Below are 72,089 nucleotides of genomic sequence, written 5' to 3' on the forward strand. Positions count from 1 at the left end.
CCGGCGCTTCTGATTTCCTCCAATATCTTTTGGGCCCTGTGTAGCCGCCTTTCCTTGGATGCGGCCGAAATCAGGTGTCGACGTTGCATCATGTATGACTTAATGCCCAAATCGTCGTTTATGATTCTCCTGACCATTTTGGGCGAAACATCGAGGTCCCTCGCCAGTTTGGGTGAGACTAAATGCTTACTTCGAAATCTAAGCTGCGTTGCGGCATTGGCGGTTATGTGCGGCGTGTATGCCGCATGATTAGTAAGCGGCGACCACTAAATCAAAGACTCAAACGCTCCGACCGGTTTTCAATGAATAACACTGCATACCAAAAATGCCAATCGCTCTCGTCATAAGATATTTAGATTTAAATAACTAAGTTATCTACATCATCATTTTGAACCAAATTAATATTTTCAACTTAACTCACTCATTCCTTTCTTTGTTGGCTCCAAACAGTCTTTCGATTGTCTGGAAATCGTATGCTAAATCCCGTAGCTGTATGCGACTGGTGCATATAAAGGCCGATGTAAGAATTTGAATAGGCTCTCGCGTGCGATTTCCTGGCTACCAAAAAAAGTCTGTTTTAGTCATGCTATCAAAACATGGTATGTCAGCCCGGTCACCGGCTTATGGCGCTCTGCTTGTAGTGCCCCTGACCGTCACGGACTCTCTTCCCTCCTGAACCCTTGCCCGTATTGGTGTTTTTCCAGCCGCGAACGTATAAGGGGGGGGGGGGGGTTGGACCCCTCCTTGCTGTTTGGCCCCTGATCGAGCTAGAGCTTTGCGGAAAAAAACGAGCGTGTTGCCCGTCACGAGATGATATCCAATTTTAAGGTCCTAGGTCATCGAGTGACCTTCCAGGTCAGGTCAATGACCCGAAAATCGGGAAAATCGGGACCTGTTAGAAAGTCGTTAAGTGTGGCTGCCATGGGGGTTTTCGGGATGCTGATCACAAATATCGTGTTAGTTTTGATCAGAGATGGTGTCTTTAAGCATTTTGACCAGGTCGGGTCAGGTCAGGTCAGGTCAGGTCAACCGGTAGGGGTCGTGACGGGTATTCGTAATACGTGTCAACCGCTTCTGCAGCTTCGTAACATGTTACGAATGCACAAAAAATACTTCGTAGGGTAGCCTGGGGCAAGACGCCCCAGATAATTTATTTTGCTACATAAATTTTGTCCCACATCACCTGGAAGGCCAAATTTGTGCTCAATGCGTTCTTTGGACATTTTTCTTTAAATTGCACCCCTCAAATTCATTCACTTATGATCGGACTCCAAGCTAGGAAGTGATTTGTGAAGCAACTGCAAATGGGGCATTTTGCCCCAACCCCAGGGCAAAACGCCCCACGGCCTGGGGCAAGTAGCCCCATACTTAAGATTAAAGATTTAACATGGTAGTCGGCTAAATCTTATGTGAGAGGTCCGTTAGACCTCTGGAGGCACGGCACTGAAGTTAGCACATTCCATCCTGTCAGGTGTTCAGCTATGACACTATTGTATGAGCAGGTTTTTCACCTACCTCATAAGACCAAATAATAAATTATTGCAATGCAAATGTTAACAAAATACTTCCTTTGCCATCCAGTTGCTGAGAAAAATACACATAAAGGCATAGAAACTTACTGTTCGCCAGCTACCGAACATTAGAAAGTGGGTAGCCCGAACAACACATGAGGTAAAAGGCCCCAGGGGCTTTTTGCCCCGCGACCTACTGGGGCGTGTTACCCCATCACGTAGTTCGGTCAGAGAACAACGCCTTGCACTCCAGCAAGACATAATTTAACACGAACCAACCCGGCATGATAAGCGTTAGACAATAGTTGTTCAAAACACATAAAAGTCGTTAACCTGATGTGGACCATAAAAGAACGCCATGATACATAATCTGACAACAAAACATAAAAATCACTCAAAAAACACATTTTTGGCTATATCTCCCGAAAGAGTCATCACAATTTCTTCCCAGTCTGCTCATATAATGATCATATAGTGCACGTTTTATAGAAGAGATGATGTTTCCCCAGAACTCTGCCAGTTCCGAGAAACATCGGTGAGGCGTTTTACCTCGGCGGGGCGACTTGCCCCGGTCTACCCTAAATGTTCAAATGGTTGTTAGATTCGAAATCAGCTCTAAAAACTAGCCTAGAAACATGTAAAACTCGAAAAAGTGAACCGAGGTCACCAAAGGTCAATGACCTGACCTGACCTTCATTGACCTTGACATCCACCCTAATGCATGGGAGCAGCATCATATCACATGTTTGAACGTTTGAAACCACGAAAAGCTTGCAAACGCGCGGCTAATGCGAGCCGACATACGCCGAATCGCGATTCCGGCCAAACATGGTCGGAAAGTAGGTCACAGGTCAAAGGTCATTTGGGTCAGGGTCATGAAATTTTTAGGGTCCGTGTAGAACTGATCAATGCGAGGGTACTTAAAGTTTCGTCGCGATCAGCCGCTTTTTACGCGAGTTATTCGCGAAAAACCTTAGGGGGGTTGCATCACCCCCCCCCCCCCCTGTGCCGGCGAGGGTTAAGTTGAAAGTATTAATTTGGTTCAAAATGATGATGCAGATAACCTAGTTATTTAAACTTAAAGCTAAATATCTTATGACGAGAGCGGTTGGCATTTTTGGTATGCAGTGTTGTGTTATTCATTGAAAACCGGTCGGAGCGTTTGAGTCTTTAATTTAGTGGTCGCCGCTTACTAATCATGCGGCATACACACCGCACATAACCGCCAATGCCGCAAGCAGCTTAGATTTCGAAGTAAGCATTTAGTCTCACCCGCCAGTTTGCGCATGCTTCGCCTAGGATTTCGAGACACCATCTTGTGCACGATATCAAACAGCTTTTTGGTGCGGACATGCCTTGTTCTGCCTGGCATGGACTTTATCGACACTGTACCTGACTCTTTAAGGCATTGCATTATTTTGTTAGCAGTTTTTTTGGCAACACCGAGCTGTTTGGGAACACTTCGGACGCTGTGGCCAGCCTGCATCAGCGCCGCAATTTGGGCTCTTTTTGTAATCTCCGCCATAGCTCATCAACAACCTAGACGAAATTAAAAACGATCATAACAATTATACACGAGTCAGTTGGGAAGCCACATGCAAAATTTCACTAAAATCCGTCAAAAACTTTTTGAGCTTTGGACTGAAAACAAACAGGTAAATCTTTCTGCCCCACCCTATATATATATATAATAGAAGTTTCCTATCCAGGTTCTTTCATCCATGGCACTACAATACCACCCGGCGGCGATAACGCGCGACGAATGAAAAACGTGGGCAGGCCGATGGTCTATATATACTCTGGGCAGGCCTTGGGCAGGCCGTAGTCATCCCCATTGGGCCCTGCGTGCACGGTTCTCAGCGGGCGGCAGGGACAAATGACGTCACCGAGGGTGCACTTCGATCCTGGCTCGTAGTGTCATAAATTGATGTTCTCTACATTAAAAGCCATGTCAAATCAAAGAACAGCAGTCAATCTTTCATTTTTGTTCACCCACATTGGCTTTTGAATGCTTTTTTAGAAAAGAAGTGCCTTTTAGTGGTTGCAGTGAATTAGTGGGCAATGTCAAATCATTGCTGTGTTTTAGAGGACATTTTGACAGAATTGACGGCTCTGGCGCAGATGTTTCAAACAAAAAGTTTTGAAAAACCACAGGGGAGCCATGGATTAGGTATTCCATGGATTAGGTATTCCATGGATTAGGTTTTGGTATACTTCATCCATGGGGGAGCACTGCCGCTTCAACCCTATTGGCTGTAACGTCTAACGGTGGCGGCCATATTGCGCAGACCAGGAACCGGCTGCCGCCTGTGTTGAGGAATAGGGAATTCGGGACCTCGATTTACGTTTGCGGCCGCAGTATCCGTTACGTTCAAGTTACGTAGATACGGAACCCGGCATCTTACGCAGAATTGAGTGGGGAACACGATCGTATCTTCAGAATTCCTCAAATTTACTCGCCGGACCTACATTTGCCCCGGCCGAGGGGGTTGATTGAGCCCACCTCGCTAATGCGCCGCTAATTAAACTAGAATTAAGCGGTGAAGTGGTCGTATGCGGCAAAGTATAATGCAGAGTGACTGGTAGGAACCCGCTGTTAAGGTCTCAGGTCAACCGGTGACCTCTGAGGTCAGGCCAAGTGATCTAAGGCACGGGTTCGGTTTTTGGTAAATAACTTCGCCAAAAATGGCTGTAGAGCCGCGATTTTGGCATCATCGTGTTCAGCTAGCTCAGGCGCATCGAGTGATATACTTTTTGTTTGGGTCAGGTCAACTTAGGGTGTTGACCTCAGGTCAAGGTCAGGTCAGCACCCCCAGGTCACGAAGTTGGTCGAAAGAGGTCATGTCGCATATCATTCGATTCGGCAGGTCTTCCTGAGTCCATTGGTGGCTTTCCCGACTCGCTAGCTCAATTTGATCGGGAGTTACTGAAGAAAAATTGTGACCCTCGCAAGGGCAACAATGCAAATATGAAGCATAGAACCTTGCAAGGAGTGCATGAAATCATGATTCTATATAATTGAGATAGTTTCAAATCATTCTCGGCGCCAAAATAGCAATTTTCATATTTCTCCATTGACTTATAAGGGTTTAACGTATTAGTTCCTTGTAGCTGAGGATTTTTTAGGATTTCATCTTGTTCTCCACTTAATTCTGCGCAAGATGCCGGGTTCCGTGTCCACATAGCTTGAACGTAACGGATGCAGCGACCGCAAACGTAAATCGAGGTCCCGAATTCCCTATTCCCCAACACAGGGGGCGGCCGCTTCCTGGTCTGCGCAACATGGCGGCACCGTTGGACACCATCTGGCGGCCGATGCGCATTCCACATTATAGAGTTCAGTGTGAAAAACAGTGCAAGTGATAATTCCGTAATCCGTTGATATTATTCATATTTGTGAGTATAGGTGCACGCTGAGGTTAGGTTGTAGGTTTTGGTAGGTTTGTTGGGTTTAGGTTGTAGGTTGGTAGGTGTGTAGGTTGTAGGTTTGTAGGCTATAGGTTGGTAGGTTGTAGCATGTTGTAGGCAAGGCTATATAAACCTAAACCTACGGGTGCCGGTTGTAGTTAAAGGGACCCTTCCACCTTAACATTAGATTTGAGTTGAGATAGCCAAAATGGGGTCCCTGGCTCACAATTACCGGTTTCGGCACTCACTACATCGAGAAATGCCTTAAATCGGAAATATTGAATTTCAAAATTGCAGCATTTTGATTCAGAGGGGCTAATGCATAGGAATACCCCTCTGAATGTGTGACGTCAGCGCAGATATCTCAGCCCAGTGAGCCTCCTATCAGTACCATCCAAGTGCCTGGAACGTCTGATCTATCGTGAACTGCGCGATTTCCTGACAGAAAACTCAATTCTTGCAGACGAACAGTTCGGATTCAGGTCGGGACGATCAACCGAAGACCAGCTTCTTCTCACTTATGACTATATATCAAAGCAGTGGGATGACGGGCACATCGTAGACCTGATTCTCTATGATTTCTCCAAGGCCTTCGACACAGTGAGCCATGTCGTCCTCATCGAGAAGCTCAGGTGCATCGGTCTTCGAGGAACCATTCTGACATGGCTGCAAGAATTCCTCACGGATCGTACCATGCGGGTGGTGGTGAAGAGCACCCTGAGCACCCCAAGAAGTGTGCGCAGTGGCGTGCCGCAAGGCTCCATCCTGGGACCAGCGCTCTTCCTTATCTATATAAACCATCTAGCGACCCAGCTCAGGTGCCAGTACAAGATTTTTGCGGACGACTTAAAGGTATACATGTGCATCACCAAACCTGAGATCGACATGTCGAATTTTCAGTCTGATGTCGACGTTCTGCACACAACCGCATCATCATGGGGCCTGAGCATGAACCTGAAGAAATGCGCCGTCATGAGGTTCCAGAGACGATTCCATGCGCCGCTGAGACCCACCTACTTCTTGCAGGACGAACTGCTTCCCTGGACACACTCCCATGTGGATCTGGGAGTCACTGTCGATGACGACCTGAAGTTCCATGGGCAAGCAAGAGGTGCAGCAAGGAAGGCGGGTGGCGTTGCCCACAACTTTCTGAGAGCTACCCTCTGTAGAGAGCCGGACTTCATGGTTCATGTCCTCAGTACACATATTCGCCCTGTCCTTGAGTACGCGTCGGTGGTGTGGAACACTGGTTTTGTTGAAGACTCTAAGAGACTCGAGGCAGTGCAAAGACTCTGGACTCGTCACGTCAGGGACCTGAAGGACAAGACCTACGAAGAGCGGCTCAGATCACTCAACCTGTACTCTGTCAAGGGACGCCTACTGCGGGCAGATCTGATAAAATGCTGGAAAATATTCAGAGGACGTTGTCCGATAAAACCGGCAGATCTCTGGGACATTGCAACCGACCATCGCACCCGAGGCAACATGTACAAGATCAAGACTCGTCGCTGTCAGCTCGATACCAGGGCGCGTTTCTTCTCGGAGAGAGTTGTCAGCGAATGGAACTCTCTACCCAATCAAGTCGTTAACTCGGAATCCATATCCGAATTCAAGACAAGCCTGGCAGAAGCTCTAGGCAGCCGACTGTTTGAATATGACGCATGAGGGCGTCACGGTGGAAGCTTCAAGCAAGTAGTCCACCATGTGAAGCTCACCGAGTCCAGGCAGACAACGAGCAATGTCTCAATTAAATCCTGTGTCACATTCCCGAATATCTGTTAGCAGACGCACTATTCCAGCTCTCACGTGTACCTTACTCCATCTTACCGTGGGAGTATTGGCGCGTCTCTGCCATTCTTGGTTTCCTTCCCATCCCCATGCATTGGACGGGACGTGGAAACCTAACAGGTGAGTCTAACAGGTGAGTCTAACGATTTTTAAATGTTTGACTAAAACGTTTTGTAGCACGCGGTGGTATATGCTGCTTTGCGCGCAACAAGTGCCGCACTTTCAGCTGCCAAACTATTGCTTCCAAATAAAGTCGCTAGGAACAGCGAGATCCCAAAAAGTAAACAAAAGTAAATGTCTAATATCTTGAAAACCGGTGAATATTTTTCGGTGAAATTTGGTAGATATTCGTTTTTGCTCCTTCTGAACCGAGCGACATCACTTTTATGCCAATTCATAAACTTTTTTGAAGGTGGGAGGGTCCCTTTAAGTGATATAGGGCCTTGGGTAAGTAGGTAAGGTTAGGTCAGGTTTGATTATGTTATTTCCTTTTATATGTGAGACATGTATCATTTTTGGATTCAGGATGTCAAATTATGTAATATTGTGAAAAATTATTCTAGAAATCTTGGACTTTATCTTGACATTTCAGTTGGGGAAACTACGAGGAGCCAAACAAAAATTGGATTAGCCAATCAACGGCTGGAGTGGGCGGGGCGATGACCATATATGGTCATAAAATCAGACAACTTCATCTTTTCAATGCATCCTAGCATTCAAATGAAAAAATAAGGCATAAGAATGTTTTTTAACCAGACAAGGCCCACACTCACTCGGTGCACAATTAACTGGCGGCTCTAAATCGCAGAGTTACAACACAAGGTCAATCAGTGATGGGCAAATATGGCGGATGGAAACAGACGCGCCAAAAAATGTAAGCAGTACCGTGGTTTAAAAATGTCATTATTTTTATTATTTTGTTTATGGTTTTTCTAATTGTGGTTAAGTTATTATTTAACAATCAAATATCTTTGTTTATTGTAATTAAATTAACTCTATTAACAATTTTCTTTCAAAAAACCAATCCATTTATTGAATGGCCAGCTGATTGTGACGCCCAGAACCTGCAGAAAAGCCGTTTTCCTATCGCCATTTTCGAGTCAATTCGCCGAATTTAACCAAATCACGCTAATTCCTAGTGGGGAATGGAAGCCTTTTCTCTCCGATAAGTGGACGCGATACTGCAAGTACTGGCTTGTTATACCGTTTTTCACCCTTAGTAGCGGGGGCTGCATTTATGCCCATATATGGTCATCAAAAGTCCATTTATTGAACAATCAATTTTTTGACTTTCGCCTCGTAGTTTCCCCAACTGATTTAGGTACTGAAAAGTTTTGACATTTTTTTCACAGGTTCAGGTTCTACCAATGACACACAAATAGAGCGAGAGACTTCCTAGAATTATTTCATTGACTTTGACATTTATCAGGGTCATACTGATACTATTTACTGGAATATTTGCCAGCTGGCACATATGATGGCGCTGGAGAGCTTGTTTTAAATTAATGCTAGGAGCTCGGAGCTCCGAAACATCGGCGGCGAGTGCGCCGGCGGCCGCCGCACCGGCTTGCGTGCTAAAAACGCGGTAATGGAGGACGAAATTAGCAAACTTAAGCTCATAAGACATGATTTCAGAGACTTCACACATATTTTAAGTTCTTTCTTATAATTATTATGGCTCCATTTAGTCACTATCACATACGGAATCATTACCTGATGCCCATAAACTGAGCCGGTATTCTTGACTTGCCGATGCAATTTATCATCAAATATCATCGTTCCTCGGCGGTCAAACAAGTTCCTGTTGATAATTTAATACAAATATCAACTTATTTTCATGTTATCGCATAAAACTTCACTTTATTCTAACATTGGCTCTTCGGCTGTAATCACGAACCCTCACTTGTCAGCAGAATTTAAGCAGCTTCTTAAATCAAAACTGGGAAAATAATATTTTCATGACATTCCTCAATTCCTGTTCTACCAGGTTCACAAAATTTTTCATCAAAATCGGTTACAGGTAAGTAATAAACGACAAAAGTATACAAAAACACGCTCTGCCCATAGCCCGCAATGCTAAAATGGCGCCGGCGCCCTCGTCGGGAAATCCGCCGCCGCCGCCGGGTGGTCGGAAAATCGGCGGAGTGTCCGATCCAGGAATACCTAATCCATGTGTCTATCTACTACAGTGGTTACATGAATAAATGATATGGCTATCGTACATCATCAGCTGGCCAGCCAGCTGATTTTATCCAGTTGTTAGTAAGGCCCACTGTTATCGTACATGTGTGGACGGCCACTTAACACCACTTGGCAAATCAATCACCACATTCTCCTGTGCCAATATCATTCTGTGAATTTTAACCAGAACTGTGAACCTTTCAGCAGATGACCTTCACACCAGAAAGATGAATGAAAAGTTAAAAGTGATTGCTGAGGAACTGGGCAAAGATCCATTCAACAAGAAGTACAATGTTATAAGTTTTGATGCCCTGGGATCAGAGCAGCTTCTCCAGGTCTGTACCTGCACAGGGCTGTAGCTTGACATGAAACATTATTTTCCATGCTTTATTCATCATGTGTATATGTCTGCCTAAATGATTTATATAGTTGCTATGCCAGAAACTAGGAAGCACATCTTTCACTAAACTCTGAAGAGCATCTGTATTTTATAAGGCAGAGGCTATGTGCTATTGGTCGCAAAATAAGGATTCTGAAGACCAGTATTTGGGTTGTGGTGAGTGCCCCTTCCTTTGTGGTCACTCGAGTGACTATGGGTGCTCTACAGGGTGTCAGAAAATTATTTGCCTCTCGTTCATTCATCTATAATCCCACCGTGCGCTTTAAAAACTGTTGAAAATTCGCTAAGATCGTGCCTCAGGCTATCCACAGCTGTTCATTAGTCACATGACCTAACCCGGTCACCTGACCTTGACACTTGCGAGGCGCCAGGGGCCAGTGTTTGGCAGGCATAACTCACACCTGAACGTGGTGTCGACTATGACGAAAGAAACTTTGACAATGTGTCATCCCGCTGAAGTGATGGTGAAGACTGGAATGAAGTAGGAAGTCAAATCAAATCCTCTGTCCTAATCCCAATCATCCCAATCGAAAACCTATGGGGAATCATGAAGGAGGACCTCAGCAAGATTGAACCTGCTCACACAGAAAACAGACTTAAGAGGAACCTGTGAAACGTGTGGCTGAACATCAGTGCGGATACTCTGGACATATTGATCTATGGAATGCCAAAGTGGATGAGGGAATGGGTAGGACAGGACAGGGGGTAGATCGGTAACGAAACCATGACCCGAGGGCTCTTTTGTTTATTAATTATGGTGGCGAGTTGATGGAGGGGCAAATAATTTCCGGACACCCTGTATGCCCAAGTCTGACAGCTCTGTGGTGTTGGTCAACATCTAACACTTGTTGGCCAGACAGCTGAGGGCATTCAGACTGCATGGTGATGTGAGTAGGCAATGATGATGAAGAGGCCATGGTGTCCTCTTTGATGGCCCTATGTTACTGACCCCTTCCTAACTGTTCCACGCCGCAGGCTCTGAATGATGTCTTTGCGGAGATTGACAGTCAGCATGCCATCGACCTACGAGAGGAGCCGCCTGAGGAGACAGTCATGCGGATGCTGGCTTTCCTACGCATCCTCAAATATCAGCCTCAGGCAGACCCGTGAGTGTGCCCACTGTGAGTGTATTGCAGACTGTGGATGGACTGTGCCCTGTGAGTGTACCACAGAACCAGTCCTGGACTGACTGTGAGTGTATTGCAGACTGTGGATGGACTGTGCCCTGTGAGTGTACCACAGAACCAGTCCGGGACTGACTGGCTGCAAGCTGCGCCTGTGCTGACCGGAAAGGGCTCTGACTATTGGCGGAAACGGCGATGCAGTGATTTGTGCTGATTTCCATTCCGTTGGCTTCCGGCTGCGTTTGACCATAGTAAACGGCGCTCGGTGCCCCTCAGGAGCTCGTTCCGCCAGGGACTGGTGTCAGGTGAGAAGTACATCATCTACCCGATCTTGGAATGGTGTCTGCTGAAACTCCCCGACCTGAAGAAGCGAGCCTACTTGGCGCGATATTTGGTCAAAATCGAGATCCCGGGCGACATCCTCACCGACCCGGAGCTGGACGTTATGTACAGACAGGTACGTACGCACTTCGGCTGGACGTTATGTACAGACAGGTACGTACGCACGTCGGCTGGACGTTATGTACAGACAGGTACGTACGCACGTCGGCTGGACGTTATGTACAGACAGGTACGTACGCACGTCGGCTGGACGTTATGTACAGACAGGTACGTACGCACGTCGGCCGGACGTTATGTACATACAGGTACGTACGCACGTCGGCCGGACGTTATGTACAGACAGGTACGTACGCACGTCGGCCGGACGTTATGTACAGACAGGTACGTACAGTGGGTCTATTTAAGATCTCCAGAGCCACCACGTGGCGCTACGGTCGGGGTAGGGCGAGTCCAAATCCCGAGGGAAGTGAGGTCACCGGTCATTGTGGGGGAAGGAGGGAGGGGGAGTGACGCGGTATCACGGCGCATGGGGCGTGCGTAGCGCCGGGAGTGGGCCGCCGAGGGCCGCCCGCCACTGCGCCAAGGCTGAGGGGAGGGGATGATGGTTGCGGGTGCGTTCATTCTGGTATGGTGGTATCCTGTTCATGTGGAACCGGCAAGAATGCGATTGAAGTGAATCATTATCTCAAACAAACGGGCAAGCCAGAGGCAGCGTCAGTTCCAGCCAAAATGTTGAACAATGATAATTAAAATCTAGGACGTATTCATAGCATGCAACTATTCAGTCGATAGTTGCATGATGCTTTTCATGATGCATGATGAGGCTTTTCTAAACTGTTATTTGAGTTAGATATTTTTCATTTGGCATGTTCAGTTTTGGTGGGTTTTATCGGGTCGAAAAGAAGCAGAAAAGAAAAAAAGAGTTGAAATGGCTCCAGACAAATGACCAAAAATATTTTCTCAAAAAAATGAAATTTAGCTGAACATTTATTAGCGACAATTTTGTTTTTTGGAGAGGATGTTGGGGAAAGATATTGGAGAAAGATGTCATCGTGCTTATCTGTGTTGCAGTAGAGGGAAAGGTTTTGGTTCGTGTCTAGATGAAAACCAGACCCGGGAGTGGGGCTCGAACTCACGACATCGCATTCAGCTCACAGGTTACCCAACCTCAACGCTACGAGCACCTATCGGCCTGCGCAGCTTGCTCAGTGTTTCGCCTAAAGTTCGGCATAAGTGTCTGACGTCTGTCAATGTCACGAGGCGAAACCCCAAGGTAAATGTCCGTCCCGGTAGCTCGGTCGGTAGAGCGTTGGACTCCATGTGCCATGTGGTGAGAGCGCACGTCCCGGTTGCAAAAGTCCGGGTTCGAAACGCGACGTGTGCTTGACGTTTTTGAGCGGCTCCTGACGGGTGTAGTTGTGGTTGGTGGCAGGCCGCTACCAGGCGAAGTCAGTGAGGGGACCGGCCGTGCGCGGCTATGTGCGCACGTTAAAATTTGGACTCTTATTCTGCCATAGACCAGGAATTGCTTGATCGGAGGGTAGAGAGCAGGGTCAACGCAACAAGCTCAGCTTAGCGGGGACTTTGTCCTTGTGATTCCTTTTTTTTCAAAAGGTTCGGCCCAAATTTATATTAACCCGCGCCCGGCTGGGGGTCCTGGATTTCCACGCCCTGCTGGGGGGGGGGGGGGTGTTTGAACACCCCCCCTTGTAACTCGGCTCCTGGGCCACGTAGCGATACGCGGAAGGCGGCGTTCGAAAGAGCGTCAAAAATAATGACGAAATCACTTCGGTCAATTTTTTGGTCAGGTCAAAGGTCAGGTCACCAGAGGTCATTGAAGGCAAAATTTCGCCGATTTCCAGGTCGAATGTCGAAAATTTTCAAGAAGCCAACGCATAACTCAGGAACCAATAGAGCTACAGCGCCGCGGAAAAGCGCATTCGATAGCCCTATTAACGCCCTTTCTGAGTAATTCTCTCAGATTTGACCTAACGTCAACGGTTTTGCCTGCAGGGGCCAAAAACTGCAAAAATAGCCGATTTTTTTCGGAAACAGTTTTTCTGCAATAACTTTTGACCCAAGCCTTGTACGAGCTAACTTTTACCGGCATCGTGTTCCTCTCGTCAAGACGCATCGATTGAACTATAACTTGACCTTGAAAGGTCAACTTGAAAATTTGACCTCAGGTCAAGGTCATGACCTGACCGGAAAGGGTCATGTTGCATATCAGTCGATCCGTATCGTCGAGCTGAACACATCTAAGGCGTTTTCATCGCTCTAGCATGCCTCTATCAAAAGTTATTTGCGAAAAACTGTTAGATACCATTCGTGACCTTAGATGACCTCAGGGCATAAACAAGGGTCACGGACACCATTTTCATGTTCTGTGTGTCTAAACCACTTGTAATTCGGTGTTTGGGGAGTGTTTATAATGTCTTTCGTCCAAAAGAGGCGCATTTCAATTTTCTCCCATTGACTTATAATGGGGAGGTCGCAAAATTGACCTGACCTTAGGTCATCGATATCAAAATTCTGAGATATACATTTTGTACATGCTATTGCTCTTAGCAATCGCTGAAAGTTTCAAAGCGATCGGTCACTCGGTGTAGCTATGACAGACATTGAAACTTTTTATGAGGTGAGGTCACTTCAAGTGACCTGGTGACCTGACCTTGAATGACCTTGGTCTGAAATTTTCACAACATGTGTAGAATTGATGTATGATAAGGTGTACCAAAAACGGCGGCGCTCCGCGCCGCCGTTTTTGAGATATTCGCGAAAAACCACAAGGGGGGGTGTTCAAACACCCCCCCCCCCAGCAGGGCGCGGGTTAATAAAAAAGGGGGAGCCGAACCAGGTTGGGCCGGGTTGAACCCGGTTGGACCGGTGTCTTATACGCAATCATGTTCAGACAAAACAAAGACTAATTTCGGGTCAACTATTTTTATTAACTGATCTTATTGTTTTTAGCTTACACGTATAATAACTTTTAGTTTTTAACTCCAGACTTCATGCACAAAAATGTGGCATTCGTCCACTTTTCCTCATCTTCTCTTAGCGACTTGATTTGACCCTAAAGACCCATCTTACCAGCAAAAAAAAAAAAAAAAAAAAAAATCACCTGCGTGCTAATTAGGAGGGCGCTCTACGCATGAAACGCCAGCCGGTCAAAAAACTGGCGAACGATGCGATCTTTCTATTGCTTGAATTATATTCAATAAAAATTTCAGGAGACATAAATGATCTTAACCTTCGCCCCAGGGGGGGGGGGGCATATGTTACCACCCTGTCGCGTTTTTTGCGTGTGAATAAAAAACCGCGGCGCGTAGCGCCGCGCCGCTTGGGGTAGCTTTTGGTACATCAATTTTGGACAATGTGTGAAATTTTTGACCCCAGGTCATGTCAGGGCAGGTCACCAGGTCAAGTTAACTGACCAAGCCTAAAAAAAAGTTTGCAATCACGTCCAGCCTGCAGTGTTTGTCAGAAAGGTTTCAAACTTGGTGGATAGCATGCTGTTATGGGCGCCTACAATTTGTATATCTCGGATTTTTTATATCCGTGACCTAAGGTCAGGTCAGTGGCGTGACCTTTCCATTACAAGTCAATGGAGAAAAATGAAAATGCCTCTAGATCCGTGTGTACGCATAGGAACAGTCCAAATATTTCAGAATCACAATGATTTGGACCACCCGTGATGACCTGGGTGTCATTTTTGCTGATAGCCTCTAGAAAGGTCATCCGAGGTCATTTGAGGCTACAAACAGATTTTTGCCAATAACTCGCGATTGGAAAGAGATAGAACGCTGGGGATGGTCTCATTGTGTTTGTCTTGTTGAGACGCATCGACTGATATGCAACATGACCTTTTCCGGTCAGGTCATGACCTTGACCTGAGGTCAAATTTTCAAGTTGACCTTTCAAGGTCAAGTTATAGTTCATTCGACGCGTCTCGGCGAGAGGAACACGATTCTGGCAATAGAAATGTCGTGGCTTTTTGTAGTAGAAAGTTATTGTCGAAAAACACTCCTCGTAAAAACAGCTATTTTTGGAGTTTTTGCCCTCTGGAGGCTAAACCGTTGACCTTAGGTCAATTTTGATAATGACCTTATCAAAAGAAGAGTTCAAAAGCTATCGATTGCTGTTCCATGCGTTTTTCTAGCTACTATATTTCCTGAGATAATGGCATGTTTTCTGAAAAATATGATGACAATTCGCAAATTTTGACCTTTGATGACCTCTGGTGACCCCAATATTGCTCTAAGATGAAAAATGACCGAATTACTTTCAAACGTACGCATTGAGAGCTATCGACTGCTTTTTACCGCGTCTTTCTAGCCCTCTTAGTTTTTGAGTTAGAGGTGGGTGGTAACATATGCCCCCCCCCTCCCCCCACTAGGGCGAAGTTGGCTGAGACCGCCACTGGGGCGCGGGTTAATCCTTATAGCTACTGGGCGCCCGGAGCATTCGCAAGCATTCCATTGCCAGCTGCATTACCAACGTCACATTTGCATTACTTTGGGTTCACCATAGTTGACAGTAGATGAGCCGGCCATAGCAAACCCATGCTCATTATCCTTTCCTTCCAAGCAGCCAACTGCCAAGCTAACCGGCCGCCCGGCCCACCACCGCGATATGGAACAACGCTGGAGTGCGCCATTTGCCTGCGGCAGTGCCCCACCGCGCCGGGGCTGTTTGACAGGTCACCCGCACCGTGACCTCGCCACCCGCCCCCCCCCCCCCCCACCTCCCCATCGGGCCCAGCTCGGTAGTGACCTCTCCTTGAATATCACATGGACTCGACTAAGGCTCAACGCCATCTAGTTGCGTCTTGAGATCCTTACTAGATCCACTGTACGCACGTCGGCTGGACGTTATGTACACTCACCTACTAAGTGATGTTCGCCCCCCGACGGCCCAGCGTTTGACTGGAGCGGTAGACTGCGCCGCCTCACACCCAGGTTCAGCGGTACAGTATATCCCTCTGGCCTCACGCTCGGCACAGACGCATTGGGCTGGGTCAGGGACGCGCCGCGCTGCGCTGGCCGCCTTACCACTCATTACGGAGCGAGCGAAGCGAGCGAAGTCTTACGTAGAATAACGGACATTTCTGAGTATGAGCGGCCGGCCGGCCGTGGTCACGCTTTTGCGATGCTTATATCTCAGCAACCACTTGACCGATTTACATGCGGTAATTTTTGTAGGGTAGTTTCATTCCTTCTACCAAGTATTGGACTATTTCCGATGCATGTGGGTGACCCCTTATGCACGTGCCACGTGCAAAACGAAGAGGTGTCAGTTTTGTAACAATTGCAATATCTCGGTAACTACTGGGCCGATTACGCTGAAACTTGGCATGTAGGTAGGCACCCACTAGGCAATGCATTTGCATGTGCCACAGTTGGAGTGCTGCTGCACGTGCGCACATGCAGGGGTCGATTCCAGATCTCGAGAACGGCTGGACCGATTGCGCTCAATTTTGGTACGCGGTTAGGGACCGGTTAGCAGGGTGCCGTGCAAAAGTCAGTTGGGGCCCATTTTGCACGTCCGCACGTGCAGGGTGCCGCTTCCAGATCTCCAGAACGGCTGGGCCGATTGTGCTCAAATTTGGCACATCGCTAGAGACCGGTTAGTAGGGTGCTGTGCACAAGTCAGTTGGAGATACCCCTCGCGATTTCGCACGTGCAAGGCCCACCCTCTCGCTCGCTCCGTTAGTCGCCCCAAAAGGCGTTATGCTGGTTTTATTTTTTATAGGTGGAATGCGTTGGCGGTTGAACCAGCGCGGCTCGTAGGAAAGTCATTTCATCCACCAAAGAAACGAAATATACCGTTCGAAAGCTGACGGTGAGCTGATTCCAAAACAGTATTTTATATAGAAATCGTTCGATGGCCTTTTTAAGAAATTGCGTTTTTGTAAAATCGTAAAAATCTTTTATTTCATTCAACGAGCTGTCCAGGACAATTTTTAAATCATAGTCATGTTTTTTTCGATTACCAGTGAAAGCTGAATGCCAAAAGAACAATATGTAGCGAAAAAAGTATTCTGAAATATTAAGATGTGTCTCTCACAGCCGGCAACAAGGCGCAATCACACAACTCAGTGTCACGACGGATCAAAGTAAGCCACTCAAAGGCGTCAAATGACCCTTATCGACCCGCAGACCCGGCGCTCTCAGCTGTCTGACGGGCCACAGAAGAGACGTTCGGCTGTCGCCCTACTAAACAGACGTCATTTTTGTTAGTTTAACAATTCAAGTCGGTACTTAAGCAATTCAGGATACCTGAGAGGAAGTTTCATTGCTCTGTCATTTTCACATCATGTATGAATTTGCATTTGTTTTTGTCTACTTTGCTCAACTCAGCTAGGCATTATGCCCATACAAGAAGAGTTGGCCGCGCTGAGCTGTCAGAGGCTGTATCGGCTTCAACTGGTCAGAAGTGGGGGTAGCGCCCGGCTGGGCGGGGTAACCTTCGACCGGTCGCAGGGCCAAACAGTTGTCACTGGTACAACCTCTGACAGTGAAACCCCTCTAACTTTCCCCGCGCGGGCATTGAGCGCAGCGGGACGGAGCAAAACCTGTATAAGAAAATGTAAGTTAAAGCATCTTGTAGGTCAATCTAGCAGAAGAATGAACTTTCTTCACCGGTATCCTGAAAAACTTTGATAGTGATATGGATCGTTAAACAAACAAATATGACACTTGTATAGTAGGACGAGACTCGAACGTATTCCGTGGCCGGTCAGGCGGACCTAGCGCACAGTGATGCAAATGGGGTTGACGAGTGGCTATAAATACCAAAAAGTCAAGTTTACCAAACCGAGTAAATCACTATATGGCTAACCAAATAAATGTCGCATCTGAATCACATAGTTTTCATAGTTTTGTCAAAACCGGCCTCGTGTATGATTGTCAGAACTCGTGACATTTTCTATGTCGTAAAATGACTGTCAGATACTTGCAAGCTCAAACGCCGCTAGCGTGCGTTCATTTAATACAAACTGCAAAAATTATGCATTACAATGATTCCTAAAGCCTGCTGCTTCTCATGCGGGGTCACAAAAAGCCGCATCTGTTTTGGTTTGGCGGTCATCGAATCATTTGTCATCATATTGCAATCGCAGTTTTTTACTAAAAAAATATTTGCTTTCGTTTCACCTACAGCAGTCTACACAGTGTGTGCCCGTTAGTGCACCATACCATAGCATTCCCTAACCATTTCTGAGTCACACCGTGAAAGAATTAAGGCGCTAGCACAGGGCAGACCGACGCTATTGAAGTTTTTGTCCGTTGCGGTCGGGTGTCGCAGTCGGGGTGGATTGCTTTCGCCGCGGATTGCAATTTCGACAGACGTTTAACTTTGACCTGCTATAAGTAGGTAAAATATTGACCTTAACTCAAAAGTAATATGCTCACTCGCGAGATCTTGTCAAGAGCAATCCGTCGGTTTTTGTCGCGAGGCGCTAGGACACTTCGTTTAGGAACAGCAGAGGGATGCACCAACGAAACCCCGCTGTGGCCGCCCGCCCGCGGCGCGGCCGCCCGGGCCGACCACCGCGCCGCGGCACCCGACCGCAACGGACGAAAACTTTAGTAGCGCCGGTCAGCCCTGTGCTAGCGCCTTCATTCTTTCACAGTACGGCTCAGAAATGATTAGGGAATGCTATGGTATGGTGCACTAACGGGCTCACACTGTGTAAACACCTGTAGGTGAAACGAAAGCAAATATTTCTAAATAAAAAACTGCGATTGCAATATGATGACAAATAGTTAGATCAACGCCAAACCAAAAGAGATACGGCTTTTTGTGACCCTGCATTAAAAGCAGAAGACTTTGTGGATCATTGACATATATATTTTTTGCCATTTGTATGAAATGAACGCAAGCTAGCGGCGTTTGAAGTTGCGAGTATCTGACAGTCATTTTACGACATAGAAAATGTCACGACTTCTGACAATCAGACACGAGGCCGGCTTTGACAAAAACATGAAGATCATGTTTTTCAGACACTCCAAACATTTGCCTGACTGGCCATTTTACGATTTATTCGATAAGGTGAACTTGAAATTTGGGCCTTTTCGGTATTTATGGCCACTCGTGAGTCGTGAACCCCATTTGCATCATTGTGTAGCGGTGGGTCGGCGAGTCGATAAGGGTCATTTCACGCCGTCTGTGTGGATGACTTTGATCCATCGTGACGCTCAGTTGTGTGATTGCGCCCTGTTGCCGGCTGTGAGAAGCGCATATTAATATTTGAGGATATTTTATTGCTACATATTGTTTCTTTGGCATTCAGCTTTCACTGGAAAACGAAACAAACATGCATATGCTTTTAAGAATGTCCTGGACAGCTGGTTGAATAAAGATTTATTACGTTTTTACAAAAACACAATTTTTGAAAAAGGCCATCAAACGATTTCGATAAAAACACATTTGTGGCATCGGCCCACCGTCAGCTTTCGAATGGTATATGTCGTTTCTTTTGTGAATGATTTGACTTTCCGACGAACCGTGCCAGAGCGATGCCATGCCGTTCATCTCATCCGGATAGGCTACAAAACTGCCTGTGCAGCTTCAAAACACGGCATACTTCTGCCTTGCCCTCAGAATCTCTGAACATCTGAACCACTCTCATACTTATTCGAAATTTCCTTCCTAATTTTTCTTCTCCCTTTCTTATGGTATGCCTAATACGAGGCTCATTATAACTATGTTATGAAGAATATGGAATACCTTGACGGCTAGATTGGGCTGTGGTCCATGTCGGCACTTTGCAGCCCATTCATGGCAATATTTCACATTAATATTATCAGAATATTATCTCTATATTCTCAAAAACCCTCCGTGGTGGTCCGTTAGCGAACCCTACCTGTGGCCTTGACACAATGGTCGAAATATCTGGCCGTTGACATTGGTCTTGAGAGAGAGAGTGAGAGAAACGGTCACGAACAGCTCCTTGGTTCTGTCAGATGCTGGGATTCGCTGACCACCGGCGCCACGCAACCACTGCACTCAGCTGTTTTCTCCGAAACGCCAGTGAACGACCTCGCGACCTTCGTTCTCCCCTGCCCATAGCCAAGCTGTGGCTGAACAAATCCGTCAGCGCTTGAAAGAACTGCGCGGCAATGGAAAACAACCCCTATCCCGCTAAAAAAAGAGTGAGAAAAGCAACAAACCCAAAGTCTGCTCTCACTTCTGTGTTGGCCCGTCTCTTGTGTCCTGATTATTTATTTAATTGCTTATAAAACGCATCAATCATACATCATCACGAGACCCACCACCGCCAGCAGCCACTCGCCCACAAACAAGTGCAGCTTTGTAGGATAACTATATAAACTTTATAGGTAATATAGACTATAAAAACTTTATTTATATTGTCCGCGTATAAATTTCGGCCCTCGGGACCCTGCTGGTGGCTCAAGTCCCTAACTACAGGCACGTGGTTATGCCCCGGGGCTCCGTATCTCACTCACTTCTGGATTCTGTGTGGGTTCCCACACTTCGAACCGGTCACATGACTTACCTCGCCCGAGGCTTGGTCAAGTGACCCAAGCGCAGACTGGGCGCTGCGGTGCCATTGGGTCGCGACCTATCGACACTGCAGCCGGCCGGGCCAGGTCAGCCCGCGGATCCGTGGCGCTGTGGTATGGCGTCGGGCTGGTCTTTGAATTGTCGTGTGTTCGGATCGCGCGGGAGTCGTTGCTTTTCTACAGAAAGGAGATCTGTGCTATTGTAACTTGACAGCTGGTTGGTTAATAGCTTCGTGGTTATCGTTGCGTGCCTTACCTGTTTAGTGTTTATGCGTTGCATTTATTTTAATTATCAAGAATACAAAATCATACCTATTGCAGCGACTTGCATACCTACTTAGATCCCAGATATTTACAACTGCATAGACATGTCATTTCCTAAATGTTACGTAAATGGTGTCAAAGGTGCCGCCAACATCTCTGCTCGTTGCACCAATGCAATAACAAGGACCATTTTCACTTAAGCCTGCATTTGTAAACTGTAGGCCAAGGCCCTACCTGTCACACATAATCTGGCACCCCTGACCCCACGGCCGTTAGTTATATCCTTGGCTCCCGGATCTGGCTCCGCCTGTGTTTACAGTGTGGAGTCCTTCACCACCAGTCGGTCGGTCACGTGACTGACCTAGCCCGAGCCCCGGCTGTCTGACCAGAGTGCGGGCCGCGTGCCGACTGATCGTTTCGCCCACAATTGATAGGGGAAGCCGGGGGAAGCCCGGGCGCGGGGGAAGCCCGGCCACCCCGTTTCCGGCTAAATTATTCACAATAAAATGCTCAACTGTTTGTACTTTCAGCGTGGCAGCTAAGGTAACGCCAGCAAAAAGTTTAGGCTAACAAAAATTGCATATTGTTAAAGTTATAGCGCAAAAATGATATTTTAAGGGTTTTCAGCTAAAAAGTGAGATATGGTGCACTGTTAATGTTATACCATACAGTACTAATATTTATACGAATGTTATGTAAGGACCGTTTAAGTGTTTGTAGTGAGGGGTGACGAGGCAGGCTGGCTTAAGTATGACATTTTTTCGAATATCGCTGTTCTAAAATAAAAATTAGCACATTGGGGTAACCCCGGGCGAGTGGCCAAGCTTACCCCCAACCGAGAGCAGTGCCACTAAACCACTGTTTTCCATGAGATAATAGGTACTGAGCAGGATTGGTTTACACCTAGATCAAAGATAAATTTCGAAAATAAACATGTTATCATAGACAAAGCCAGTCATGTCACTTAAGGTCAACTAGGGTCAAACTACGTTTTTGCAGATAACGCGACAGACAATGAAGCTAGAGCTTCAAAAATGGTGTCGTTGTGTTCTTCTTCATCAGCCGAGTCGAATGATATGCAATATGATGCATTAAGGTAAAAAGAAAAATAAATTTTAAGGAATTTTGAAATACACATTTTTTGTCAATTTTGCATCACGATTTTCATCGACCTGTACTGTATATGTGGTAGACGCTAGCTAAAATACCAGTAGTGACATAAACTCTAAGATGTCCAGAGCTAATCAGTACCTTAATATTTCACTTTCCGTTAATGTTTGGAAGACACATAATGGTTTCATCAACTCGTTGTAAAGCGCTGGGGAGGTGGCCGGCGTTACCCCTATGCCGGGCTTACCCCAGAAAAATCAACACTTTTTTAAAACTCGATTTTCTCAACCTTATACTTATTCCACGAAACCGATTTTTTGGGAAAACACGGCCAATGAACTTAGCTAGCTAACAGGATATCAACATTTTATACAGCACGTATGGTATGTAATAAAAATGAAAAAGAGCTTACTATGCCGGGCTTCCCCCGGCTTCCCCTACACCTCCGCGGCTTCCGACAAACTTATCTACTTTCAAATTGGGAGTCTGTGCCTTGGTCTGTGCGTATTCCGTGGCGTAGCAGCAGGGTGCTGGACTATGGATTAGAGGGTTGTGTGTTCGGGCCACGCTGGGGTGATTGCTTTTGTTAGGAACTTGTTTTTCCTAGCGCGGCATTAAATTAATTCTTTTCCGCCTCGAGACGAAGTCATCATGCTCCTCACGTTTCCCTTTCCAGACGGCGGTCACCCCACCACACGACCGGTGCAGGTGACGGAAACTCCTCATTCGATTACACCATTTCCGGGGTGACCGTTTGAGCGGCAGGACGGGTTGTCCTATCGGGACGTTCCCATCCCACTATCGGTACGGTCTCTGCCGCTGCGGCACACCCTCGTAGGCCCGCGCAGCCCAGCGTTTTACGCCCGTGGAGGTGCATCGAAGTCAGCGAAACGATCAGTCAGCACGCGGCCCGCATTTCTGTCACCCGGCCAAGCCTCGGGCTAGGCCAGTCACGTGACCGACCGACCGGTGGTAAATGACTTAACACTGTAAACACAAGGCGGAGCCAGGTCCGGGGCCCACGACCTATAACTAACGGCTGTGGGATGACAGCGTAGGTATCAATTACAGTTTGCAATTGCAGGTCAAAGCCTGTGTAAATGGTGGAACGTGCGGAGGTGTTGGCGGCATGCCTTGACACCACTCAACATCCTTGATGACATCTCTCTGCAGACATAAGTAACTGGGCTTTATCTAATGAAGTCGCTGCAATATGCTTCCTTTCTATACACACTAGTAGATGATTTCAAGTAATGCTACGCGTTAATAGGTAAGGCATGCAACGACATACAGGAAACTATGAGTTCATACAGCCAGCTATGAGTTCAATGGCATGCGGATCTCCTTTCTGTAGAAAAGTTACGACGTCCGCAGGATCCGAACGCACCGCCTCTCAATTCCAAGCCCACCTTCTAACCACAGCGCCACGGACCTGCGGTGGTTTTCGAGTGTTATCGCAGTGAAACTGTTGTTCTGATAGGTGGCGACCCCATGGCACCGCGGCGCCCAGTCTGCGCTTTGGTCACTTGGCGAGCCTCGGGCGAGGTCAGTCATGTGACCAGTTCGAGGTGAGGGCTCAGCCACAGCTTGTCTGCGAGGCAGGGGAGAACGTGGGTCGCGAGGTTGTTCACTGGCGCTTCGGAGAAAACGGTCGAGTGGTTGCGTGGCGCCGGTGGTCGGTGAATCCCGAGCAATTGACAGGTGGGCCTCTCAGCCAACGTTACCATGGTGGGGGGTGAGGGAGGGGGCCACACAAGTATTTGACCACGCATGGTTATCTCGGAAGGTAAGAAAGCAAAAAAGAAAAAGACGCAGTAAAAAGCAATCTATAGCCCACTGTTGGATTTTTCATGGGTTATTATTCCATCAGATTATCGCTAAGGTCACTGCAGGTCACCAGCATTAAAATTATCACGAATTCTGGTTCCCCATTTTGACAACTTCTCACAAGCGGCGCATAAGTCAAGTCTGGAACTATTAGAGCTACAGCGCCGTAGAAGAGCGCATTGAATAGCTCTTTGAGTTTTTTTTGTGTGTATTTTCTCAGATTGGACCTAGAGTAAATGGTTTATACTCCAGAGGGCAAAAACTTTCAAAACTTGACGTTTTGCGGGTAGTTTTTGTGGCCTGACCGTGCCCGGGGGCGAAATGAGCGCGATCCCACTGACCCGGTCTGAGGGAATAAACTAGTCGGGCCCGAGCCGAGCCAGCTTGTGGAGTGCGAGCGGGAGCGAAGCGGAACACCACAGTTTTTCTGTAATAACCTATGGCGTCATGTTTTATTACGTTAATTTAACCGGAATCGCGTTTCTTTCGTGAAGACGCGTCAAATGAACCATGCATTGAAATTTAATTTACAAAAATGATCTCAGGTCAAGCTGAAAGCTCATAGAAAAGGTCATGTTGTGCCTATCAGTCGATTCCTATCATTGAGCTGAACGCATCGGTGTTTTTCAGCGTTCTATCATGTTTTATCTAAAGCCATTGTCAAAAACTGTTAACCCTCGCCGGCACAGACCATTTTGCGTCCTTCGACGGCACAAGGGGAGGGGGGTACAACCCCCTCGCGTTTCGCCCCTGACCAAGCTAGAGCTCGGTGCGAGCGACTTTAGCGAGTGTCATTTGAGCGAACGTCATTTGAGCGAACCATTTTCAGCGACTGACAACTTAGCGAATATCAAATTGAGCGATTATCAAATATAGCGATTATCAATTTAAGCGAAAGCTATGTTTCAGCGACATCTTTCTCGTCGACTACAGTTTGAGCGACTGTCATTTCAGCGAAACACTTCATCGTCCCGTAACGGTGTATTTTTTCTTTTTCTTTTGCGAGCGTTCGTACAACGAATGTTTCCGGAACTTTTCATGGTTATCCGGAACTGGATGGCGGATGTCACGTTCAAAGTTCAGACATTAAGCTCCAAATTTAATGCCACATTTCTCAAAAATTACAGCGGTTCGATTTCACCCCCCCCCCCCCTCCTGCTGTTTGCCAATAGGATGATGACCAAACGTTTGTTCGGAGATTCATATTGCTTGTGCTGTTTTTCGCGAAATTCCCCCGCTTGAATTTGGATCAGTTCCCCATGTTGTAAAATTTGTTCTTGCCCCAAGCACCGTACGAATTTCCAGATATTTGGGTGAGGTCCCTGAAACATAGACTGGATCCCCCTGTGCCACCCCTCGAGTTTATTATTGGTCCTTGGCATTCCTTCCATCGTCCTATCTCTCACGTTCCACATTTCCAGATCAAAGTTGCAGAATGAGGCCAGATATTTTTTTGTGGTTTCCAAGCTTAAAAGAAAATTTTTAATTTTGCGTGAAGCATGACACATACCAAGCGGGTATTCCAAGGGCAAAAATTCCCGAAAAGTAGCAAATGATTGACTTCCGTCGCTTTCGGTTTCGCTGTAACTGTGTTCGCTCAATTGGTCCCCCATTGACCTCCATATATTCGCTCAATCTGGTTTCGCTGATTCTGGTCCTCGCTTAAGTTGATAATCGCTGTGATTGAATTCGCCGACTTGACAATCGCTGAAAAAGTCAATCGCTTAAATTGATAATCGCTGAAAAGGCTTCGCTCAAATGTCATTCGCTGAAATGACGCTCGCTCAGGTGTCGCAGAACCGCTAGAGCTTTATGGAAAAACGAACGTGTTGCCCGTCACGAGAGGAAACCGATTATATCCCATTCTTAACCCTCGCATGTGTGCGGCGTTTGCTAGCTTCTAACGTGTAGGGGGGGGGGGGTCGGTTGGACCCCCCTTGCCGTTTGGCCACTGATCGAGCTGGAGCGTCGCGGAAAAAAAGAGCGTGTTGCCCGTGACGAGAGAAAGCCGATGATGCCCAATTTTAAGGTTCTAGGTCATTGGTTGAGTGTCGCTGACGCTGCTATGGTTTTTTGGGGGGATGCTGATCACGAATATCGTGTTACTTTTGATCACAGATGATGTCTTTAAGCATTTAGACCAGGTCAGGTCAGGTCAGATCAGGTCAACCAGTAGGGGTCGTGACGGATATTCGTAGTACCTGCCAACCGCCTCTGACAACTTCGTAACATGTTACGAAGGCACCAAAACTACTTCGTAAATGTTCAAATGCTTTCTAAATTCGAATTCATCTCCAAAAACTAGCCTGGAAACATGTAAAACTCGAAAAAGTGAGCCGAGGTCACCAAAGATCAATGACCTGACCTGACCTGACCTTCAGGTGACCTTGCCATCCACCCTTTTGCATGGGAACAACACCAAATCACATGTATGAACGTTTGAAACCACGAAAAGCTTGCAAACGCGCGGCTAATGCGAGCCGACATACGCCGAATCGCGCTTCCGGCCAAACGTGGTCTCGGAAAGTAGGTCACATGTCAACGGTCATTTTGGTCAGGGTCATGAAATTTTCAGGGTAGATGTAAAATTGATCAATGCGAGGGTACTGAAAGTTTTGTCGCAATCGGCTGCTTTTTACGCGAGTTATTCGCGAGAAGCCTTAGGTGGGAGGGGGGGGGGGGGGGGGGTGGCGGGTGCATCAACTTCCCCCGTGCCGACGAGGGTTACGGAGACGTATCATGATGTGAGATGACTTCAGGGGCATAAAATGGGTCAATAGTTGAATTTTGTGATTCGGTGTGCCATATTCACCTGTATCCGGGTGCCATCGCTAAAAAGAGGAGCATTTTGACCTGACTTTATGATGTGACCAGGTGTCAACAATTCCAGACACGATACGAAATTCATAAGCTGTGCCAAGTTTTGCGTCGCTGTGCGCCGCAGTTTCCGTTACAGACACACAAACATTGGCTAGTGTGGCCAAACACCCCCTCCCCCCACCCCACCCGGGAGAAAATAAACGATATAAATTGCTATAACTAATCTCACTGAGCTAAATGCGATCGTGACCACTTACAAGCATATATTCGAGTCGACACAGAAAGACCAGCGATTCGCAGCAGGCCCCCTATAGCCACAGATATGTGACTGTGAGCGATAAGGCAACCAGCGCGGCGCGTCCCTGACCCGGTCAAACGCGTCTGTAGCGAGTGTGAGGCCAGAGAGATATACTGTGCCGCTGAGCCTGGGTGTGAGGCGGCGCAGTCTACCGTTGAGGCCAGAGGGATGTGCTGTGCCGCTGAACCTGGGTGTGAGACGGCGCAGTCTACCGCTCCAGTCAAACGCTGGGCCGTCGGGGGGCGAACATCACTTAGTAGGTGAGTGTACAGACAGGTACGTACAGTGAGTCTATTTAAAATCTCCAGAGCCACCACGTGGCGCTACGGTCGGCGTAGGGCGAGTCCAAATCCCAAGGGAAGTGAGGTCACCGGTCATTGTGGGGGAAGGAGGGAGGGGGAGTGACGCAGTATCACGGCGCATGGGGCGTGCGTAGCGCCGGGAGTGGGCCGCCCAGGGCCGCCCGCCACTGCGCCGAGGCTGAGGGGAGGGGATGATGGTTGCGGGTGCGTTCACTCCGGTATGGTGGTATCCTGTTCATGTGGAACCAGCAAGAATGCGACTAAAGGGAATCATTATCTCAAACAAACGGGCAAGCCAGAGGCAGCGTCAGTTCCAGCCAAAATGTTGAACAATGATAGGTAATTGAAATCTAGGACGCAATCATAGCATGCAACTATTCAGTCTATAGTTGCATGATGCTTTTCATGATGCATGATGAGGCTGTTCTAAACTGTTATTTGAGTTAGATATTTTTTCATTTGGCACGTTCAGTTTTGGTGGGTTTTATCGGGCCGAACAGAATCAGAAAAGAAAAAATTGAAATGGCTCCAGAAAAATGTTCAAAAATATTTTCTTAAAAATGAAACTTTGCCAAAACATTTATAAGCGATAATTTTGACTTTTTGAGAGGATATTGGGGAAAGATATTGGGGAAAGATGTCATCGTGTTTATCTGTGTTGCAGTAGAGTAGAAGGAAAGGTTTTGGTTCGTGCCGAGATAAAACCAGACCCGGGAGTGGGGCTCGAACTCACGACATCGCATTCAGCTCACAGGCTACCCAACCTCAACCCTACGAGCACCTATCGCCCTGCGCAGCTTGCTCAGTGTTTCGGCTAGAGTTCGGCCAAAGTGTCTGACGTCTGTCAATTTCACGAGGCGAAACCGCAAAGTAAATGTCCGTGCCGGTAGCTCGGTCGGTAGAGCGTTGGACTCCATTTGCCATGTGGTGAGAGCGCACGTCCCGGTTGCAAAAGTCCGGGTTCGAAACGCGACGTGTGTTTGACGTTTTTGAGCCTCCAGACGGGTATGGTTGTGGTTGGTGGCAGACCGCTGCAGGGTTGTGCTTGACTCATGAGTCGAGTCAGAAATTTGACTCAACTCTGACTCAAATGAGTCAGATTTGAGTCGAGTCGGATAAAATGTTGAGCTGTTGAGTTGAGTCAGAGTTGAGTCGGACAAAAATATTAAGGTGTTGAGTTGAGTCAGAGTTGAGTCAGTAAAATAACTTTTGACATTGAGTTGAGTCAAAAACATTTAGGAACATGAGTCAGCTGACTAAACTTTCTAGAAACAATATATAGTATAAGTTTGTCATTCTCCCCCGCTCAACAACTTAGGCCTGGCCCTGCTGCCGGATTTTTTCACCCCCCCCCCCGCTCAACAACTTTTTTATCTGAGTCAATTTTGAGTCAACACACTTGACTCAACAAAAAATTTGAGTCAAGTTTGAGTCAACTCATATTTTCATTGAGCCGCTTGAGTCATGAGTCGAGTCAAGGGAAAAAATCAGCTCCTTGTTTGAGTCGGAGTTGAGTCAGGGCATTCTGAAGTTGAATGATGAGTCGAGTCGGCAAATTTTTTTGAGTCGAGCACAACCCTGGACCGCTGCCAGGCGAAGTCAGTGAGGGGACCGGCCGTGCGCGGCTATGTGCGCACGTTAAAATTTGGACTCTAAATTCTGCCATAGACCAGGAATTGCTTGATCGGAGGGTAGAGAGTAGGGTCAACGCAACAAGCTCAGCTTAGCGGGGACTCTGTCCGTGTGATTCCTTTCATTCAAAAGGTTCGGACCAAATTTATATAAAAAAGGGGGAGCCGAACCAGGTTGGGCCGGGTTGAACCCGGTTGGACCAGTGTCTTGCACGCAATCATGCATGATTGCGTTTGTCTGACCATGGTCAGACAAAACAGAGGCTAATTTCGGGTCAAATATTTTATTAACTGATCTTATTGTTTTTAGCTTACACTTATAATAACTTTTAGTTTTTTTTAACTCGAGACTTCATGCACAAGAATGTGGCATTCGTCCACTTTTCCTCATCTTCTCTTAGCGACTTGATTTGACCTCAAAGGCCCATCTTACCAGCAAAAAATCACCTGCGTGATAATTATTTGCCAAAGGGCGCTCTACGTAAGAAACGCCAGCCGGTCAAAAAAAAGAAAAAAAATGCGAACGATGCGATCTTTCTATTGCTTGAATTATATTCAATGAAAATTTGAGGAGACATAAATAATCTGAATCCTTATAGCTACTGGGCTCCCGGAGCTTTCGCTAGCATTCCATTGCCAGCTGCATTACCAACATCACATTTGCATTACTTTGGGTTCATCATAGTTGACAGTAGATGAACCGGCCACAGCAAACCCGTGTCTCATTATCCTTTCCTTCCAAGCAGCCAAATGCCAAGCTAACCGGCCGCCCGGCCCACCACCGCGATATGGAACAACGCTGGAGTGCGCCGTTTGCCTGCGGCAGTGCCCCAGCGCCGGGGCTGTTTGACAGGTCACCCGCACCGTGACCTCGCCACTCGTCCCCCCTGCCCACCTCCCCATCGGGCCCAGCTCGGTAGTGACCTCTCCTTGAATCTATTATGGACTCGACTGAGGCTCAACGCCATCTAGTTACATCTGGAGATCCTTACTAGATCCACTGTACGCACGTCGGCTGGACGTTATGTACAGACAGGTACGGTTCTCCAGGGTATTAGTCGTTGGTCGCTCGGCGAGCGGGAGGGCAACCAGTTCCGCCCCTGTATCGCGTGACCCCTTGCTCCGCCCAGTTACGCACGAGCGTACTCCACGCCGCGTAGTAGCGTGGGGAGGGGAGGGTTAGAATGGTGGCATGTGTAGAGGCTAGAACCGGTTTCCACCGCCATGCCACCGCCCAGCGACATGGAGCAGGGTCAGTGACCAGGGCGCAGGGAAAGGTCAGAGGTCAGCTATAACGTAGAACTTTGTGTCTCCCTCCCCTCCGCGTGTAACGACCGCACGACAGCGGCCGGCCGCCGATCAGGCTTGACATGTCAAGGTCACCCGCAGTCAACGGGCTCAGAGGGTTGGTCGAGTGCGCGTCCGTGGCCGACGACAGTCTCGACCATGTGCTATGGTGCCGATAGACTAGCGTGGGTAATAAGTTTTTGTTCAGTGCATATGACTGCTGGGGTGTGTCCTCTTGATATGATGCTTTGTAACATGTATGATACGCTTAAAACCTCGCTGGCAGTGGCCGAGAGGAGAGGGGGGGGGGGAGGGGGAGGCGGGTGCCGCCTCCACATGTTTATTTTTGTTGATAGCTGCGAGAGCTGAAATTTGGCAAGCCTGACCTTTGATTCAAGCTGAATTTTTATGACAGCAGCTGTATTTTCACCCTCGCCCATATTGGTGTTTTGTCAGCGTCTATCGTAAAGGGGGGGAGGAGGGTCCGTTGGACCCCTTTGCCGTTCAGCCCCTAATCGAGCTAGAGCTTCGCGGAAAAAGAGCGTGTTGCCCGTGACGAGAGGAGGCCGATGATACCCAATTTTAAGGTCCTAGGTCATTGGTTGACAGGTCAATATAACTCAAAAGTCGGGGAATCGGGACCTGTTAGAGCTTCGTAAAGTGAAGCTGTTATAGGGTTTTGCGGGGTGCTGATCACGAAATTCAAGTTAGTTTTGATCACAGATGATGTTTTTGTGCATTTAGGCCAGGTCGGGCCAGGTCAGGTCAGGTCACATGTTACGAGGGAACCAAAACTACTTCTTAAATGTTCAAACGGTTTCTAAATGCGAAATCAACTCCGAAATCTACCCAAGAAACATGTAAAACTCGAAAGAGTGAACAAAGGTCATCAAAGGTCAGTGACCTGACTGACCTTCAGGTGACCTTGATACCCACTAGAATCCATGGGATCAACCTTTCACATGTTTGATCGCTTAAAGCCACAAAAAGACAATAAAACGCGCTCTACTCGAAATACGCCAAAACGCGATTCCGGCCAAACATGGTCTCGGAAAACAGGTCACAAGTCAAAGGTCTTTTGAGTCAGGGTCATGCAAATTAAAGGGTAGGCGATATATTGATTAACTCGAGGGTACTGAAAGTTTCGTCGCAATCAGCCGCTTTTTGCGCGAGTTATTTGCGAAAAACTGAGGGTAGGAGGTCTGTTCGACACCCTCCTACAAGTGCGAAGGTTGGTCAGGCCGTTGACCAATGACGTCAAAAGTGAACCTCTGTAAGGTCCCAAAATGTCGCGACGTCGCAGCACCTTTCGTGCCAGGGGACTTTTCAACGGGGAATGAAGCTTATATGATCTAGTACTATCTCCCAGAGGCCTCACAACTTGTATGCAGCTATCTCGTATTTTCTTAAGAGTCACCTGAAGTCAGGTCGGTCACGCGGGTCACGCAACCTCTCGGTCACGCAACGCAAAATATGAAAACTGTTATTTTGGCGCCGGGAACCATCTAAAGCTGTCTGAAGCGCAGGAGTTCGCGATTTTATACAATATTTGCAAACCCCAGCATTCACTTTTCCATTCTTAAAGTTAGGCGACTTCATTGATGACGTCACTAAGGTCATAGGAGATTTCACCAAAAAGTCCCGATCAAATTGAGCTAGCGAGTCGGGAAGCCACCAGTGGACTTTTAAGGACTAAGGACCTACCGAATCGAAGAAGCGATATGACCTCCTTGAGCCAGCCTCGTGGCCTGAGTGGCTCTGCCCTGACATGACCTGAGGTAAACACCTTAAATTGACCTCAACAAAAACAAAGCGTATAGACGCGCTTGAGCATGCAAAACTCGATGGTGCCATTATCCTGGCTCTGTAACCACTTATGATGAAGTTGTTTACCAAAAACCGATCCCGCGACTTGGAGCACTTATACTGACCTCAGAGTTCATCGGTGGACTTGAGATATTCAACTCGGGTACCAGTTGCTGTATCTCATACGACGCACGCGCCCAGTTTTATCCGCAAGGCGCTAGCTCAATTAGGGGCAAAAAGACGGAGAGGGGTCGTAATCGCCCCCTTCCCCCCTCGGCCGGGGTATATGCAGAAAACCCAAAATTCCGTTGAGGGCTAAGCACTGAAGTGATATATTATGATGCAAGAAGGTATAGGTCAAAACAAGTATGCACACGAGCGGATGTGAATAAAACTGTGTTTGAGGTAGGTATGCGTTTTTATTATACATTCGATTTGCTTTAGTTATTGGTAAGAACAGATACAACCAAGAAGAGCGCCCCTGAAGAAAAAATGGCGCACCGGACGGGTGCGATTTTAAGGTCTAAGGTCAGTCGGGGACCTCTAAGTTCGGATCAAGCGCTGCATGTTAGGGTTAAAAAAATGGGGGCAAAAAAGCGTCCCGATTTTGGCAGCATCGTCATGCTTTGTCACGACACTCATCCACTCCCTCGGCCGAGATATTAGCTCCTTTTTGTATGAGTTCTGGCATAATCCCGCACATTATGCTGCATGTTGTTTGCCATGAACAAAGCATGTTCAGCTACGTTCTACGCAGTACGCACTAACCTAACCACCATCCCATCATCCACCACTAGCCACCATCCCGTTCTGTGATCCCTTCCACCCCACACGAATCAGCCGAGATACTAGTCAGTCGGGCTAGCGCCATCCTCCCCTCGCTTCCTGACTGCACAGCGCTAAAACCCAGAGCCGAGACTTCCCGAGCGCGACCTCTGACCCCTCGCGGTCCGAAGGGTCGGCCGATGCCTAAGGGCGCGCCGCGCGCCGGACACCCGGATAGCCTCTGCCGAGTCTCCCTTCCATACACCGTTTACTACGCGCTCGATTCATTCATGATTTTGTGTTTCCGCGTCCCTCTCGCTAGGTGGCACCATGGATGTCATAGGCGATCCCAGGAAGATTGCGGCCAGAATACCCCAAACGGCAGTAAATGAGGTTTTTGGTGAATATCTCGCAAAGTATTTGGCATACAACGATGCAATTTCACAGTCTCGTGGTAAATGTGCATACACATAATTCGGGTTGATACTTATGCATTTGAACATTATATAGGACCAGATATTTCCGAAAAAGCAAAACCAACAAGACTTGGAGAACTGTACTGGAGAACTGGAGAACCGTACGTACGCACGTCGACTGGACGTTATGTACGGACAGGTACGTACGCACGTCGGCTGGACGTTATGTACAGACAGGTACAGTGGATCTACTGTTAACGCCAGACCCCTTGAGACCCTATTTTTTCGCGATTATTTTTTAATGCGTGGAAGAATTTCAACCAAACTCAGGACATGGCCGTTTCAAGACCTGCCGAAACTTTTACAATTTAGATATTTTGTCGCCATTTCAATATTTCAGGCACTTCTCATTGACTCGTAATGTTAAATTTCGAGCAAGATTTTCACCCGGTGTGTAGAGGCTATCACCAGTCAGTCTGTGATACGTTATGACGTCACAGCGAAGCCCCGCCTCTGTGGTCTTGGCCTGCGGCGGTTTCGGGCCGGCGCGCGGTCACTCGCGCTGTGGCGGAGAGCGGGGACGGTCGAGCGGTGCCGAAAACCGGCGGAGTTGTGCGTAACGTCTTGTCTGACAGTGCCCAAAGAGCGACATGATGACTGAGGAGCCATAAATGCTCAATGCGCATTGCTTGTACAATGCTGATAGGTTCGCTGACGGCTGATATTTGTTTTATTTTTCATAAGCTGCAAATAACGGGCAGGTGGCATATACCTGACATAAGGTTAGGAAATATTCACCTGTATTTAAAGCCTATGGCGTTGTAGATAATGTGATAATGGGGTATCGGATGTCATCAAGTAGTTGCTGATCTGTACATCGCTATGCAACCATCGAACAACGCAATGATTAATTAATTGCCTTCGCTTCACATCATAAGGCTCGCTCGTATTTCAAACATACCTATATCCTACATCGAACATCGTATTTGTTAGGAATCTTTAACGTTTGTTCGAAGCATGTGTGAGTAGTAGGTTGAGGAGTGATGGCCCTCTTGATCCTATATACGAGAGTCAACAAGAACCTAACATTTACTTGACCGTCTGCTGCAATTGATGCATAGCACGTGAAGCGTCAGCGAAATTCATAGTCCTTTACAGATGGCAGGGGTGTCGTTTGTACAGAGGTCGCTGATGGGCACGGGTCAATGCCGCAGTCGTGGTCGGAGCCTAATGTCATATGACGTATGAAAGCCTCTATCCAGGATGGAAAAACAGTTAACATTACGAGTCAATGACAAGTGCCACAAATATTTAAGTGACAACAAAACGTATTTGAAGAAAAAGTTTCGGCAGGTCTTGAAACAGCTATTTCCTAAATATGGTTGAAATTATTCCACGCATTAAAAAATAATCGCGAAAAATTAGGGTCTCAAGGGTTCTGGCGTTAACAGTAGTTAGGATCTCCAGGCGTAACTAGATGGCGTTGAGCCTTAGTCGAGTCCATGTCAAATTCAAGGAGAGGTCACTACCGAGCTGGGCCCGTTGGGGAGGTGGGCGAGGGGGGGGGGGGGGTGGCGAGGTCACGGAACGGGTGACCTGTCAAACAGCCCCGGCGCGGTTGGGCACTGCTGCAGGCAAATGGCGCACTCCAGCCGGCCTGTTCCATATCGCGGTGGTGGGCCCAGCGGCCGGTAGCCTCTCCGCTTGGAAGGGAAGGATGATGAGGCGTGGTTTACTGCGGCCGGTTTATCTATTGTCAAGTTTCAACTAACTATGATGCACTCAAATGCTTGCGAATGCTCCGAGCGTCCAGTAGCTCTAAGGATAAGGTTATTCGTATCTCCTGAAATTTTCATTTGATATAATTAAAGCACTAGAAAGATCGTATCGTTCGCCGGTTTTTGACTGGCTGGCGTTTCTTGTGTAGAGCGCTCTTGGGTAAATAATTATAACGCAGGCTATTATGTTTTTGATGACGGGCCTCTTAGGTAACCCTCGCCCGCACATGCCATTTTCCCATCCTAGAACGCACATGGGGGGGGGGGGGGTTGCCACCCCCCCGCGCCATTTCGTTCCTGTTGGAGATAGAGCTTAGCGGTAAAGACCAAAAAGATTCCTTGGGAAGAGACAAATCCAATAATACCCAGTTTTACCTTCTCAGGTCAGGTCAAACTAAAAAATGTTGCTGTTTTGGGTCACCGTTGGATATCAAGTGCGCTGCTTATCATATACCGATGACGATGCCGTTTTCTGGTGCCAAGCCAGCTAGAACCTCTTTGTCACACTACCCGACCAGATTTTTGCTGCTGAGGTCATTTCAGGTCAAGCTAGGTCAAGGTCAATTATATGTGTTTGTATGTCTGTATGTGTCTGTGTGTATACTGATGTGTGCACCGATTGTTTATGTGTCCATATTACATGAAATCATGATCTGAGAAGCTTTTACCAAGAATGCAGTCAAAAACTTCACAAAAAGTAAATTCAGCTTGCCTAAAACGCAATTATCTTAGATGACCTAGGTTTTTTTTATTATTTTTTTTTATTTTTTTTTTTATAAATTTAATCCGAACCTTTTGATGGGAAGGATTCACAAGGACAGAGCCACCGCTAAGCGAAGCTTGTTGCGGTGACCCTGCCCTCTACCCTCCGATCGCGCAATTCCAGTTCTATGGCAGAATTTAGAGTCCAAAGTTTAACGTGCGCACATAGCCGCGCACGGCCGGTCCCCTCACTGACTTCACCTGGCTACGGCCTGCCACCAACCGCAGCCATACCTGTCAGGAGGCCCATAAATGTCAAGCGCCCGTCGCGCTTCGAACCCGGACTGTTGTAACCGGGAACGCGTGCTCTCACCACGCGGAGTCCAACGCTCTACCAACTGAGCTACGGGACCGGCTTGCTCCCGGCTACGGGAGCTAGGTTGACCTTGACCCTGACCTTGACACCTGTACATCGTCGAACAACATGTTCCATGATAGGTGGGAGGTAAGACTGGCAAAAAAGGCCGAAATCAAGGTGTCAAAAGCTCACAAGGCCCATAGCAAACGCAAGATGTTGAGAATTGGCCATTTGGGTCATGACATGACCTGAAAAACAAGGTCATATCTCCGAAACCAAAAATCACAGAAACTTGAAATTTTCAGTGGACATCAAGAAAGGATAGAGGAGCAGCTATACGAAAAATCAGCTTTCTAGCTCTAAAAATGACGAGTGCAGAGCAGAAAGACTACCTGGGGGGGGGGGTGGCAACCACCCCCCACCCCCATGTGCGGGCGAGGGTTAAGGTCAAATTTAGACGTTAAAAAGAAGATGGGGAAACGTTGGCAAATAGGCCCATTTTTCTGCATTAAGTCTCGAATAAAAAAGTGTTATACGTATAAGTTAAAAAACAATAAGACCATTTAATAAAAATATTTGACCCGAAATTAAATTCTGTTTTGTCTGACCATGATTGCGTGTAGGACCCCGGTGCGACCTGGTTCAAACCGGTCCAATCTGGTTCGGCTCCCTCATTTACCTTCGGGCTTAGCCTCGTAACATTGACAGACGTCAGACATTCAACCAACAACTTTGGCCGAAACACTGACAAGCAAGCTGCGCAGGGCGATGGATGCCCGTGGCGCAGAGGGTGGGTAACCTGTGAGCTGAATGCGATGTCGTGAGTTCGAGCCTCACTCCCGGCTCTAGTTTATCTAGACACGAACCGAAACCTTTCCTTCTACTGCAACACTGACAAGCACGGTGATTTATCTTTTCCCAATATCCTCTCAACAACGTTAAAATTGTCGCACCTAAAGGGTTTGCTAAGCTAATCTTTAAAAAATATTTTTGGTCATTTTTCAGGACCCATATTAACTCTTTTTTTTTCTTCTTTCTTTTCTTTTTTATTCTTTTCGACCCGATTAAACCCACAAATGCTGAGCGTGCCAAACAATGAAAAAACATGAAACTCAAATAACAGTTTAGAAAAGTCAAAGACAGCATGCAAATGTCGACTGAAAGTTTAGGTCCTAGATTTCAATTATCATTTGTTTAAGATTTTTGCTGAAGTGAATGGCGTTTTTCGCTTGCCCGTTTGTTTGAGATGATTATTCCCTTCAGTCGCATTTTTTTTTCTGGCTCCACATGAAAAGGATACCACCATACCGGAGTGAATGCACCCGCAACCATCATCCCCTCCCCTCAGCCTCGGCGCAGTGACGGGCGGCCCACTCCCGGCGCTAAGCCCACGCTCCGCGCCGCGATAGCGCGTCACTCCCCTCCCTCCCTCCTTCCCCCACAATGACCGGTGACCCCACTCCCCTCGCGATTTGGACTTGCCCTACCCCGACCGTAGCGCCACGTGGTGGCTCTGGAGATCTTAAATAGACCCACTGTACGTACGCACGTCGGCCGGACGTTATGTACAGACAGGTACGTACGCACGTCGGCTGGACGATATGTAACGTGTAGTGTGTACAGACAGGTTAAGTAACACTTATTGAGAAATTATACCCGGAAGAAGATAACGGCCTTTGCCTTTTTTAGCCACCAGAGCAGTGATAAGCTAATTCAACCTCTTTTCACCTGTTTTGTGGACGGACTCCCAATCTCACCAAGTGCGGTAAACTCAATTTGGGGTAAAATACCAAACTACCCCACTCCATAACTACAAAAATACTACCCCGAAATTAGTTAAACTAACTTGGTGAGGATGGGCACTTGGCCCAATCTCACCAAGTTATGTAAACTTAATTTTGGGACAGTATTTTTGTAGTTACGGAGTGGGGTAGTTTGGTATTTTACCCCAAATTGAGTTTACTGCACTTGGTGAGATTGGGCTGCCATAGCACGGCTGCCGGTCCCTCGGTCTCGCTCACACCCCTCGGCCTACCCCAGTGCGAGGTGGGTCGCTCACTGTGGCACCTGGTCTCCCCGCAGTACGAGGACCTTATCGAGGAGTTTAAGGCCACTCACAAGGAGTACGAGGCACTGCGCAATTCTGTATTTCAAACCGCCGAACTCCGCAAGGACATCGCTGCAATGGAGGAGGAACGCGAGATCGTCACGAAAAAAATCGAACGGCTAAAAAATAAGGTAACACACTGGGTAGCTGGACTTTTTTTTTGCAATTTAAGTGGTGGCCAGAGATTGTTCCGATCGTTCGCATTGTTTTAAGTATATGTCGCTTTGTTCTGTGGAGTATTTCTCTTTTAATATATATATATATATATATATATATATATATATATATATATATATATATATATATATATATATTATATATAATATACATATCTTACGAAAAACTCTAGTCTATCTTGAGTATACTCGATACGAGTATAACCGTCAAGGTTTAATTGATGAGTGTCTCGCCGTCTGGCCTCTGAGGCCTCTGGCGACTGGTGACGCCCGGTGCCCCTGTGGTGACGCCCGGTGCCCGACCGGCGGCAGGTGGAGGGACACCCCAACAAGGACGTGCTGCTGGAGTCGGCGCGCCGGCTCCGGCTCGAGAAGGACCGCGAACAGGAGCTGGCCAACCAGAAGATCGAGCAGGAGCAGGCGATCGCGCGCGCCGACCAGCGGCTGGCGCGCCTGCAGGGACAGCTGAAGGACCTGCGCTCGGCCAGCATGGGCACCACGCCCGAGGGTGCGTCACGGCACCGGATCTGCGGATGCCGGCCGGACAGAGCGGGTGCAAGTCCTCCCGCTCCGTGGTACTGCTTGATAGGTGCCTTGTCATCACTGTGTCATTCTGCCTGTCACCGTTACTTGCCCCATCTTACCTTGTCCCACTGACCGTGTCCCACTGACCATCTGACTGTGTTCCACAGACCATCTGACCGTGTCCCACTGACTGACCATCTGACTGTCCGACCATTGGCGGCACTGACTGACTCTATGGCCGTCCATTAGCTCTGATCCAGCGTTTGGAGGAGGACGTCAAGGTGCACAGCTACCTGGCCACAGAGAAGATGCCCAAGGAGTTGGAGGTGAAGAAGAAGCAGGTGGCCAACCTGGAGAAAGTGGCCAACGTGCCCGCCCTCACTGCACAGGATCTGGAGAAAATAAAGAAAAAGGTCAGTGGTTCAGTATATGGTCTACGCGGACCGAGCAGGCCCGTGGCCTAATGGACGGGAGGGCTGGCCGGCGCGCTGGCGCAGTGGCTTTGGAGTGCCGAGCCGTTATTAGGTGCTGGAGACGAACTGTGAGTCTCACTTTACTGTATGTTGTGGAACACCAAATAGCTATTTGCTCGAGGCAGCCGGTAGTTTTGGTACATTGCTGCCGCCCTGATGGCTCCAGTTATAGATACGATGCCTGCTTTGTGCGCGCCCGTCGGAGGGTGCGCTGTGCCGCTCGCCGTCTGACGCCCCTGTCTCGGCTGGGCAGATCGGCCTGGTGAACAGCGAGGTGGCCCACCTGGTGGAGCAGCGCATGATGGCCTCTGACTCCTCCGACGACAAGCTGGGCATGTTCCGCCAGCAGGCGGCCATCGTGGCCAAGAAGAAGGAGGCCGCCGCCGAGAAGCTGCAGGAGATGCAGCAGCAGCTGCAGCAGATCAAGGACGATCTGGCGGTACAGCGCAGGGCAGGGGCCCGCGGGGCTGGGACCTGTGTGACGTACAGAGCCTGTGGCGCCAGTCATACGGTACCGAGCGGGCTTAGCTTACCGTACTGGGCTGTGAGCAGCTGCCAATGGGGACTGCTGGCCTCCGTCAGTATCACTGGGGTCTGGTCTCGTGGCCTGTTGATTGTGTGGATCGCGCACCTCTGCTCAGAAGAAGCGCACGCCCCTCTGTCCAATATGCCCTCTCTGTGTCCCGGCTGACTGTGGACGCCCCCTCCTCAGGAGAAGCGCGCGCAGCTGGAGGAGCAGGGCGGCGCGGAGGGCACTGTGCGCGGCGACGACTTCAAGCAGTACGTGCACCAGCTGCGCGGGAAGTCGGCCGTCTACAAGAAGAAGCGGCTCGAGGTGGGCGAGCTGCGCGCCGAGTTCGGCGTGCTCAGCCGTACGCTGGAGATCCTGAAGGGCAAGGACGCCATCATCTCCAACATGGTGGTGAGTTTGGCGGCGCGCGCCGCCGAGCGCCGGGCCGTCTGCCACCGGGGACCCCTCCAGTGCAGAGCCGACTCACCGACGAGCGGCGCCAGCAGCTGACTGCTGCTAGAACACTTAACCTTTGCCTCCCGGAGTTGTTTCCTGTGGTAACTGTGGTGCTGTAGGGTGGAATTATATCACTATTGTATAGCAATGATGCTTATGTCAGCGTCTCCATAAGATAAGAGTGAAAGTCCTGCGGCCTGTCTAACCGAGCCGCCCCGGCAGGCCGAGATAGAGCGAGGGTGGCGGATAGAGCCCCCGGGGTGTCTGACGGAGCCCCAGGGTGTCTGACGGAGCCCCCAGGGTGTCTGACGGAGCCCGGGGTGTCAGATAGAGCGGCCCCGGGGTGTCTGACGGAACCCCAGGGTGTCTGAGGGAGCCCCCGGGGTGTCTGACGGAGCGGGGTGTCTGACGGAGCCCCAGGGTGTCTGACGGAGCGGGAGTGTCGGATAGAGCGGCCCCCGGGGTGTCTGACGGAGCGGGTGTCTGACGGAGCCCCAGGGTGTCTGACGGAGCGGGGGTGTCAGATAGAGCGGCCCCCGGGGTGTCTGACGGAGCGGGTGTCTGACGGAGCCCCAGGGTGTCTGACGGAGCGGGGGTGTCAGATAGAGCGGCCCCCGGGGTGTCTGACGGAGCCCGGGGTGTCTGACGGAGCCCCAGGGTGTCTGACGGAGCGGGTGTCTGACGGAGCGGGGTGTCTGACGGAGCGGGAGGGGGGGGTGTCGGATAGAGCGGCCCCCGGGGTGTCTGACGGAGCGGGGGTGTCGGATAGAGCGGCCCCCGGGGTGTCTGACGGAGCGGGTGTCTGACGGAGCGGGAGGGGGGGGGGGTGTCGGATAGAGCGACCCCCGGGGTGTCTGACGGAGCGGGGGGGGGTCGGATAGAGCGGCCCCCGGCCTGTCTGACCGAGCCGCCCCGGCAGGCCGAGATGGAGCGGGAGCGCGGTGTGACTGGCATCAGCAGCACCCAGGAGCAGCTGGAGCAGGCCTCCGAGAGCAAGGCCAGCCTGGACGAACAGAAGGGCGAGACGCTCAACGACATGTCCGCCATGGTGCTGCGGCTCAACGAGAAAATCGCCCAGCGCAAGGCCAAACTGGCGCCCATCATCAAAGGTGAGCAGCACGCACGGCTGGCGGTGTCCGTCCCGCGGCCAGGGGCTGTCCCGGGGTCTCCGAACCCGACACCAGTCCTTCCGGCTCCCCAGTGTGTTCCCGGACCGATGCTAGCCCTGCATGCCGTCAATGTCCATGCACAGCCGTTTGAATGACCCGATGTGCGCCGTGTCATCTCAATGTGCAGCCGTGTGACTCAGCGTGACACCCGGTGTCGGTGTGTCGGTATATGACACCCGGTGTCGTGTCTGTATATGATACCCGGTGTCGGTGTCGGTATATGACACTCGGTGTCGGTGTCGGTATATGATACCCGGTGTCGGTGTCGGTATATGACACCCGGGCATGACACCCGGTGTCGCCGGGCATGACACCCGGTGTCGGTTTTACTCATTGTCGGTGTGTCGGTATGACACCCGGTGTGGGGTTTGTCGGCACATGACACCCGGGTATGACACCCGGTGTCGGTGTGTTGGTATGTCACCCGGTGTCTTGTCCCCGACAGAGCTGCGCGGAATGCGCCAGCAGAGTCAGGAGGTCACCATCGACTACGAGGAGAAAAAGCACGCGTACGACTCGATGGCCGCCGGCCTGGAGAGCAACAACGCTAAACTGGAGTCGGTGAGTGGGGAGGGACAACGCCCAGCTGTGATTGGTGATTGGGGAGGGACAACGCCCAGCTGTGATTGGTGATTGGGGAGGGACAACGCCCAGCTGTGGTCGGTGAGTGGGGAGGGACAACGCTTAGCTGTGGTCGGTGAGTGGGGAGGGACAGCGCCCAAACTGGAGTCGGCGAGTGGGGAGGGACAACGCCCAAACTGGAGTCGGCGAGTGGGGAGGGACAACGCCCAGCCGGGGTCTGTGAGTGGGGAGGGACAGCGCCCAACTGTGGTCGGTGAGTGGGGAGGGACAGCGCCCAAACTGGAGTCGGTGAGTGGGGAGGGACAACGCCCAGCTGTGGTCGGTGAGTGGGGAGGGACAACGCCCAGCTGTAGTCGGTGAGTGGGGGGGGGGGGGGCAGCGCCCAAACTGGAGTCGGTGAGTGGCGAGGGACAACGCCCAGCTGTAGTCGGTGAGTAGGGAGGGACAACGCCCAGCTGTGGTCGGTGAGTGGGGAGGGACAGCGCCCAATTTGGAGTCGGTGAGTGGGGAGCGACAACGCCCAGCTGTGGTCGGTGATTGGGGAGGGACAACGCCCAGCTCTAGTCGGTGAGTGGGGAGGGACAACGCCCAGCTGTGGTCGGTGAGTGGGGAGGGACAACGCCCAGCTGTGGCCGGTGATTGGGGACCGGCAGCGCCCAGCTGGAGTCGTTGAGTGTCCCGGTGGCAGCAGAGCACGCCATAAGCCCGGCATTGACGGCGCGTGCCGAGACCGCTCTTGGTGCCAGCTGACTGCCAAGTCCGGGGAACATAGATGATTCTATGGGAAACTGAGCGTTGTTCTATGCACCTGGGTGCCTCTGACGGAGATTGGGGTGAGTGACTTGTGAACACGGCTTTACAAGTGTTACAAGTGTTACGAGTGACTGCGCGTCTGCGACTGTGTGCATTTGTCTGTGTGTCTGTCTGTGACTGTGTCTGTATGTTTGTCTGCGACTGTGACTGTATCTTTGTGTCCGAGCAGGAGGTTCGCGACATGAAGCGAGAGCTGGCCGAATCCGAGTCGCGAATGCACTGGCTGACGGCACAGCGCGAGATTCTGGAGGCCCAGAAAGCCATGGCCGAGCAGGAGGCTAAGCTGTACACGGACAAGGGCAAGGGCAAGTCGCGCCGCGACCAGCTTCAGGTGGGACTCTGCGGCGGGCACAGCTCGCTGCCGACATATTATCTCCGGCGGGCTGTAAGTGGAACAGCTTTATCGGGGTGTCGTTTAATTTGGGAGGGAAGGGAGGCACAGTGTGTTAGCTTTTGAGCTGACTCACGAGTCACCAGCCACTAGGACTTTGGCTGAGAACATTTTAACCCACCAATCGTCGCAAGGCGTTCCTGTCATTCATTCACTCATTCAGTCAGTCAGTCAGCCATTCCTTTAGTCATTCATTCATTCCCACTAAGCTTTTCATTCGTTTAGGAAATAAGGGAGTGAGTCCAACCTGTAAGGGAATAACTTCAACCTGAACATCGCAGAAATCATCCGATAGGCGATACACTTCTTGTCATATGCCTATATAGGCATATGACAATTGTTACGGAGCGAGCGAAGCGAGCGTAGTCTTTCCTTAGATTAACGGAAATTTCTGAGTATGAGCGGCCGGCCGGCCGGCCGGCCGGCCTTGCGGACGCTTTTGCGAGGCTTATATCTCAGCAACCACTTGACCGATTTACATGCGGTAATTTTTGTAGGGTAGCTTCATTCCTTCTACCAAGTATTGGACTATTCCCGATGTATGTGGGTGACCCCTTATGCACGTGCCACGTGCAAAACGAAGAGGTGTCCGTTTTGTAATTGTTGCAATATCTCGGTAACTACTTGGCCGATTGCGCTGAAAGTTGGCATGTAGGTAGGCACCCACTAGGCACTGCATATCCATGTGCCAGAGTTGGGGTGCTGCTGCACGTGCGCACGTGCAGGGGTCGTTTCCAGATCTCGAGAACGGGTGGACCGATGGCGCTCAAATTTGGTACACGGTTAGGGACCAGTTAGTAGGGTGCCGTGCACAAGTCAGTTGGGACCCATTTTGCACGTGCGCACGTGCAGGGTGCCGCTTCCAGATCTCGAGAACGGCTGGGCCGATTGTGCTCAAATTTGGCACATCGCTACAGACCGGTTAGTAAGGTGCCGTGCACAAGTCAGTTGGAGGTACCCCCTCGAAATTTCGCACGTGCAAGGCCCACCCTCTCGCTCGCTCCGTTAGTCGCCCCAAAAGGCGTTATACTGGTCATAGGGGAAACCCGGGAGGTATGGGCCCCCGGAGGGTATCCATGGACTACACCTCACTCCTGAACCATTTTAAAATCCAGTCCATCGAAGCTCGCCTGATTCAAACCGACATGAGGTTCTTGCAGTCTGTAATGCATGACCGCCTGGACTGCCAGCATCTTGTCTCCGTGTTCTCGCTGGCTGTTCCCTCACGACATACCCGTCACACTGGATGCCTCTGAACCGCCCGGCACATGGACTGGATAGACAATTCGAAGCTTTCTTGCAAGGTTATGAGCTGAAATGCTACGCGCATTCTGGCCTCCTAACCGGGAGGTTCGGACCACTCAAGGTAGACCGCAGCTACGAGTATTGTTCTCAATGTCGAAAAAAGAATATGAAACATGCCACCGGCCCATACCTACCGGGTCATGGCCCATACCTCCCGGTGTATTTTGATGGATCGAAAAAGCGCATGATTTATTAAAAGTTACCTGGAGACAAAGTAGTTCATCCCAGATGCCTAATATCATGCACACTTAACAGGCGAAAGGCGATATTACGTACACAGTGTGAAAAATCAGATCTAGCCACTGCCCACTGGAAGAAAATTACCATTTCACAAATCCGGCCCATGCCTCCCGGGTCGCCTCTATGCCTATGATTCACTATTAATAGTGAATTATTGATTTGAACTTGAGGTATGCAAATATACAATTTACACTGATATTCGGAATTTCAGGCTCTGATTGCTGAGCAGGAAAAACAAAGCAAGATACTCAAAGAAGATCACAAGAATCTGAAGGAAACATCGGTTGGCTCGGCAAAGCAGATGCAAATGTGGAAGGATTTATTGAAGTAAGTGTTTAGGAAAGTGTAATTGTAGGTAATTGAAATTAAAAAATCTTAACAAATAGCTATAGCCTGATGATTTTAAAGAACATTCGCCTTGTGCCTTTTTAAACTCCAGGCTTCTTTTGCAGTTGGAATTATCAGACCGTGTCCGACCGTGACTGTGGTCTGACGGGGTCCGCCGTCTGTCCTTGTCTGACCGTCTGTCTGTGTATGCTGTCTGACCACCTGCCCGTGTGTGACCGTCTGTCCGCTGTCTGACCGTCTGACCGTGTCCGCCACGCAGGCTGGTGGAGATGAAGCGCCAGTGCTGGGACGCGCCCAAACGCCAGGCCTCGGCCGGGAGGTTCCAGAAAGAGTCGGCTGGAGAGCGGCTGGAGCTGTAGGCGGCCGCCCTTGGCCAGCTGCCGGCCCGGCGCACCGCCCCGCGCCGGTCCGCTGAGCCTCCCTGCACCGGGACCGCTATGACCGCCGAGTAGCAGCGGCGCACGCAGTCTCACCAGCCTCACCAGCACTTATGCCTATGCGATGTCACGGAGCTTTCGTTGTCTGTGGTCTCTAGTCGTTATTTTGTTTATTATATTGCGTTGGTGGAAATAAGATCTGGGATTTATTTCAGTCAGTCTACGCTATCAACCATCACATTGGTGTTTCGGTGCTCTAGCCTGCGAAGAGGTCTGCGAGCACAACTTATTTCTAGTCACTGATTGATCTCGTTTGACTACAATGTTTGTCCTTTAATGTGTTACCATTCTCGAATTTCAGGAACATTTGAGATGTGGGGATGGCCGATGTCATCTCTGTTAAATCCGTCCAATGAATCGTTACCTGATAATACACAAGCACTTGCTGTGAAACCAATATTTCTCTTGCTGTGTTGGATGTTAACCCGCGCCGGGCCGGGGGGGGGGGGGTGTTTGACCCCCCCCCTGCGGTTTTTCGCAGATATCTCAAAAACGGCGGCGCTCGTTTTTGGCATACCTGTTCATGCATCTTTTCCACACATGTTAAAATTTCAGACCCAGGGCTCTCAAGGTCAGAGGTCAGGTCACCAGATCAGGTCAAGTGACATCACCTCAGAAAAAGTTTCAATCCTCGTCATAGCTACACCGATTGAACGATCACCTTGAAACTTTCAGCGATTGATAAGAGTAACAGTATGTACAAAATGTTTATCTCGGAATTTTGATATCGGTCAGGTCAATTATGCGACCTCTGTATTATAATCCCAGTAAACATGCCGACGTCGGCCGACGTCGGGGTGATGTCGGCAACTTGGCATCGGCATGCCGATGTCGGCCCGACGTCGGTCCAACCTCGGCACGACGTCGGCTGGATGTCGGATATGCCCGCATGTACCGACGTCCAGCCGAGGTCCAGCCGACGTCGGACCGAGATCAATTGCTGAGGTCCAGCCGACGTCGGACCGACATCGGCCGCTGTTTGACCGTTAAAATAATATAAAATACATGTTTCATGTTTCATAAAGAGCTTCTGTATTCAAAATATCCTCAGGAAACTCAAATCTTCCTCCACGCCGCAACCCCCTGATCCGGACTGGACGGGAAACTTTATCCCATTTGGGATTGCCCGTAAGCCGAGCTCGCCCGTAGCCGGGTGCGGTGAGTGCTTGGGGGCTGCTCGGCCTATCCTTTGGTCAGGCCCAGCCCCGGCAACTCACCAGGGCCGGGCCCAGTTCATATAGAAAGGCCAGTCGGCAAGTGTCACTTTGCCAAAGTGTCACTTTGCCAAAGTGCCACTTATCAAAGGGACACTTTGGGAAACGTTGGTGCAGGTGTGTTAGAGTGGCTATATGAATCCATTGTGGGGTCGCCCTTTCCAATAAGTGTCACGTAACAGCAATGGGACCAGGGACTCTATATGAACTGGACCCAGGGTGCTCGCCAAGAAGACCAATGTCTCCATCCTATCATCCTTCCGGCTCTGAAATGGTCTTGTCAGACCGAAAGGGCATAACCCAACAAAACAAACTAAATTCGCTATCTGGCTGCGTGGTGTAGTGGTTAGCGCACTAACCTCGCGTTCAAATGACATGGGGTTCGAACATTAGCGTCGCTACGGGGGGGCAAGCGGGGCAGCTTGCCCCCCAACCTCGGACCGGGCACCCCCTGAGATCGATACAGATCCGATGAGATTTTGGAGTCGGGAAAAAATGGGGGTACCTTTCTGAGAATGCGTGTGAGGTCAGACTCGTTCAAGCCAGAGTCGGAGTCGCAGTCGCCAACATCTTCAAGACGCCGACTCCAGACTCGGAAATGTCAATACTGTGATTCTCATTCCATGTTCCTAGTTGGTTCTTTATTACATTTTATAGCTGATTTTTATAAGTTTTGAAGTGCTGATACATAATTTGCGTTCAAAGCGTGACACTTAATCTTCGGGCCTTTCTCAACTCTCGTCAAATGTCTGCGACAGACTCAAGTACCGTTCAAGTGCCAGAGGGCTCATGACTGCTCGCTTTTAACAGGCTCCGAAGGAGCTCCACTGAGCTCTAAGAAGCCTTCAGAGGGCCCAAACCGGCCTCTGAGAGTCCCACTGGTGTTCATATTCTCTGAGGGCCCATACAGGGATCTTTGAGGACCTTACACATGCGTAGACCTCTGAAGGGCCACACGAATCCTTGAGGATACTTTCGAAAATTTCTGAGAACCTTAGGCCTCTGATAGCTCAGCCGAGCTTTTGAGGCGACAGATTTTGCTGAGCCCAAGCTGGTAGCTTAGGGGTCACGACCCAGGGTCGTGACCCCTAAGGGTCCCAGCACATCCCCAGTAAGGGACCTCTGAGGGTCCCAGCACATGTTTCTTATGTCCCTATGTAGGGTCCTTAGGGATTCGATGCAAACCTCCAGGGTTCACACTGCTATCTGAGGGCTCCCTGCTCACCCTGGGCCTGGTCTCTTAGCGCCCCCGCCGCCCACACTGGCTTCTGAGGGTCCCACCTTGGGCTCGAAAAGCCCTAAAGCACCACATACACGTAACTATTTGGGGTAACCAACGCCGATCTTCAGAATCCTAAGCAGGCTTCTGAGAGCCCACACTAACCCTGAGTGGCCTAAAATGGCCTAGAAGTCCCAAGCCTATCGCTAAGGAATCCCTTGCCGCTATGCCGTGCGAAATTTTAGTTCCGTTAAACATCTTTTCTTCGCGTTTGCAGCGCTTCCCTACACACGAAAAACGAGAAACTTTTTGTTCACACTCTCGTGTGAACAAAACACCTCCTCTCACTGGAGCAAAGATGAACTACTTCCGATTCACACTTCCGACATTCACTCTCCGCCGAAAGCCCAACTTAGCTTCAATCGGCGGCTGGGATAAGCCCTGTGCATTTCACGTAGAACCTCTGCATCTATGCGTGAATGAAGGTTTCAGCAGGGTGATTCGATTAAATTGAGCGTTTTTAACCTTTTTTCTGGATGATGATCATGAGCGACGAGCGTCCGCACAGGGGCTTTCTAGAGTGCGTCGGCAATCGCAGCCATTGTGATTCTACCGGTGGTTTTTTTTTGTTAAAAAATTTATTTTTTTTTGAATTTTCTGTAAAAAATGGCATGTCATAGCTACAAGGAAAACCTTGTCACCATCGTATTCCTCGGACCGTTGCGCGTCGAATGATTTGTAGAATGAATGAGTAACGACTGGAGGAAGGCAAGATTTAACACAAAAGTTGATTTTGCCCCCCCAACCGAAAATCTCTGGCGACGCCTATGGGTTCGAATCCCATCGCCGGCTGATGCTTTTGGCGTGTTGTCCCAGTAAACATGCCGACGTCGGCGACTGGGGGGCTCGAATCCCGCCGCCGGTTGATATTTTTGGCGCGTTGTCCCAATAAACATGCCGACGTCGGCCCCGTCGGTCCAACGACAAACGATCTCATCAACCTCGGCAAACGACCTCGGCCCGACGTCGGCTCGACGTCGGCTGGACTTCGGCTGGACGTCGGAACATGCGGGCATATCCGACGTCCAGCCGATGTCGGGCCGAGGTTGAACCGACGTCGGGCCGAGCCTCGGCCCGACGTCGGCATGTTTACTGGGAAGCCAATGGGAGAAAATTAAAAATGCGCCTCTTTTGTACGAATGATGTTCAAAACCCTCTCAAACATCGGTACATAGGTAAACATGACACACTGAATCGGAAAAATGTACCTGTGACCGCTCTGTGTGCCCCTGAGGTCATCTCAGGTCATGAACGGTCACCAGCAGTTTTTTAAGGCTATAACTTTGGATAAAGACGTGCTAGAGCGATGAAAACAGTTGGAGGTAGGGTAAGGTGCCTAATTAGCGACCCTTTCCGATTTGCGACCTACCTCCCTACAGAAAAACTGGCAGGAGAAAACGGGGTAAAAACATCGTCAAAAGGTCAGCCATACCTACTTTGGTTATCAAATAAAATTATTTTCCGGTCGTCGATGTTTCTGGTGGGACGTTTCAGGTGAGTTTAAATAAAAATGACGAGTTTCTTATCCAAAACGTGTGTGTTTGGGCCCTCTCTGATGAAAAGCGATGCACATTAGGATGATGCACCTTTTTTATTCTGAATCGACATTCCTTTTTTAATTGATTGCCGTTTTCCCATAGTGAATCGCTCAACTGTGCACAGCATGGCGGTTAAAAATGTGTCGCAACTCATATTTCCTATTTGCGCCTGGCATGGTCGCAAATAGCTCGAGAAGGGAAAGAAAGGGGAAAAGAGAGAAATGAAAATGAGGTGTTGATGAAGCTTGCAATGTGTGGCAGGGGATGCCAAATGTCGTCACCGACTGCAGGGGTGCCGAATTCAGCGCGGACCTCGAATATCATGCAAGATAGCCTGCAAAATTTGGGTTTCCGCCTTCTTTTCGCCTTCGGTGGATCACGTGATCAGTTTTTACTTACGTAAATGTGTTGGATAAACGTTCCTGTTCGAGTTATTGAGTGCTTTACGTATAGGTTACCTCTTTGAGATCATATTTCATCTTTTCAGGCGTCGCATTTTTTGCCATTTTTAATATGGGGAAACCCATAGACTTATTAGCGACCCTCCCCGGTCGCTAATCGGGAAGAGTTCCCTATTAGCGTTTTTGCAATGGTTTGCCAAAATGCTCACTACAAATAAGTTAGTGAATATTGGGGCAGAAAATGACTATATTTTAATAGAAAAATGAGCGATCTCTCCGAAAATCAAGCCAGTAACACAGTGGCACCCACAGAGCGTGAGCAATGACGGTTCACATTAGGGGGGTCGCTAATTAGGCACCTTACCCTATTCAGCTCGATGATACGGATCGACTGATATGCAACATGACCCTTTCTGGTCAGGTCATGACCTTGACCTGAGGTCAAATTTTCAAAATGACCTTTCAAGGTCAACAAATAGTTCATTCGACGCGTCTCGACGAGAGGAACACGTCGAACACGATGCTGCCAAAAGAAATGTCTTGGCTCTCTTTAGTCAAGAGTTATCGACGAAACCATTTTCGTGAAAACTTATTTTTACAGTTTTTGTCCTCTGGAGGCTAAACCGTTGACCTGAGGTCAAATCTGAGAACAATAATCAGAAAGGTCTGCTCTGCATACGGGCTATCGAATGCGCTTTTCCGCGGCGCTGTAGCTCTATTGGTTCCCGAGTTAGCCGTTGGCAGTTTCCAAAATTGTTGAAATTGACTACATTTGACCTTTGATGACCTCTGGCGACCTGACCTTTGACCTGACTCGAAAAATGACTTAACCTTCAAGGCGGTGGGGTGGGGGTGGGGGGGCATTTTTTGCCCCCCTTTAATTTTTCGATATATCTCGAGAACCGCTGCGCCGATCGTCACCAAACTTCATAGGCGCGGGAGCCGGGGGGGCAGTGGGGGCAGCTTGCCCCCCCAACTCTGGGGCCGTGAGGGCGGTGCCCCCACAGCTTTGAGACGGAATACCACACTTTTTTTGCAAATGTTTTCTTTTTTTGTTGAAAAAGCCGAGGGGTGAAAAATAAGTGGCCTAAAACCGGTGAGAAAACTAGATTTGGGGGTACCCTAGGTTAATCTCTATTATGGTGTGCCCCCCCAGTCGGAAAGTAGTTCCCGCGCCCCTGCCAAACTTTCAGTACCCTCTCGTGAATAGCTATTGCACATTGTGACCAAAAAGTTTTCCAAAGGCTATGCTATGATAGGTTGGACGCCAATGACGTCAGAGTGACGTCATTTCTGCCATTTTCGACCAAAAAAAAGGTTTCGCGAGAACAGCTGTCGGGAAGAGCCTACAGCTTTAGAGATGCAGAAAAATGTTTCAGACATAAAAGGTGTAGAATTTAAAGGGCTACAAAACTGCTATCTCGGATTTTTGAAATTTTTGGATTTTGACCCCCAAAAATAAAAAAATAGATTTTTTGAATATTATACCAAATTTGAGATCGATACCTCTTTTTTTGGCCAAGTTATAGCGAAAAAACAAAATTGATTGAAAATTGATTCAAAATTGATGACGTCTAATTTTCAAACTCAATTTTTAGCAATTCTAGACCTCGTAGCGCAAAGCAAAGACCACCATTAGACTCCCCGTGACGAGCTGCATCGAATCAATACCCATTTTATGCAAAAATATCAACTTTGAAATTTGACCTTTTTTGACCTGACCTTGACCTGACCTCCACCAGAAAGTGACCTAAACCGTACCTGATGGTCTTATAACCAACATCATTAAGTTGGAAATGAAAAACTGGCCATAAAACATGCATCGCACAACCTTAGTAAAGTTGGGTTCATGTGGTGACTGGTGACCCTTGGTGACCTTTGGTGACCTGACCTGTGACCTGACCCGGTATGACCAGTGACCTCTAATAGCAACATATGTACTAGACAACTGGCGCCCTATCGCTGATTTTCGACAAAATGCGTTTTACTCGGTGTTATAGCGCTTTCCCTAGAAGCCCCGTGAACGGTGAAACATTTTATATTTGACCTGACCTGTGACATCATCGGTGACCCCGAGGTCAATGAAATTTGGTTTACTACGACAAATTTGACAGGGCTATCGAACGCTGTTTGAATTTTCCGGATCCGTCCAGTAGTTTCGGAGATACGGGGGGGGCAAAAAAATGCCCCCCCCACCGCGCGGAAGGTGGCCGGGAGGCCCACCGCCTGCCGGGTTAAGTGTTTCCGTCATTATTTTTGATGCACTTTCGAATGCCGCTTACCGGGTGTCGCTACGTGACCCAGGAGCCGAGTTAGACGGGGGGGGGGGGGTGTTCAGATACCCCCCCCCCCGGCCCGGCGCGGGTTAACATGTGACTAATGCCTGACTTTACTCAATTTAAAAAATGAATGCAGTCTGAACGGATGAGTGGGTAGTATGGGGCCCGGATGCTAAGTTACGGGTTGCTTGTTGAGAATGATATAACGGACCCACCGCCCGAGCCAGCACCCGACCATGTCCGCGCCCGGTGAACCGGTGATAATTTTAATAATAGACGCATCGCAAGGGGGTGACGACACGGTACACGGTCCTCCTGGGTCTAGCCATGGATTAGGTATTCCTGGATGGGACACTCTGCCGATTTTCCGACCGTACCCGGCGGCGGCGGCGGATTTCCCGACGGCGAGGGCGCTGGCGCCATATAGCATTGCGGGCTATGGGCGGAGCGTGTCTTTTTGTATACTTTTGTCGTTTATTACTTACCTGTAACCGATTTTGATGAAAATTTTTGTGAACCTGGTAGAACAGGAATTGAGAAATGTCATGAAAATATTCTTTTCCCAGTTTTGATTTAAGAAGTTGCTTAAATTCTGCTGACAAGTGAGAGTTCGTGATTATAGCCGAATAGCCAATGTTAGAAATTTAGAATAAAGTGAAGTTTTATGCGATAACATGAAAATAAGTTGATATTTGTATTAAATCATCAATAGGAACTTGTTTGACTGCCGAGGAACGATGATATTTGATGATAAATTGCATCAGCAAGTCAAGAATACCGGCTCAGTTTATGGGCATCAGGTAATGATTCCGTACCTATGTGATAGTGACTAAATGGAGCCATAATAATTATAAGAAAGAACTTAAAATATGTGTGAAGTCTCTGAAATCGTGTCTTATGAGCTAAAGTTCGCTAATTTCGCCCTCCATTACCGCGTTTTTAGCACGCAAGCCGGTGCGGCGGCCGCCGGCGCACTCGCCGCCGATGTTTCGGAGCTCCGCCACCAGGGCGGCCGCTTGGTCGCCGGCGCTAGTGTTGGGGAATAGGGAGTGTCCTATCCAGGCATACTTCATCCATGGTCTAGCGTAGCCACTAGCCATCTGTCGCCAGTTGCCAGTCTGTAGAATATAGAAACGTGGGTAGAATGTCACTTATTACAGCAAAGAAAATGAGAAATTAAATGCATTTTATTCGCTAATTACTACTATAGGGGCATTCCAGGACAACACGACCAATTTTTTTTAAAAAATGACACCCTTATATTTTTAAAATTCTGAAACTTTGTGTATTGGGTAATCTGACACGCTGGAGACGGTTCTGCCAATATTAGACCTCTCCGACAAAAGGTCACAGAGTTATAGCCTCCGGCATTTTGGAGAGGTCACCCTAAAGACCAATCTTTGAGGGCATAAATCTCAAAGAAAAAATATTTTAGGTATGAAAAATATATACCGATGGACTCAAAATTGATCAAAAAAGATTTTGGCTATCTCGATTTTTTTTTCAAAAATTTTCAAATTTTTTGATTTTGTGACCAATTTTTCAAAGACCTGGCTCGACCTTTTCCTCATCGAAATTGTACTTTTCGTCTATAGACAAAATGTTTTTTGATCAGTTTTCTTTCGATAGAAAAAATAAAAAAAAATGGGTTCTGCCTTTAAAATATATTTTTCGCCACACATAGATGGCGCTGCTGATGCTGTTTTCCTATATTATTACGGAATTTAGATGATAAGATACAGTTCATGACAGATACGTGTTTTCTAACAACAAATAAGACACTGTGACCCTTTTGAGTGGCTATTTAACCTTCCAGGCGGTGGGGGGGGGGGGGGCATTTTTTGCCAACCTTTGGTTTTTTCGATATATCTCGAGAACCGCTGCGCCGATCGTCACCAAACTTTCAGTACCCTCCCGGGAGTAGCTAGCGCACATGGTGACCAAAGATTTTTTCCAAAGGCTATGATAGGTTGGCCGCTAATGACGTCAGAGTGACGTCATTTCTGCCATTTTCGACCCAAAAAAAGGTTTCGCGGGAAGAGCTGTCAGGCCTACAGCTTTAGAGATACAGAAAAATGTTTAATAAATAAAAGGTGTGGAATCAAGAGGGCTACAAAACTGCTATTTCGGTTTTTCGATTTTTTTATTTTGACCCCCAAAAATCAAAAAATAGATTTTTTGAATACAATAGCCGAAAAATCCAAAATGTTTTTTGAATTTCGAAAAAAAACGGAATATATGTGATAGTCCCTACCGCTTTCTATCTACATACCAAATTTGAGATCGATACCTCTTTTTTTGGCCAAGTTATAGCGAAAAAAACTTCAAAATTGATGACGTTAAATTTTCAAACTCAATTTTCAGCAATTCTAGACCTCGTAACGCAAAACAAAGACCACCATTAGACTCCCCGTGACGAGCTGCATCGAATCAATACCCATTTTATGCAAAAATATCAACTTTGAAATTTGACCTTTTTTACCTGACCTTGACCTGACCGGCTGACCTCCACCAGAAAGTGACCTATTCCGTACCTGATAGTCTTATAACCAACACCATTGAGTTGGAAATGAAAAACTGGCCATAAAACATGCATCGCACAACCTTAGTAAACTTGGGTTCATGTGGTGACCTTTGGTGACTTGACCTGTGACCTGTGACCTGACCTGGTATGACCAGTGACCTCTAATAGCAACATATGTACTAGACAACTGACGCCTTATCGCTGATTTTCGACAAAATGCGTTTTACTCGGTGTTATAGCGCTTTCCCTAGAAGCCCCGTGAACGGTGAAACATTTTATTTTTGACCTGACCTGTGACGTCATCGGTGACCCCTAGGTCAACGAAATTTGGTTTCTTTCGACAAATTTGACAGGGCTATCGAACGCCGTTTGAGCTGTTGTTGGGAAACACACTTTGATCATCATCTGCATCTTATTATCTCAATTCAGTAATTATTCAGGAAAAACAGCGTCAGCAGCGCCATCTATGTGTGGCGAAAAATGTATTTTAAAGGCAGAACCCATTTTTTTATTTTTTCTATCGAAAGAAAATTGATCAAAAAACATTTTGTCTATAGACGAAAAGTACAATTTCGATGAGGAAAAGGTCGAGCCAGGTCTTTGAAAAATTGGTCACAAAATCAAAAATTTTGAAAATTTTCAAAAAAAAATTCGAGATAGCCAAAATCTTTTTTGATCAATTTTGAGTCCATCGGTATATATTTTTCACATATAAAATATTTTTTCTTTGAGATATATGCCCTCAAAGATTGGTCTTTAGGGTGACCTCTCCAAAATGCCGGAGGCTATAACTCTGTGACCTTTAGTCAGAGAGGTCTAATATTGGCAGGGCCGTCTCCAGCGTGTCAGATTACCCTATACACAAAGTTTCAGAATTTTTTAAAAAATATGAGGGTGTTCGGCTGTGGTTGAGCTGTCCTGGAATGCCCCTATATAAGGCCTTGCTTAAGTCTATTTTTACTCTAGTTCACAATTAACAGCAACGAGTCATAAATTAGCTGTCATGCTCTAAACTATTTAGTAGCAGATGCGGCGGAACTGCCGTAATACCTAATGTTCTTGTTCTGTGTGTTATAGCACGTCTATCAATTCAGCAGCAACGAATATCAGCCTCACAGCAGCATATTTCGGGGTCTTTCGATATGGCTGAAAATCGGTATACAGGGCCTCCTCGATGCGCTGATTCCGAAAATGTACCTCTTTGGGGTGGTATTTTGCACCGTTAACGAGTTAACGACCATTTAACATTTTAACGGGAAACAGCGGGGTCTTTCGATTTGGCTAAAAATCGGTATACAGGGCCTCCTCGATGCGTTGATTCCGAAAATGTACCTATTTGGGGTGGTATTTTGCACCGTTAACGAGTTAACGGCCAGTTAACATTTTAACGGGAAGCAGCGGGGTCTTTCGATATGGCTGAAAATCGGTGTACAGGGCCTTCTTGATGCGCTGATTCCGAAAATGTACCTCTTTGGGGTGGTATTTTGCACCGTTAACGAGTTAACGGCCAGTTAACATTTTAACGGGAAACAGCGGGGTCTTTCGATTTGGCTGAAAATCGGTGAACAGGGCCATCTCGATGCGCTGATTCCGAAAATGTACCTCTTTGGGGTGGCATTTTGCACCGTTAACGAGTTAACGACCAATTAACATTTTAACGGGAAACGGCGGGGTCTTTCGATTTGGCTGAAAATCAGTATACAGGGCCTTCTCGATGCGCTGATTCCGAAAATGTACCTCTTTGGGGTGGTATTTCGCACCGTTAACGAGTAATGATCCGTTAACATTTAAGCAACATATATCGATTTCAGCAGCAAATTTTCGGGGTCTTTCGATTTGGCTGAAAATCGGTATACAGGGCCTCCTCGATGCGCTGATTCCGAAAATGTAGCTCTTTGGGGTGGTATTTTGGACGGTTAACGAGTTAACGGCCAATTAACATTTTAACGGGATACGGCGGGGTCTTTCGATTTGGCTGAAAATCGGTTTACAGGGCCTTCTCGATGTGCTGATTCCGAAAATGTACCTCTTTGGGGTGGTATTCAGCACCGTTAACGAGTTAACGACCAATTATTATTTTAACGGGAAACGGCGGGGTCTTTCGATTTGACTGAAAATCAGTATACAGGGCCTCCTCGATGCGCTGATTCCGAAAATGTACCTCTTTGGGGTGGTATTTTGCACCGTTAATGAGTTAACGACCAATTAACATTTTAACGGGAAACGGCGGGGTCTAATTTTATTGACCTCGAGGTCACCGATGACGTCACAGGTCAGGTCAAAGTAAAAATTATTAGCATTTTGGCTTGTTCACATTTTGGGCTCTGGCCGCCGTCTTACAAGTCAGATCAGGCTCATTTTTGGTTTACACACTCGTGAACAGATGCTCTAGATACCCTCATAATACCACCCCAAAGAGGTACCTTTTCGGAATCAGCGCATCGAGTAGGCCCTGTATACCGATTTTCCGTTATACCGTTATTTTATACCGTTAAATTGTTAATTGGTCGTTAACTCGTTAACCCGCGCATGACTGGGGGGCTCTACAGAGCCCCCTCCCGTTTTTCAGCAATATCTTCTAAACCGTTTGACGGATCAACACGAAACTTGCGGTCCCTTCAAAGGCATCAATTTGACACCTTGTGTCAAAATTTCAACGTTCTAGCTACCATAGTTTGACCGGAAATGACGTCAAAGTGACGTCATGTCGGCCGATTTTCATGCAAAATACTGAATTACGGCAAACGCTCCTCAAGAGCTCAGTTTTAAAGCTAGATCCATTTTCTTTGCATGAGTGGACTACAAATACACGTAGCTATCAAATTGACCTCTCGAATTTTCGATATTTTGAAAATTTTGAATGCTGAAATCGATATATGCTGCTGAAATGTGAACGGATCGTTAACTCGTTAACGGTGCAAAATACCACCCCAAAGAGGCACATTTTCGAAATCAGCACATCGAGGAGGCCCTGTATACTGATTTTCAGCCAAATCGAAAGACCCCGCCGTTTCCAGTTAAATTGTTAATTGGTCGTTAACTCGTTAACGGTGCAAAATACCACCCCAACGAGGTACATTTTCGGAATCAGCGCATTGAGAAGGCCCTGTACACCGATTTTCAGCCAAATCGAAAGACCCCGCCGTTTCCCGTTAAAATGTTAATTGGTCGTTAACTCGTTACCGGTGCAAAATACCACCCCAAAGAGGCACATTTTCGAAATCAGCACATCGAGGAGGCCCTGTATACTGATTTTCAGCCAAATCAAAAGACCCCGCCGTTTCCCGTTTAAATGTTAATTGGTCGTTAACTCGTTAACGGTGCAAAATACCACCCCAAAGAGGTACCTTTTCGGAATCAGCGCATCGAGGAGACCCTGTACACCGATTTTAAGCCAAATCGAAAGACCCCGAAAATTTACTGCTGTAATCGATATATGTTGCTGAAATGTTAACGGATCGTTAACTCGTTAACGATGCATAATACCAACCCAAAGAGGCACATTTTCGAAATCAGCGCATCGAGAAGGCCCTGTATACTGATTTTTAGCCAAATCAAAAGACCCCGCCGTTTCCCGTTAAAATGTTAATTGGTCGTTAACTCGTTAACGGTGCAAAATAGCACCCCAAAGAGGCACATTTTCGGAATCAGCGCATCGAGAAGGCCCTGTACACTGATTTTCAGCCAAATCGAAAGACCCCGCTATTTCCCGTTAAAATGTTAACTGGCCGTTAACTCGTTAACGGTGCAAAGGTACATTTTTGGAATCAGCGCATCGAGGAGGCCCTGTATACCGAATTTTAGTCAAATCGAAAGAAATGTTAACGGTCGAAAGACCCAAATCGAAAGACCCCGCCGTTTCCCGTTAAAATGTTAATTGGTCGTTAACTCGTTAACGGTGCAAAATACCACACCAAACAGGTACATTTTCGGAATCAGCGCATCGAGGAGGCCCTGTATACCGATTTTTAGCCAAATCGAAAGACCCCGCCGTTTCCCGTTAAAATGTTCATTGGTCGTTAACTCGTTAACGGTGCAAAATACCACCCGAAAGAGGTACATTTTCGGAATCAGCGCATCGAGGAGGCCCTGTATACAGATTTTCAGCCAAATCGAAAGACCCAGTCATTTCCCGTTAAAATGTTAATTGGTCGTTAACTCATTAACGGTGCAAAATACCACCCCAAAGAGGTACCTTTTCGGAATAAGCGCATCGAGGAGACCCTGTACACCGATTTTAAGTCAAATCGAAAGACCCTGAAAATTTGCTGCTGAAATCGATCTATGCTGCTGAAATGTTAACGGATCGTTAACTCGTTAACGATGCAAAATACCACCCCAAAGAGGTACATTTTCGGAATCAGCGCATCGAGGAGGCCCTGTATACCGATTTTTAGCCAAATCGAAAGACCCCGCCGTTTCCCGTTAAAATGTTAATTGGTCGTTAACTCGTTAACGGTGCAAAATACCACCCCAAAGAGGTACATTTTCGGAATCAGCGCATCAAGGAGGCCCTGTATACCGATTTTCAGCCAAATCGAAAGACCCCGCCGTTTCCCGTTAAAATGTTAATTGGTCGTTAACTCGTTAACGGTGCAAAATACCACCCCAAAGAGATACATTTTCGGAATCAGCGCATCGAGGAGGCCCTGTATACCGATTTTCAGCCAAATCGAAAGACCCCGAAATATGCTGCTGTGAGGCTGATATTTCATGCTGCTGAATTGACAGAGCAACGAATATCAGCCTCACAGCAGCATATTTCGGGGTCTTTCGATTTGGCTGAAAATCGGTATACAGGGCCTCCTCGATGCGCTGATTCCGAAAATGTACCTCTTTGGGGTGGTATTTTGCACCGTTAACGAGTTAACGGCCAGTTAACATTTTAACGGGAAACAGCGGGGTCTTTCGATTTGGCTGAAAATCAGTATACAGGGCCTCCTCGATGCGCTGATTCCGAAAATGTACCTCTTTGGGGTGGTATTTTGCACCGTTAACGAGATAACGGCCATTTAACATTTTAACGGGAAACGGCGGGGTCTTTCGATTTGGCTGAAAATCGGTATACAGGGCCTCCTCGATGCGCTGATTCCGAAAATGTACCTCTTTGGGGTGGTATTTTGCACCCTTAACGAGTTAACGGCCAATTAACATTTTAACGGGAAACGGCGGGGTCTTTCGATTTGGCTAAAAAATCGGTATACAGGGCCTCCTTGATGCGCTGATTCCGAAAATGCACCTCTTTGGGGTGGTATTCTGCACCGTTAACGAGTTAACAGCCAGTTAACATTTTAATGGGAAACAGCGGGGTCTTTCGATTTGGCTGAAAATCAGTATACAGGGCCTTCTCGATGTGCTGATTTCGAAAATGTGCCTCTTTGAGGTGGTATTTTGCATCGTTAACGAGTTAACAATCCGTTAACATTTCAGCAGCATATATCGATTTCAGCAGCAAATTTTCGGGGTCTTTCGATTTTGCTTAAAATCGGTGTACAGGGTCTTCTCGATGCGCTGATTCCGAAAATGTACCTCTTTGGGGTGGTATTTTGCACCGTTAACGAGTTAACGACCAATTAACATTTTAACGGGAAACGGCGGGGTCTTTTGATTTGGCTGAAAATCGGTATACAGGGCCTGCTCGTTGCGCTGATTCCGAAAATGTACCTCTTTGAGGTGGTATTTTGCACCGTTAATGAGTTAACGACCAATTAACATTTTAACGGGAAACGGCGGGGTCTTTCGATTTGGCTAAAAATCGGTATACAGGGCCTCCTTGATGCGCTTATTCCGAAAATATACCTCTTTGGGGTGGTATTTCGCACCGTTAACGAGTTAACGACCAATTAACATTTTAACGGGAAACAGCGGGGTCTTTCGATTTGGCTGAAAATCGGTATACAGGGCCTCCTCGATGCGTTGATTCCGAAAATGTACCTCTTTGGGGTGGTATTTTGCACCGTTAACGAGTTAACGACGCATCGAGGAGGCACTGTATACCGATTTTCAGCCAAATCGAAAGGCCCCGAAAATTTGCTGCTGAAATCGATATATACTGCTGAAATGTTAACGGTTCGTTAACTCGTTAACGAAGCAAAATACCACCTCAAAGAGGCACATTTTCGAAATCAGCGCATCGAGGAGGCCCTGTATACCGATTTTCAGCGAAATCGAAAGACCCCGCCGTTTCCCGTTTAAATGTTATTTGGTCGTTAACTCGTTAACGGTGCAAAATACCACCCTAAAGAGGTACATTTTCGTAATCAGCGCATCGAGGAGGCCCAGTATACTGATTTTCAGCCAAATCGAAAGACCCCGCCGTTTCCCGTTAAAATGTTTATTGGCCGTGCTATGTTTATTATATGTTTATTTTGCACTCGTTAACGGTGCAAAATACCACCCAAAGAGGCACATTTTCGGAATCAGCGCATCGAGGAGGCCCTGTATACCGATTTTCAGCCAAATCGAAAGACCCCGCCGTTTCCCGTTAAAATGTTAAATGGCCGTTAACTCGTTAACGGTGCAAAATACCACCCCAAAGAGGTACATTTTCGGAATCAGCGCATCAAGGAGGCCCTGTATACCGATTTTCAGCCAAATCGATAGACCCCGCCGTTTCCCGTTAAAAAGTTAAATGGCCGTTAACCCTATTAGTGGCAGGCTCCTGGCTACCCCTATTAGTGGCAGGGGGGGGGCTGTTTACGACCCCCCTTGATATCTCGAGATCTAACGGGCCGATTTTCAAAATTCAAACGGCAAATGTCAATAGGGAGGTAGAGGGGGGTAAAAACGGGCAAATTGCAGATACATTTTAGACTGTTTATCACGGCCAGGTTTCTGAACCAATCTTAACGCAACTTTTGCCGATCGATAGAGAATGAGCCAGGAATTCACATGGATCCTAAAAATATGCATTTTCAAAAATCATAGGCGGATACAGATCATTGAGATTGGGGGTACACAAAAAATATAGTAAATAAGGTTTTTGTTGGTACTGTTTCTAAAAAGGGTGGTAATGGTCTTGTTATGTTTTAATTTTCTTATGAGAGAACGACTACAATTGTATTGGTCATGCATAGGCGGTGTCAGGGCACCTATGTTGGGAGGTAAAACATAACCCCCCTTTTTGGACGCCTGGATCCGCCTATTATAGCAAAAACGTGTCAAAAGAGGATGCACAATAACTGTATATGTTATCACATGATACCTTTCATTCACTGTTCGTAAAACTGGTGCAGCATCGTGATCTTCGCCCAAATGACTCGCTTCACAAATAGGACCCCCCAATTCCCAGTGCTCTGGAGCCACCCCTGGTAAAGTCATGAACTTCAAATTTTCAGGGAATGTGCCCAATTTAGTTTTAGGAAAAGTCAGAAAATTTCAGCATCGTAGCTTCAGCGATTTCGGAGATATTCTCGAAAAACCTGAGGGGTGGATGAAAACAACCCCCCCCCCTGCCACTAATAGGGTTAACTCGGTAACGGTGCAAAATACCACCCCAAAGAGGTACATTTTCGGAATCAGCGCATCGAGGAGGCACTGTATACCGATTTTCAGCCAAATCGAAAGACCCCGCCGTTTCCCGTTAAAATGTTAAATGGCCGTTAACTCGTTAACGATGCAAAATACCACCCCAAAGAGGTGCATTTTCGGAATCAGCGCATCAAGGAGGCCCTGTATACCGATTTTCAGCCAAATCGATAGACCCCGCCGTTTCCCGTTAAAATGTTAAATGGCCGTTAACTCGTTAACGGTGCAAAATACCACCCCAAAGAGGTACATTTTCGGAATCAGCGCATCGAGGAGGCACTGTATACCGATTTTCAGCCAAATCGAAAGACCCCGAAAATTTGCTGCTGATATCGATATATGCTGCTGAAATGTTAACGGTTCGTTAACTCGTTACCGGTGCAAAATACCACCCCAAAGAGGCACATTTTCGAAATCAGCGCATCGAGGAGGCCCTGTATACCGATTTTCAGCGAAATCGAAAGACCCCGCCGTTTCCCGTTAAAATGTTATTTGGTCGTTAACTCGTTAACGGTGCAAAATACCACCCTAAAGAGGTACATTTTCGGAATGAGCGCATCAAGGAGGCCCTGTACACCGATTTTCAGCCAAATCGAAAGACCCCGCCGTTTCCCGTTAAAATGTTAAATGGCCGTTAACTCGTTAACGGTGCAAAATACCACCCCAAAGAGGTACATTTTCGGAATCAGCGCATCGAGGAGGCCCCGTATACCGATTTTCAGCCAAATCGATAGACCCCGCCGTTTCCCGTTAAAATGTTAAATGGCCGTTAACTCGTTAACGGTGCAAAATACCACCCCCAAAGAGGTACATTTTCGGAATCAACGCATCGAGGAGGCCCTGTATACCGATTTTCAGCCAAATCGAAAGACCCCGCCGTTTCCCGTAAAAATGTTAAATGGCCGTTAACTCGTTAACGGTGCAAAATACCACCCCAAAGAGGTACATTTTCGGAATCAGCGCATCGAGGAGGCCCTGTATACCGATTTTCAGCCAAATCGAAAGACCCCGCTGTTTCCCGTTAAAATGTTAACTGGCCGTTAACTCGTTAACGGTCCAAAATACCACTCCAAAGAGGTACATTTTCGGAATCAGCGCATCGAGGAGGCCCTGTATACCGATTTTCAGCCAAATCGAAAGACCCCGCCGTTTCCCTAAATGGCCGTTAACTCGTTAACGGTGCAAAATACCACCCCAAAGAGGTACATTTTCGGAATCAGCGCATCGAGGAGGCCCTGTATACCGATTTTCAAATCGAAAGACCCCAAAAATTTGCTGCTGAAATCGATATATGCTGCCGAAATGTTAACGGTTCGTTAACTCGTTAACGGTGCAAAATACCACCCAAAAGAGGCATATTTTCGAAATCAGCGCATCGAGGAGGCCCTGTATACCGATTTTCAGCGAAATCGAAAGACCCCGCCGTTTCCCGTTAAAATGTTATTTGGTCGTTAACTCGTTAACGGTGCAAAATACCACCCTAAAGAGGTACATTTTCGGAATGAGCGCATCGAGGAGGCCCTGTATACCGATTTTCAGCCAAATCAAAAGATCCCGCCGTTTCCCGTTAAAATGTTAAATGGCCGTTAACTCGTTAACGGTGTAAAATACCACCCCAAAGAGGTACATTTTCGGAATCAGCGCATCGAGGAGGCCCTGTATACCGATTTTCAGCCAAATCGATAGACCCCGCCGTTTCCCGTTAAAATGTTAAATGGCCGTTAATTCGTTAACGGTGCAAAATACCACCCCAAAGAGGTGCATTTTCGGAATCAGCGCATCGAGGAGGCACTGTATACCGATTTTCAGCCAAATCGAAAGACCCCGCCGTTTCCCGTTAAAATGTTAAATGGCCGTTAACTCGTTAACGGTGCAAAATACCACCCCAAAGAGGTACATTTTCGGAATCAGCGCATCGAGGAGGCCCTGTATACCGATTTTCAGCCAAATCGAAAGACCCCGCTGTTTCCCGTTAAAATGTTAACTGGCCGTTAACTCGTTAACGGTGCAAAATACCACCCCAAAGAGGTACATTTTCGGAATCAGCGCATCGAGGAGGCCCTGTATACCGATTTTCAGCCAAATCGAAAGACCCCGCCGTTTCCCGTTAAAATGTTAAAGGAAATAGTTCACTTTTAACATGGGGTTTTGAGCTGGAATAGCAGTTTCGTAGCTTGAGCTGAGACTAGCACAAATCAGGAGCTTTTACGGCTCAACGATCACCCTAGACGAAGAAATTCCATTTCTCGTTCCGAAAAGAGTGCCTTGTAGAGGAATGCGTGCCTTGCACAGGAATGCAGCCACGTCATCGTCAGCCAATCAGCGTGCTGCTTACAGCCAATGCAGTATTCGTAGGTTTGAGCTACGCAATATGATTGGTCAATGCGTAATAAGCTTCCGCGTCAAACATTATTTTACATAGAATATAGTTCGCCCTATATTAAAATAAAGAAAATAATTGTTTTTACAAAAAGGTTTTATTTTATTTCATGATTATTTTGAGCATAAAAAATCATAAATCAATAGCAAAATACTGATTTCAGGAAAGTGGACTGTTTCCTTTAAATGGCCGTTAACTCGTTAACGGTGCAAAATACCACCCCAAAGAGGTACATTTTCGGAATCAGCGCATCGAGGAGGCCCTGTATACCGATTTTCAGCCAAATCGAAAGACCCCGAAATATGCTGCTGTGAGGCTGATATTCGTTGCTGCTGAATTGATAGACGTAAATCTCATTTATAAACAATTCACATTTGTATTACGTGCGGCGGCCAGGCTCAGAAGCATATTTACGTCTGGACAACGAGTTGCGGGGAAAAGTGCTGATTTTGTCGCAGTTTTAGGAGCCGGTGATTAGGCTGGATTTTTAGGTTACTTTTTCGTTCCGGTTCCTGTATTTCATAGTGTTTAGCTTTTTAATATTTTAGTTCTCTCAGAAAAATATTACTTGCCTAATAGATTTGGTTTAATTGTCTCATTTTTATAAGCCGACCGCTAGAGTCATAAAACAATACATCAGCACTACAATTATTGTAAACAAACAAATGGCGCACCGCTTGGCTCTGTTCCAAAAGGCCTTTTTCAAGTTCATCTGGTGTTTTCGTACTCGTGTACGTCGTTTTGTTGGAAGTTTCGGATCCCTTGTGATTGAATTATATCATATTAAAGAAACATGTTGACTGAAAACAATTCCAAGTATCCAGGAGGCTAAGGCTCCAGAGTCCTGACTCCTGAGCCCTGAGCAATATCAAGTTGAATTTAGGAAATGTTGGTTGATAAACGCAAGTTGGTCTGGCTCACTTATCAGCAAGAAAAAGTAAAATTAAAAGATTGGTTAAAAACAAGCTATACTATTGCAGGAGATCAATACTGATGAGCACGCTGAGCAATATCAAGCCAGAAAATGCTGGCTGATGAACGCATATTGATGCATTGGTGTGAATATTGAATTATAACATACAACAGCAAGATTAATTTGTGTTAACTATCAAGTGAAAAAATCTAGAATGAATGAACTCGGGCAGCTTTACTTTGCAGAATGGTAATGTCGTAATGTGCATTACTCAGTGTCTGGCAAATGAAACACACAATCATTCCATTGCTACTGGAGGAGACAGCTTGCCGCTTGGATCACTAAATCAGCTTAATGTTTGATTTGATGTTCATCATTACTTTGCATTTCTTGAAAAAAAGGATTTAAGAAGAATTGTCAAAGTGACAAATACAATCCATGCAACGATGTGATTGTATGATGTGTTCATAGTCATGAGTGATTATTGGTCCAATATACAATAGCAAAGCTGTCAGCATTTCTTTCTGTGGATGGCCAGAAATGACTCAGAACTTAGAAGTATTAGTTTTTTTTACAGGGCTGGGATAAAAAGTACTGAGGGTAATCTTCCAGCAAGGAACTTTATAGTTTATTTTGACTTGGTATGAGATGTAGGCACAAGTAGGTAGGTACTTAGTCATATAGCTAGTAGTTGTGTAGAAATAGTATGCAGTGCTCTAGCGAGGAACATCTTGATATATGTAGTTAGGATTTTGTTTTGTTAGGATTTTGTTAGGATTGTTTCATGTGGCTTGAGAATGAACTGTTGTTCGAAAATTTGCCAAACAATAGAATATTTACTTTTTATTGAATTTCCAATTAATTATCGAGGAAAAGGTCATTTAAAATCCTAACTACATATAGTAGTTGTGTAGGTTAGTTGGGTGCTCTTAGATTAGGTTGTTAGTTTTTAAATTGCCTAGTGTCCATAAAAATGTGACCTGAGGGCTGAGCATACCTGACTAACCTGACCTAACCTCAATCATCATTCATCACACATATTTGCAACCTACCCAAGACCTGCATAGCAGTAGTATTCAGTTATAGGTAGGTACTTACTCACCCTAGCTCCATCTCATCTGCTAACCTTCAACTTGCCAACAGTTAGCTCACCTTGCCAAGCCGCATCCAACTATCCAGGGAAACAGTCGAATGAGGAACTGGCTCATTGGGTGGCATGGTGAGAGTCTGTGCATTTAAAGTGTCTCTTCTCTGAAGCTGCTCAGCACAACAGTGTATGCCATATGTTAGATGCTCAGAAAAATGTGGGAAATGATAACTAGGCTACTTTAGTGCTTTGTTCATGCTCAAGACATCAACAAGTACAAATCCTGTGGGGTAAAGCTATGAGCTGGGTGAGTAATGAGTATGTCAGGTGAGTGTGCTGTTGGACTGTAGTAAATATACAAACAAACACAGGGTCACAGATATATTCAATCTCCCACAAAAACATACAACAAAAACGCCCATAGCCTCACTCCGAGCACACAACAAATAGCTAAGCCTTGCAGTCACAAAAACGCTTTGATTTACAGGATAGGTATACAATATATCCTCTGTCCTTGGGGATCTTCCTGCCAAGTTGAAGTAAGATGACTGAACTTCAGGATTGATCAACCTTTTCTTCTTAGCCACAGCTTATATACGAGAAAGACTAAATGCTTGGTTGATTAACTGCCTTGAAAATTTTATGATCCATCTTCAATTCTGACATGAAGGCACAAAGAAAATAGTTCCCTTTCCTCTTGGAATACACAAAACAAAATATGTAATATTTAATAACTTCTTAGTGGATGGACAAGAGCAATTATCATAGCTTCCCCTCAAGTTAACCTCTGGCACTGATGAACTACACTGACACCTCTGATCCAAGATAAACTTGAAATGTGTAAATCTGTCTAGTCAATCATGCAACGGATTGGGATGGAACTTGAGGTCAATATATTTTGCGATATACAACGTTACTTTGGGACGACGGTGAAAACAGAGGGCTGTTCACGGACCCTGTGTGCGGTCGGACCGCACACAGCCTCCAAGCTACGCCCACTGCGTCCCTACGTCAGCCTTGCGTCACCGCACACAGCGACCGCTGTGGCCGGTCGGGACTGGCCACAGCGGACCGTCCACCGCACGCAGCCGTGACGTCAGAGCCGCCTACCCATCCCCTACCCCCACGCCTGCTGGACGTACCGCACACACCGCACGCAGCAGTGTGCGGTGCCCGTGAACACCCCTCAGGGCGCCTGGGGCGATTTGATCAAGGTTCGTGAAATTCACACGTGACGTTTAGCCTGTAGAAAGCCCACAGAGGGGGAGAAGCTCCAAATGTCACGTGACTAATATGCCCTCCGGCGCCCTGTTTTCACCGGCGTCCTTACTTTGGAACCTTTTTGCATGTTTGCTTCATATTTTGTAACAAACGCGCAAGAACTGCAATATTACAGCACTATATGCTTCTGGACAAAATGCAATGGTAGTGAAAACTTAGCGCTGATGGTATTCATTCTTGGCCAAACGTAATCACAAAATGTTTTGTAGTAACTATTAAATTCCAGCCAAAAACAGTGCACGGGTTCAAAAAGAATCATTCCAATGGCGGTCCATTCTTGCGGTCCTGAAATCGCCACTATTTCCGGCCTCTCCAACGCAACTCGTTGTCCAGACGTAAATATGCGGCTCAGAAACCACCATTTATCCTGGTCGCAACCCCAGCAGCTTTACGTCCATCAATTGAGCAGCAGTTTGATATTCGCGAATATCAAACTAAAAATTCGATATTCGGACGGGGAACGCAATAACTCAAGAACCAGTGAACCGATTTTGATGAAAAGACCCTCATTCGATTCCTCGTTCCTCATTGCAGGTTGACAGCGATTTTCAGGTCACTAGGTCATGACCTTCAAGGTCAAGGTCAAGGTCAAAGGACGGGGAACGCTCTACAGCCTAAAGTTACCGTCCGATTGGCTTGTAAATGGTCTCAATCGATTCCCTGACCCCGATTCCAGGTTGACAGCGATTTCCAGGTCACTAGGTCATGACCTTCAAGGTCAAGGTCAAGGTCAAAGGACGGGGAACGCTCTACAGCCTAAAGTTACCGTCCGATTGGCTTGTAAATGGTCTCAATCGATTCCTTGACCCCGATTCCAGGTTGACAGCGATTTCCAGGTCACTAGGTCATGACCTTCAAGGTCAAGGTCAAGGTCAAAGGACGGGGAACGCTCTACAGCCTAAAGTTACCGTCCGATTGGCTTGTAAATGGTCTTAATCGATTCCTTGACCCCGATCTCAGGTTGACAGCGATTTTCAGGTCACTAGGTCATGACCTTCAAGGTCAAGGTCAAGGTCAAAGGACGGGGAACGCTCTACAGCCTAAAGTTACCGTCCGATTGGCTTGTAAATGGTCTCAATCGATTCCCTGACCCCGATTCCAGGTTGACAGCGATTTCCAGGTCACTAGGTCATGACCTTCAAGGTCAGGGTCAAGGTCAAAGGACGGGGAACGCTCTACAGCCTAAAGTTACCGTCCGATTGGCTTGTAAATGGTCTCAATCGATTCCTTGACCCCGATTCCAGGTTGACAGCGATTTCCAGGTCACTAGGTCATGACCTTCAAGGTCAAGGTCAAGGTCAAAGGACGGGGAACGCTCTACAGCCTAAAGTTACCGTCCGATTGGCTTGTAAATGGTCTCAATCGATTCCTTGACCCCGATTCCAGGTTGACAGCGATTATCAGGTCACTAGGTCATGACCTTCAAGGTCAAGGTCAAGGTCAAAGGACGGGGAACGCTCTAGAGCCTAAAGTTACCGTCCGATTGGCTTGTAAATGGTCTCAATCGATTCCCTGACCCCGATTCCAGGTTGACAGCGATTTCCAGGTCACTAGGTCATGACCTTCAAGGTCAAGGTCAAGGTCAAAGGACGGGGAACGCTCTACAGCCTAAAGTTACCGTCCGATTGGCTTTTAAATGGTCTCAATCGATTCCTTGACCCCGATTCCAGGTTGACAGCGATTTCCAGGTCACTAGGTCATGACCTTCAGAGTCAAGGTCAAGGTCAAAGGACGGGGAACGCTCTACAGCCTAAAGTTACCGTCCGATTGGCTTGTAAATGGTCTCAATCGATTCCTTGACCCCGATTCCAGGTTGACAGCGATTTTCAGGTCACTAGGTCATGACCTTCAAGGTCAAGGTCAAGGTCAAAGGACGGGGAACGCTCTACAGCCTAAAGTTACCGTCCGATTGGCTTGTAAATGGTCTCAATCGATTCCTTGACCCCGATCCCAGGTTGACAGCGATTTCCAGGTCACTAGGTCATGACCTTCAAGGTCAAGGTCAAGGTCAAAGGACGGGGAACGCTCTACAGCCTAAAGTTACCGTCCGATTGGCTTGTAAATGGTCTCAATCGATTCCTTGACCCCGATTCCAGGTTGACAGCGATTTCCAGGTCACTAGGTCATGACCTTCAAGGTCAAGGTCAAGGTCAAATGACGGGGAACGCTCTACAGCCTAAAGTTACCGTCCGATTGGCTTGTAAATGGTCTCAATCGATTCCTTGACCCCGATTCCAGGTTGACAGCGATTTCCAGGTCACTAGGTCATGACCTTCAAGGTCAAGGTCAAGGTTCGCGAATATCAAACTAAAAATTCGATATTCGGACGGGGAACGCAATAACTCAAGAACCAGTGAACCGATTTTGATGAAAAGGCCCTTATTCGATTCCTCGTTCCTTATTGCAGGTTGACAGCGATTTCCAGGTCACTAGGTCATGACCTTCAAGGTCAAGGTCAAGGTCAAAGGACGGGGAACGCTCTACAGCCTAAAGTTACCGTCCGATTAGCTTGTAAGTGGTCTCAATCGATTCCTTGACCCCGATTCAAGGTTGACAGCGATTTCCAGGTCACTAGGTCATGACCTTCAAGGTCAAGGTCAAGGTCAAAGACCATTTACAAGCCAATCGGACGGTAACTTTACGCTGTAGAGCGTTCCCCGTCCTTTGACCTTGACCTTGACCTTGAAGGTCATGACCTAGTGACCTGGAAATCGCTGTCAACCTGGAATCGGGGTCGAGGAATCGATTGAGACCATTTACAATCCAATCGGACGGTAACTTTAGGCTGTAGAGCGTTCCCCGTCCTTTGACCTTGACCTTGACCTTGAAGGTCATGACCTAGTGACCTGAAAATCGCTGTCAACCTGGGATCGGGGTCAAGGAATCGATTGAGACCATTTACAAGCGAATCGGACGGTAACTTTAGGCTGTAGAGCGTTCCCCGTCCTTTGACCTTGACCTTGACCTTGAAGGTCATGACCTAGTGACCTGGAAATCGCTGTCAACCTGGAATCGGGGTCAAGGAATCGATTGAGACCATTTACAAGCCAATCGGACGGTAACTTTAGGCTGTAGAGCGTTCCCCGTCCTTTGACCTTGACCTTGACCTTGAAGGTCATGACCTAGTGACCTGGAAATCGCTGTCAACCTGGAATCGGGGTCAGGGAATCGATTGAGACCATTTACAAGCCAATCGGACGGTAACTTTAGGCTGTAGAGCGTTCCCCGTCCTTTGACCTTGACCTTGACCTTGAAGGTCATGACCTAGTGACCTGAAAATCGCTGTCAACCTGCAATGAGGAACGAGGAATCGAATGAGGGTCTTTTCATCAAAATCGGTTCACTGGTTCTTGAGTTATTGCGTTCCCCGTCCGAATATCGAATTTTTAGTTTGATATTCGCGAATATCAAACTGCTGCTCAATTGATGGACGTAGCAGCTTTATAGTGTTCAAGAAATTTCTTCCCTTTACTTGCAGGGTGGGACCAGCGTAGTCCCTATCTCTTAACACTAACAGACTCTGATGACGTCATCAAGCCCATTGACTGCGCGTTATAAAATAAAAGTCTTATATTTCAAAAACGGGTGAAAGGGACCCTCCCACCTTCAAAAAAGTTAATGAATTGGCATGAAAATGATGTCCCTTGGTTCAGAAAGAGCGAAAACGAATATCTACCAAATTTCACCGAAAAATATTCACTGGTTTTCAAGATATTAGGCTTTTACTTTTGTTTACTTTTTGGGATCTCCCCTGTTACTAGCGACTTTATTTGGAAGCAATAATTTGGCAGCCTTAAAGTGCGGCAGACGTTGCGCGCAAAGCAGCCTATACCACCACGTGTTAACGATGGTTTTAGTCTAAGATTTAAAAATCGTTAGATCTCCGCTGACGTCACAAATTCTAAGGGGGCATTCCAATGCATTAGCCCCTTAGAATCTGAAAACTGCAAGTTTGAAATTCCATATCTTCGAATTAAAGCATTTTTCGATGTTGCGAGCGCCCAAACCGGTATTTCAGTTGGGCAAACTACGGGGAGGTAATCAAGAACTTGATTAATCAAGTTCATGATTATGACGTCACGAAAACGGGGCGTGGCATGACCATATAAGGAGTTGTAATCAAGATTTTGATTACTTTTCGTGCACCGAACTATTCAAGTGTTTCGTTTCGATTGTTATAATGTCCATTTCGACACGATTTTTTACCAGGTGAAACGCAATATTCTATTCTCCCGAAATGATATGGACCGGTAGCAGTGGGATATGGACTTTAGCTCATATGGCGAAAGATAAACTGCTAGCCTAACTTTTTCAGAAAAGTGATATTTTTTAAAGCCCTTTTTAGGCGGATATTATTCTTTTATCCACATTTTTACGTTTCCAATTTAAAAATAAATAATTGAACATTCATTTTACACACGTCTTAAATTGGTCGTAATAAACATTTCTTCCAAAAGGCGCCGACGCCTGTTTGCACGCCGCCATTTG

The 72,089-nt window shown here is 47.6% G+C and overlaps 1 protein-coding gene and 1 long non-coding RNA gene across 9 annotated transcripts in view; both read left to right on the top strand.

Moving 5' to 3' along the window:
- Nucleotides 1-4,892: 4,892 nt before the first annotated feature.
- Nucleotides 4,893-45,575, top strand: LOC122385512 (intraflagellar transport protein 81 homolog). 8 transcript variants are annotated; one of them, XM_043373845.1, is made up of 14 exons: nucleotides 4,893-4,907; nucleotides 9,096-9,223; nucleotides 10,264-10,394; nucleotides 10,689-10,869; nucleotides 37,728-37,883; nucleotides 38,241-38,436; nucleotides 38,703-38,866; nucleotides 39,180-39,365; nucleotides 39,639-39,848; nucleotides 40,813-41,002; nucleotides 41,508-41,623; nucleotides 42,627-42,788; nucleotides 44,605-44,720; nucleotides 45,001-45,575. In XM_043373845.1, exons 2-14 carry the CDS (start codon nucleotides 9,116-9,118, stop codon nucleotides 45,098-45,100), a joined length of 2,016 nt encoding a protein of 671 aa, XP_043229780.1. In that variant the 5' UTR covers nucleotides 4,893-4,907; nucleotides 9,096-9,115; the 3' UTR covers nucleotides 45,101-45,575. The 8 variants fall into 8 exon arrangements, with proteins under 8 accessions (XP_043229780.1, XP_043229776.1, XP_043229775.1 ...); XM_043373841.1 differs by lacking the exon at nucleotides 4,893-4,907 and adding an exon at nucleotides 6,953-6,987 and having other exon boundaries at nucleotides 9,093-9,223; XM_043373840.1 differs by lacking the exon at nucleotides 4,893-4,907 and adding an exon at nucleotides 6,975-7,154 and having other exon boundaries at nucleotides 9,093-9,223.
- Nucleotides 45,576-71,622: 26,047 nt separating this feature from the next.
- LOC122385516 overlaps nucleotides 71,623-72,089 on the top strand; it is a 2,465-nt gene continuing 1,998 nt past the window's right edge. Inside the window, exon 1 of the long non-coding RNA XR_006257208.1 lies at nucleotides 71,623-72,089. This exon is cut by the window's right edge and continues 804 nt beyond it. This is a non-coding gene — a long non-coding RNA (uncharacterized LOC122385516).

Source organism: Amphibalanus amphitrite, unplaced genomic scaffold (assembly GCF_019059575.1).
Source record: "Amphibalanus amphitrite isolate SeventyFive unplaced genomic scaffold, NRLGWU_Aamphi_draft 000221F_arrow, whole genome shotgun sequence".
Lineage (NCBI taxonomy): Eukaryota > Metazoa > Arthropoda > Thecostraca > Balanomorpha > Balanidae > Amphibalanus > Amphibalanus amphitrite.

Excerpts from the sequence above, each read along its gene's own strand:
- LOC122385512 (XM_043373843.1), top strand. The coding sequence starts at position 7,002 with ATGTCTAATATCTTGAAAACCG. Across the intron at positions 9,224-10,263 it reads GATCAGAGCAGCTTCTCCAG|GCTCTGAATGATGTCTTTGC; the intron begins GTCTGTACCTGC and ends TCCACGCCGCAG. Across the intron at positions 38,867-39,179 it reads TGGAGAAAATAAAGAAAAAG|ATCGGCCTGGTGAACAGCGA; the intron begins GTCAGTGGTTCA and ends TCGGCTGGGCAG.